The sequence below is a fragment of the Bidens hawaiensis genome, unplaced genomic scaffold (genome assembly GCF_021521415.1).
Source record: "Bidens hawaiensis isolate Kalapana, Puna unplaced genomic scaffold, B.hawaiensis_p1.1 tig00008037_1, whole genome shotgun sequence".
Taxonomy (NCBI): domain Eukaryota; kingdom Viridiplantae; phylum Streptophyta; class Magnoliopsida; order Asterales; family Asteraceae; genus Bidens; species Bidens hawaiensis.
The window spans coordinates 717494-789582 of NW_027491564.1; the positions used below are offsets into that span (position 1 = coordinate 717494).

General features: G+C 37.6%; 1 protein-coding gene, 1 non-coding gene and 2 pseudogenes across 4 annotated transcripts; 1 reads left to right on the plus strand and 3 right to left on the minus strand.

Annotated features, from left to right (window-relative positions):
- Positions 1 to 24272: 24272 nt before the first annotated feature.
- LOC143636665 (coatomer subunit alpha-1-like) lies at positions 24273 to 28960 on the minus strand (annotated as a pseudogene). Its single transcript, XR_013154281.1, has 3 exons — positions 28766 to 28960; positions 28180 to 28674; positions 24273 to 27263 (listed from the first exon to the last, which is right to left on the minus strand). The product of XR_013154281.1 is annotated as a coatomer subunit alpha-1-like (transcript).
- A 1416-nt stretch (positions 28961 to 30376) lies between these two features.
- LOC143636662 (SH3 domain-containing protein 2-like) lies at positions 30377 to 35591 on the minus strand (annotated as a pseudogene). Its single transcript, XR_013154279.1, has 8 exons — positions 35427 to 35591; positions 35119 to 35270; positions 33578 to 33679; positions 33208 to 33408; positions 33054 to 33116; positions 31473 to 31598; positions 31313 to 31387; positions 30377 to 30560 (listed from the first exon to the last, which is right to left on the minus strand). The product of XR_013154279.1 is annotated as an SH3 domain-containing protein 2-like (transcript).
- Positions 35592 to 61270: 25679 nt separating this feature from the next.
- LOC143636669 (uncharacterized) lies at positions 61271 to 62167 on the minus strand. Its single transcript, XM_077104204.1, has one exon. The coding sequence runs from the start codon at positions 62165 to 62167 to the stop codon at positions 61271 to 61273; it is 897 nt and encodes a 298-aa protein (XP_076960319.1).
- Positions 62168 to 63403: 1236 nt separating this feature from the next.
- Positions 63404 to 63508, plus strand: LOC143636681 (small nucleolar RNA R71). The gene has a single exon (XR_013154284.1). It is a non-coding gene; the product is annotated as a small nucleolar RNA R71 (small nucleolar RNA).
- Positions 63509 to 72089: the final 8581 nt, after the last annotated feature.

Here is a 72089-nt window from a genome sequence, read left to right on the forward strand (position 1 = left end):
TCCCTTGATGCCCCTTTAAGTCTGATTATTTTCTTAGAGAATGTAATAGTTATTTCAAACATTTGTAACCTTTTTTTTTATATGCAACTTAGGCTAATACTTATATACATATAGCTGCACAAATGTTAAATAAAAGAGTTTTTGGGTGACCATAACATCAACAGGCTTGTGTATGACTAGATAATTACTTTTCTGCTTATCATTTGGAGAGATGTGTAAGGAAACATACCTTGATCTTCAAATGTTTCACCACATCATTCTCAGCAAAATCATTATGTTTATATCACTTATACAACTACTCACTATGGAAAGCTACCATACAATTAATGACTGAGTTTGGTCTTTCAAGTCTATTTAGTTTGGTCAGACAGTTTTCTATCATTTCCCATAAGGTTGGATACAATCTATATCTTAAAAACTTTTAAACTTCTACAAAGCTTGGAACTGAATATTCTTAATATTCTCTTAATGAGATCACCAAAAACAGTTTGCTATGTTAAAAAATCATTTATTGTTTCAAAATACACATTAAAAATTTATTTAGCATTTGATTTTGAAAACAACTTTGTCTTTCAAGAGCATTTTACTTATAAACAATTTTCATTAACATCAGTCATGACTTATACAATCAACATATTCATACAAGATGAATAATTTTTCATTCAAGCACATATGAATCCTATCAAATAACATCAGAATCTATCATTTCAAAGCAAATGTTTCAAACATAACATCAATGTCATGTGCTCGAAAAACTTAGAAAAATATTCAAGACACATCTTTGTGCTCAAAGAGCATAATCATGTTATCTTTGCTCGAAATACTTAGAAAAATTTTCAGACTGACATATGTTTGAGCTCGATGAGAAACAAAAACAATTTCAAGCATATATTCATGCTCGAAGCACTCAAATCAGACAATGCAAATCAATCATGCAATCAGTCAAACAGTCAAGACATAATCAGTAAGCACACTTCACATTTCACACAATCATTTTAACAAGCAGGATTCAATCAACAAGATAGTCATTTAAGCACATATCACTTAATCATGTATTCAAAAACAATGAATAATAATCAGATAGTCAATAAGCATCTCACTTAAGCACACATCATCAATTAAACCTCATCAGCATTGATCATTCCTAGGCATTTTAATAGAAAATAAAATCTAGTTTTGTCTAAGGGTTTGGTGAACAAGTCAGCCAAATTATCAGTAGTGTCTACCCTTTTCATTTCTATTATCCCTTTCTCACTACAATCTCTAATGAAATGAGGCCTAATTTCTATAGGCTTAGCTTTTTAATGTTGAACAGGATTTTTCACAATAAACATTGCAGTAGTATTATCAATGTAAATAGGAGTGAGTAAGAAATTCAGACCATAATCCAGCAACTGATTTTGGATCCAAAGAACCTGTGCACAGCAAGCAGATGCAACGATGTACTCAGCTTCAGCAGTTGAGATTGACACTGTAGTTTGTTTCTTGCATTGCCAGGACACTAGCCTATTCCTAAAGAATTGGCATCCTCCTGATGTAGATTTCCTGCTCATGTTGCAACCATCATAGTCACTGTCAGTGAAAGCTGTCAAGTCAAATGAGTTGTTCTTTGGATACCAGATGCCCAAATCTAGTTTGCCCTTCAGGTATCTGAATATTCTCTTCACTGCTAACATGTGAGAGACCTTGGGGTTTGCTTGAAATCTTGCACATACACAGACTGCATACATGATATATGGCCTTTAAGCTATCAAATACATCAGTGATCCTATCTTGGCCCTATACTCATGTTGATCAGCAGGCTCCCCCTTTTCATCAGCCACAATTTTCTCATATGTGTCCATTGGAGTGGACACTGTCTTGTAGTCTTGGCATTTGAATTTGGTAAGAATTTCTTGCACATACTTGGATTGATTTATGAATATTCCATCAGTCTTCTGCAGCACTTACAATCCAAGAAAGAAATTCATTTCTCCCATTGAGCTCATCTTGTACTTTGATTTCATCACTTTTTCAAAATCTTTGCACATCTGGTCATTGGTAGAGCCAAAAATGATGTCATCAACATATACTTGTACCAGCAGCAAGTCTTTCCTCATTCTCTTGTAGAATAGAGTCTTGTCTATTGCCCCTCTGCAGAATCTATTATACAGAAGATGATTTGAGAGTTCATCATACCAAGCTCTAGGAGCTTGATGTAATCCGTACAATGCCTTGCTCAAATTATACACCTTGTTTGGATGATTTGGATCTTCAAAGCCCGGAAGCTAAGTTACATAGACTTCTTCATCAATCTTTCCATTTAAGAAAGCAGACTTGACATCTAATTGATAGACTTTGATGTTCATGGATGCTGCATATGCTAAGAAAATTCTAATGGCTTCCAATCTTGCAACATGGGTAAAGACTTCTTCAAAGTCTATCCCTTCTTCCTGTAAGCACCCTAAAGTCACTAGTCTTCCCTTATTCTTTATGACTATCCCTCTTTCATCCTTTTTATTTCTTAATACCCACTTGGTTCCTATTGCATACTTTCCTCTAGGTTTGTCAACCAAATCCCAAACCTGTAGATCCCTAAATTGAGCCAACTCTTCTTGCATTGCTTCTACCCAACTGTCATCTTTCAAAGCTTGATTGATGTTCTTGGGTTCAACTTGGGAGAGAAAGCAAGCATAAAGACAAATGTTTGCCCTTTCAGATGAACTTCTGGTTACTCTTTCATGCAGGTCACCAATGATGTTTTCAGCAGGATGATTTCTTTCAACTGAGGAAGCCTGAGCAATCTGATCTGCAATTACTTCAGTATCTAGATTTGTCATGTTTACATCAAAACCTTCATTTTGAGGTTCTTCTTCATTTTCAGGAGATTCTTGATTGACAGCATTTCCTGATGTGGATGCCTCATTATTTCCAATTTGCAGAGAGTCAAACAATGATTGGAACTTGTCTTCATTTCTATCAGTCTCTTCAGGTTGACTGTGCATAGGTTCACTCTCCACTACACTTGGATCATCATTTGAGATTTCAACTGCTGTGTCATGTTCATTATACTCAATCTCATTTGGTCTTCTAATATTTCTCACAAAGTCAAATTCCTTTTCTCCAGAGGCAACAGTTGACCAGAGCTTGTCCAGATCAATCTTCTTTTGTTTCCCCTTTTCTTCAATGCTTGTTCTGAACATGCTGTCATCCATATCTTCATTATAAATCTTGAATGACTTAATCATTTTCTCCAAATCAAACAGCCACTTTGGTCCTTCTACATTGTTAAAGTGATTTTCATTAAATATAATCTCTGAGGACTCAATGACAACCATGTGCTCTTTAACATAAACTCTGTAAGCCTTTGATTGAGATGAATAGCCCACAAAGAAGCATTCCAAAGATTTGGATTGGAATTTATTGAGATAGTTTTTTGTGTTCAATAGTGAGCGTTTACATCCAAAGGGATTCAAGAACTTCACATAAGGTTTTCTTTTGAAGATTATCTCATATGGAGTCTTGTTATGAGTTTTGTTCAGTAGGACCGTGTTCTGCGCATAGCATGCAGTATTGATAGCTTCTGCCCAAAAGGTCATTGGTAAGTATGTATCTGCTATCATGGTTCTTGTAGCTTCAATTAGTGTTTTGTTTCTCCTTTCTGCAACACCATGTACAGGAGTCCTTGGAGCACTGTATTGTTGAAAGATCCCTTTAGAAGTGCAGAATTCTTCCATAATTCCATTCTTAAACTCTGTCTCATTGTCACTTCTAATCACTTTCACTTTCTTATCAAGTTGATTCTCCATTCTCAGTACACAATTCTTGATCAAATCAGGAGTCTCATCTTTGTTTCCCATGAAGAAGACCCATGTAACCCTTGAAAAATCACAGTTATTACAAGGCGGAATCTCTGCCTTCCAATCCTTGGAACACTTACAGGACCAAACAGATCCATGTGGAGTAGTTCCAGCACCTCATCAATTGAATTAATCAGTTTGCTCTTATGTGAGGACTTGTGTTGTTTTCCTTTGAGACAATAAGAGCATTTTTCTTTTAACTTGAATTCTTTTATAGGAATACCTATAACATGCTCTCATTTCACAAGTTTGTTCATGTTTTTGAGATTTATATGGCACGCCTTTCTATGCCACATCTTTGTTTCATTTTCAGTGGCCTTAGATACAAAGCATGAACCACCTCTAGAGATTGTATTCTTCATTCTTAGTTTATAGAGGTTTCCATTCCTTGGTGCCATCATCATTATCATTTCAGGTAGGATGACAAACTTAGGTTTCAAAATGAAACAATGTGCATCATCGAATCTGACCTTGTGTCCTTTATCACAAACTTGAGAAATGTTGAGCAGATTGTATTGTAGTCCTTCAACATGCAGCACATTCTCAAAGGATACTATGCCATTGTAAGTGTGCCTCTTCCAACAATTTTGCCTCCATTTTCATCACTCCTAAAGGCAACTGGTACTTCAAACTTTTGTTCATAGTTTACAAGTGCTTCTTTGTCACAAGTCATGTGCCTGGAACACCCACTGTCCATATACTATATATCATTTCCATTTGAGGACTGTTCCTGCACATACGAACACAAGAAGATCAGTTACTTTCTGAGTTACAAACTTCATCAGTTTGTAAATCAGAATCAATTGAGACTTCAACAAGAGATGGAACTAAATCTTCATGCAGTATCTCACATGAATCATCTTATTCATATCCATATTCAATAGTAGCTTCAACATTTTCCACTTCAATTTGTTCAATCACAAATTCCTTCTTCTTTAACACTTCCTCTTTTGTTTTCCATTAAAAGCCTCTAGGTTCAAAACCTTGCTTCAGGAGATATTTTTCATCTCCATTTAGAACTCCAAGTATTATTTTATCCTTTGCTTTCATGCTTGGTCTCTTACCCCTAACAGTCTTGTCTGATTCACTTGATCCTTCATTCAATTTAAGGGCTGTCTTCAATCTTTTCTCTAACTTCAATATGTGATCTTCACCATCTGATGGATCCTTTTCTTTATTCAAGTATCTTTCATACATATGCTTGTATGCCTTCATGTCTAGACCACATAATGTATCAGGAATTTCATATTCTTTTCTTCTTCAATCCAACAAGAATCAGTGTGATGTCCATAGGAATCACACTTCTTGCACCATACTTTAGAAAAACTTCCAAGATCTTCTGGTAATTGTTTGTCTTTAATTATGTCACTAGGTTTTGGAAAGTCAAAACCTAAAGAGGTTTTTGCATACAAAGATCCATTAAACTCCATCTTGATTGGTTTATTCACTTCAAGCTTTTGTGGATACTTCTCTTTTACAAACTTGATCTTCTTAAGCTTTGCAGATGTGTTTGATGAACTTACTTCCTTTTCAGCCACAAAACTTCTCCTTGGCACATATTCCACATCACCTATATCAAAGAGCTCATGATTGTAGAATACAGGATATATTGGAGCATAAAAATGATCATTTGAGTAGCTTCCTGATTGGTCACTCTTGTTCCTGGATTGAGATCTCTCACATAGATCAAATACTTTGTGTTCCCTTCTCATTCTTTCATAATGTTTCTTCATTCTTTGATTTTCCTTGGGAACCATTGGGATCTTTTCATCAATTTTCTTCTTTGCAGACTTCTTTTTTTTTCTTGTAATCAGTTGACTTATCACTTCTGCAGCTGCAAGTGCTTCCTTCACTTGAATACTCACTCCATTTGGTTTTTGTTTCAGCAGGTTTCTTTCTTTCTCTGCTGGAGTAGAACTTTCCTTCATCACAAACTCACCATCTTCATTAACTGTCACATTCTTATACATCTCTACAAATTCCTTCTTATCTTCAAAAACACTCTTGAATTGCTTCAAGTATTCCTCCCTTTGCTCTTTGTCAACCTTAAGTGGATACTTGTCACAAAAGGGAGGTGGGACCTTCTTGTATTGCTCTTCAGGATTCATCTTTTCAATATGTCCCACTATGTTCCCTGTGGACACAAGATTTTTCAAGAATTCCATTTGAATCAACAGTTCTGAGTTCTTGAGCTTCTCTTCAATATACATTTTCTTTAGCCCTTCAATTTCAACTCTCATTTTTTATTGTGTCAAGTAAGCCTGCATGTAGTCTTCTTCCAGACTTTTGATTTGTTTAACATAAGTGGACTCACTATTTCCATACACATTCAACATTGCAGCTTTCCTTCCACACTCACTTCTCCAGTTCCCAACCTCTTTGTTGAGATCATCAATAATTAAAAGAAGATCAGAAATTGAGGGTTCAGTGGGTACCTGTGAGTTTGAAGATTCTCCCTTTTCATGCACTTTTGCCATGTATGCAACATTGGCCCTTTTCAATTTTTGATGCATGATTTCTCCAATCAAAATCACCATCTTGAGGCACAATGGTTACAGCCACATTCCCTTGATCCCTGTTCTGATTCACAGCATTAGCAGCTCCCCTATTCTGGTTCCCCTGTATCTGCAGTTGGTTATTTCTTTCCTAAGGTTGAACCTGTTGTTGTTGGGGCCTATTCTGATGTTGATAGGGATTATGGTTCATGGGCTGATTTCTTCGTTGATACCCTTGATGATTTTGAGGTTGGTTCTGGTAAAACTGATTCTGATTCATTTGGTTTCCAAACTGCTTGGGTTTGATTGCATTCCCTTGCAAAGTGTCCCGTTGTTGTCAATTGTAGCAGATAGCTTTTGACTTGTCAAATCCAATTCTTTCATTAAGTCCAGAGAAGGTTTATCTCCCAGTCCTCTTGTATAGCCTCTTACTTCTTACAGCCAACATAGCATCCTGCCATTTGATATCCATGTCTTCCAAATCATATGCATCAATTTGTTCCAAGTCTTCTTGCACAACACTTGTATGAATCAAGTTCTTTGCCACAAAAGAATTATAAGACTCAGTGAACATTGAGAACAGTGCTTGGTACTCATTTCCTCGACTTGGAGCATATGGAGCATGTCCATTGGCAGTTGACATATTGTCATATTCAATCATTTAAATATTGAACCTTTGTTGATTTGTATCAGTTAGTGAGCTTGTATCTGACGGTTATTCAATGATTGGTTGTTGAGCTCTTGTTGTTACCTTGCTCATAGGAGCCAAAAGTGCATTTATCACTGCAAAGCTTGGCTTATCTTCTTTCAGCATGTTATTCTCAAACATTTCATGCTCAGCTGCCTGTAAAAAGGAAATAACATCATCCAACTTGAAGTTGGGAAAGCTAGCTTTCTCTCTGATGAATTTACTGGCAGTATACCATTCACCAGAGAGTGATGTGAGCAGTTTCTTGTTCAATTCAAAGTCAGTAATCTGCAAATCAGTGGTTCTGATTTCATTGACAATGGTCATGAACCTCTGTAAAACATATTTTAGTCTTTCACCCTCTTTGAACTTGAATCTGTCAAGCTGTTGTTTCAGACGATCTTTCTTGATATCTCTCAGCTCAACATTTCCTTCGAACATTTCAACGACAGCATCGTATATGTCCTTTGCACTAGTGTAATGATTCACACTAGTTAGGATTTCCCATGATAGACCCAATTTCAGCATAGACTGGGCTTTGTCATCTCTTCTTTTCATCTGCCTTTCTACAACCGCGTTGTTGTTTGGAGCTGCCATTGGAACATATGGTCCGTCCTTGATAGAGTTCCACAGCTCGGTGTCATTATAGTTGACGGCGGCTTAAAACAATACTTTCCATTTTGTGTAATATTCTTGACCAAGCAGCTTTGGTATTTTGTTTGTAGACACTTCTTGATCATCCATTTCTTCATATATGGACTCAGTAACCAGTTAACCCTTTCAAGCTTCAACCTTTATCTCAAAACCTTCAGTCCTATGGCCTTCAGTGAGCGTCCAAAGCTCTGATACCACTTGTCAGGACCGGACCTGGTGCAAACCTTAGTACGTTGACAAGAACACACCAGATCTAACAAACCCAAAGGCCTCTTGAATATCCCGGCTGAATAAGTTTATTCAAGGGATGGGAGTGAAGGTATGAAATGGCAATAGATAATCAGTAAGAACAATAATCAAAGACAAAGATCCACTATATTAAATATATCATTAATGGAACAGTGAAAGGAATGTATAGGGTTTCATGAAGGCGGCGGCGGTACGAGGATACACAAAAGGAATACTCGTTCAGGTGTTTGTGCTCTCGTATTATGTGCCTTATCCACGCTTACAATAAATGAAAACCTAGGACACTATTTATAGGCCCTGACATTCCTTCTAGAATATCCTAATAATTACACAATGAATGATAAAATAAATACAAGTGTAAACAAGTCTTCGAGTATGATATGTCTTGGTCAAGAAGACTTCATATGCACAATATGCTCGATGCAAGTTTTCGAGCAGACTTTACTTAGAATATTTTCAAATAGAAAATATTCTCCTCCGGTAGACTTCAATCTTCTTGACTAATCCTTGCTTTGCTCGAATAAGTCCCTCGAGCAAGCATGTTCTTCTAGATATCTTCAATCCTGCCTTAATGACTTATTGTGAACAAACTTCAGCATACTCAAATGTAAAGCTTACTCGGGACTGAACCATGCTCGAAGTCTATACTTAGAACCATGCTCGATATCTTTCTTTATTGTATCCATGCTCGACCCACCAGTGTACTCGGAACACTTGATTTAAGCTGGATAGATCAAGTTGTTTTCTCGATTGGCAGTCCATACTTGATGAGGAACACTCCTGCTTGAATGAAGTGTAGCTTGCTGAAATCCTTCAACACTTAGAAGAATTCACTAAAGATAGTCTTATAACCACAAGACATCGTGCTCAAGGTAGCAAAACCATGCTCGATGGTCCAAGCTTGCTCGTAGTCCATACTTAGCCGATTCTTTGAGGAGGTTGAGAAGATTCCAATCTTCCTTTGTAAATATCCAACTCGACATAACTTATTAATATAAGCTTAAATAACAAGATTAAAAACAATTTATGATTAAATGTTTTGTTTTATTTTAGTAACATAATAAATTAATGGAAAATTAGATTTTAATAATCCCAACTTTCTGTTATTGGCCAATAATAATCCCAACTTTGTTTATTCCCACCGATGGTCTCAAATTTAAAATCGTTGGCTCTCAATGGTCCCCCGTTAAAAAAAAACTAACGGCGTTAAGTTTTTTCCGTATTTCAAACTGATTTATTAGGGAATTTGATCGGAAGAAGGATAAGAGTCGATTAGCATAAAACCTAGCTCGAAATGATGCTTCAAATGTGGCTTGATTAGTGCTTCAAATCGGGTGTTTGAATTTAAAATTAACAAAAATTAAGCTTTTAGGAGTATCGTTTCGAGCTAAGTTTTACATCAATCGACTCGCATCTTTCTTCCGATCAAAAGCCCTAAAATAACAGTTTGAAATTCGGAAAAAAAACTTAACGCCATTAGGTTTTTTTTAACAAGGGACCATTGAGAGCCAAGTTTTTTAAATTTGGGACCACTGGTGGGAATAAACAAAGTTGAGATTATTATCGGCCAATAACAGAAAGTTGTGATTATTAAAATCCAATTTTCCTAAATTAATTTACTAATTAATTAGTTTAAAGGTTTTTCATGATTTATGTTAAAGAAACTATACATATTGGTACCAAAATGTTGAGTTTCGGTATCGGTACCGGTACCGGTACCGGTACCGGTATCGGGATTCCCGAACTTTTTTACCTTTAGTACCGGTACCGGTATCGGGATTCCCGAACTTTTTTACCTTTAGTACCGGTACCGTCCTAGTACCGGTACCGAAACGAATATTTCGGTACCGGTACCAAAAATTTGCGAGTTTTGAGACCGGGATTTTCGGTACCGGTACGGTGCCGATTCATCCCTACTCGTGAGCCATTGAAAATTTTATCTTCGAATCGCTAAGTGGTATATGTTAGATAAAGACCCTGTATAACTCATAGTTTGCTTGTATGTCTTAATTTTATATTATGCTCATAATATACGGTACAAAGTATAAATACTTTATTGCTTTGTAACTATATATATATATTTAATATTTGTATTGTATTGCAATACCGAAACAGATTCTGATGTCTATAAGAGCATTTACAATCTTTGCTCTTACAATCTGCTTCCTGTATATTGTGAGAAGGTTATATAAATTATAAGATATGGTTGTAAGTGTATGAGAGAAAAAATATTGACATTCATTTGTAAATTTGGGTTTACACTGTTTATAACATATAATTTTTTAAAACGGTTGTGAGTTGGGGTGTCCAAAATACTCGAACCTGATTAACCCGATCCGACCCCACCCGAACCCAAATAAGCTTGTTAGGGTCAGGTTAAAGGTCAAAAGGTATTAATCGGGTTCCGAATAACCCGAATTGTAAATAGGATCGGGTTTCGGGTTTATTTTTTAAAGAAAAAAAAAAGTCGGGTTTCGGGTTAACCCGAACAACCCGATTAGTGGTGATACTTAACTTCAAATACGATGATGAAAATGTGAAATAATCACTAAAAAGTTAATACTGTAAGTTTTATAGATGAGTTAACTGTTCTGTTTGTTCATGAACCGTTCGTCGGAAAGTTCAATTATGTTGTGTTCAATTAATTAAACGAACAAGCATGAACACTTGTTTCACTCGTCCATCTAAGTTCATGAACGTTCATTTAAGTTTGTTTACGTTGGATCGTGTTCATTTACATATTAATAGAAAATTATTAAATATTATTTGCATTAAGAAATTATATCACCCTAAGATGTTTTATATTTGTTTGTCTCTGTTTATTAAATGTGTTCATTTATATTCGTTTATGTATGCTTGTGTTTGTTAATGTGTGTACATATGTGTTCCTTCATGTTCGTTTATCTTTGTTTATTATGTTCATTTATGTTCGGGAACTATTCGTTTAGATTTTAAATAAAAGAACATAAATGAACATGAACATGCTCACTTTTAACTAACGAATATGAACACAAATATTTGTTTGATTAAGTGTTTGTGTTTGTTTAAAGTTAAACGAACGAACATGGACATGCGATATGTAATTATAAGATAATTACTTGTAAAAGAAATTGAAAAGTGTGTGGACCGAGAAATTTTGCAGCTTACAAGTTACAAACAAAAAAATCGACTTAAAATTATAAATTAACATGGTTAACCCGATTAACCCAAATAACCGGACCCGAGTAACCCAAACCTTAATAGGGTTGGGTTACATGTTGGATATATTTTAAGGAAAACCCGACTAACCTACCCGATTAACCCGAAACCTGATCGGGTGGACCCGATGAACACCCTTAGTTGTGAGTAAAGGAAAGAAAAAAATGCAATGATAAATATATAAAAAACAATATTTTACTGAAAATGATATAGAAAATATAATGATTGTAATGTAATTACATGGAAGCGGATAGAGAATAAATTATGAATACTCTTAAAAGACTAAAGTGTTAAGGAGGTGGACGGAGCGCCATTCCACCTCCACCTCCACCTCAACATGTTAAATGTCTTCCCTTCATAACACCTTGATGGCGCCACCTACATCCCTCCACTCTCTCGCCAATAGTCTAATGCCAAAGAGGGCTCATTTTGTGGGGTCTATCTTCATTTCAACCAATCAGATTCTTTTTTTATCTTGGTTAACTAACTCCTCTCATTACATTTGGTTTTATAGTTGGTTAGTTAAAGCTTACTGCATACGTGATAACAACGTAACACTTTAACTAACTAATCCATAACACATTGTCTAAATATTTTACGCACGCACACACATAAAAGTAATAAACCATGAGAATTAATATTCATTTTTTTTTTTTTGACTTTTTGTGTTAAGAAGATCAAACCTAGCGTTCGACGACCTTTTCGGTTTATCACATGACCATCCATAATTTTTAGTGATCGCTCTCAACTTCAATCATGTAGCAATAGACTTATTTATACACGATGACATTTATTTGTATACAATAAAAAGTTAAATAATTCTAGACTGATATCAAATTCAACCCTTTTTAGGGTACTTAATTAAATCACATTTGATTTAAGTTAATTATTATGTATATATTTGATACGATTTACAAAAAGTAGATGTGTAGAGTAGTTTAATTATTTATAGACTTTTAATCATATATATCAATTACTAAAAGTCACATTGAAGAAACACTAATCGACCCCGGGCAGATTACGGATAATCTGGGGGTTAAGTAGATGTTTCCCACGAGGGGTTAGATCCGGCAAAGATGGTTCTTCTGATAACCTGCAAAACAGACACCGTGAGCTCGTCACTGAGAAGGGGGGGTTCCTCCTTGTGACCACCCTCCGGCGTGAGAATCAGACTAGATTGCTCTTGAATATAAGTGTATATTAAGAGATTGCTAGAGCAGATATCAGGTATAATATGTAAGATACAAGATAGTATATGATAAGATGAGATGATCATACCATTTGGGGTATTTATAGCCGAAGGTAGGCTTCCAAGAAGGTATAGCCGGCTGAATAGTATTCCTGTTCTACCAACTGTGGCCTACGCACGCGCCATGCTGGTAGTTGGTGGGTAGGCAGCGGCTGACAGTGACCAGGCCTGCTGTGTACTATTCCTTTTCCACCAACTGCAGGCTATGCACGTGGTATGACAGGAGTTGGTGAGTAGGTAGCGGCTAATAGTGACATACAGTACAAGAGCATGCTGCTCGCCATACTGTTGCCAGTGAGCTGTCGTATCTTTGGTCAGATCTTTTGCCCATACCTCGTCAGGTACAGTACAAAAGATCTTTCAGTATCGTACGGACTGGCTCATTTGGGCGGGAGTATTCCCCCTCCCGCCTTTGTGCGGGATTGTTCCCGGCTTGCTCATTCCTTCTTCAGGTGACTACTGAATTATTATGTGTTAAGCCTTGTGCGTGTAGCCTTGCTGCGCGGGTAGCCTTCCCTGATGGCTGGTATCCGTAACTGCGGGAACAGGCGGAGTACTTGGAGACCATTGGGAGGCGTTTCCTGCGGGAACAGCTTGCGTACTGCGCGTAAGGACGTCACGTCTCTGAGCATGGTGGGTCCTGCGGATCCAGTTGGTTTCTGCGCAGACGTCTCTCTTTGAGGTGAGTCTTGCGAGTTTGGTCTTTGCGCAGACGTCCCTCTTTGAGGTGAGTCTTGCGGGTCCAACTGCGCAGACGTCTCTCTTTGAGGTGAGTCTTACGGGTCCAACTGGGCTCTGCTGGGACCTACCTCTTCAAGTCCCCCCAGTCCAATGTTCTTCTCATGAATGTTTAATAAAGTGAGGTGAACTTTTGGACTTAAGCAAAGGGTTTTTGAAAAGGTTTTAGTTTTAAGGTTTTCCATGGGGATTTTTCCCGCGGAAGTCCTAATGTCACTTGCAGAAATTCCCGACTTTCCTGCTTGATCTTTGGGTATGATGCGGGTAGGTCTGTAACCTCCTCGCAAGTCAGGAGCGTTGAGTCCTAGTTGTGTGGATTCTCCATGAGGTTTTGGTAGTTTTGAACATAGTGATCAATTATGTTAAAACCACCAATTCCATCTTGAAGCTTCAAACAATCTACTTCTCGACGTTCCTGCTATGCGGGGATGTTATTCCCGTTTCCGCAAGCATGGCCCAGAAGATCCTTCTTGGTTTCATTTCCCTGCGGAGTGCTAGGTATGTGAAGGGTTTTGCCTTAACACTGTACTCGCACCCGTCTTATAGTTACTTTACTTCCAAGGTATTCCTGGCGTCAATTCCCTGCATGTGCTAGGTATGTGAAGGGTTTTGCCTTGACACTGTACCCGCACCCGTCTTATAGTTACTTGGTTGCCGAGGTAAGGGGTATTTTCCCGCTTACTTTTGAATCTTTGGGACTTGCGTTATAAACGTTACATGACTTGCGCATGCATATTTTAGTTTATTTTAGCAATTTTCCCAGTGTTTTGGATAAGTTAGCCGTTCGACGCGCGGTTGTCAATAGGTTCGGTTTCCTCTCATGATTTGTGCGGTTAGGACCGGCACTTTCATTTAGTGGGATGACCAAAGTTTACCTATGACTGACATGCGTGAAGGTTTGCCGTTTTTTGGGTTTATGCGGGTTTTACCGCCTTCCCCACGCAACGGCTTTCTTTCACACCTATGTATGCGGTGAAGACCGGCATATCCGTGTGGAAAGTTAAAAGTTTAAATGTAAAATCATCAGCGTCGATGTTCTAAGGAGAATCATTTCCATTAGAAGTGGCTCTGGGCCTTTACAAATTTGGAATTGATCTACATGTAACATTTGCGTAATTGAGCTCCGTTCCATGTTCTTGGGATGGGAGTGCCATCGAGCCTTTCGAGCCGGTATGCGCCCTTTCCCAGTACTTGTTTGATAACGTACGGACCTTCCCAGACAGGGGTCAGCTTTCCTGGGCGCTCTTGGTTTGAAGCCTCGTTGTTACGCAATATGTAGTCTCCTACATTGAAGTTGCAGAGTTTTACCCGCGTGTTGTAGTACTTTTGCATTTGTCGTTTGTAGTTCTCTTCACGCATTGCGGCTAAGTCTCTGCGTTCCTCGGTTAGCATAAGGTCTAACCGTCTTTCCGCATCATTGTATGGTTGAATCATGACCCTTAGTGAGGGTAGACCAATTTCGACCGGGACCATGGCTTCAGTGCCATAAGTGAGGCTGAATGGGGTTTCTCCCGTACTTGCCTTTTTCATCGTTCTGTGTGCCCAAAGTACGTGTGGAACTTCGTCCACCCAGCCGGATCTGTGTTCCACTAGTCTTCTCTTTATGCCGTCGACGATGCTCCTATTTGCTCTTTCCACCTCACCATTACCCTGCGGGTGCGCCACCGAGGTAAAGGTGTGGGTGATTTGAAGTTCTTTAAGCCACTGTTGTAGCTTCTTGTCAGCAAAGTTGGTGCCGTTATCGCTCACCAAATTCTGTGGAAGCCCGAAACGACAAATGATAAATTCCCAAATGAATTTTTTGATATGTTTCGCGGTCGTTTGGGCTAAGGGTTTTGCCTCTATCCACTTTGTGAAGTAGTCGATGGCAACCACTAGAAACCTTACGTTCCCTGCTGCTGTGGGAAATGGACATGTCACGTCGATGGCCCACTTCTGAAATGGCCATGCAGAGGTGACTGGAACAAGTTCATTCTTCGGGCGATGCGTGTTGGGTGCGTAGAGCTGACAAGACCTGCACTTTCTGATGTACGCCAGCGCATCCGTATGCATCCCCGGCCAAAAGTATCCCGCGTTGTTTAGCTTAGCTACAACTGCGCGTGGACCTGCATGTATCCCACAGATGCCTTCGTGTACTTCCCTTAGGAGGTAGTTGGCATCTTGGTCGTCAACGCATCTGAGGAGGGGGCCAAGAAAGTTACGTCTGTAAAGGATGTCATCGATGAGTTGATATTTCAGTGCTTTACAGCGTAGTTTTCTTGCCTGTGTTTTTGACTCTGGTAGTATACCCGCCGCAAGGTAATTTATTATTGGTGTCATCCACGTTTCTGTGTCGGTTTGGATGACACAGACTTCCTTGTGTGGGACTGATGGTGCTCCAAGGAGTTCAATGCGGATGTCCGCAAGCTTGCTTAACGCATCCGCAGATTTGTTTTCGCTGCGCTTGACGTGTATGACTTTACAATCATTAAAATCGCGCATGAGGGTTTTTGCTTGAGCGAGGTACAGGGCCATTGTGTCGTTCACGGCCGTGTACGTCCCGTTTATCTGATTGGCTACTAACATGGAATCCACATGGGCTTCCAAGTTCTTTACTCCCATTTTACGCGCAATCCTCAACCCGGCCAAGAATGCTTCATATTCAGCTTCGTTATTCGTACTTGGAAAGTCTAGTCGAATAGCGTAAGTGCATTCTTGGCCGGCTGGGTTGGTAAGTTTTAACCCTGCGCCTGAGCCCTCGTTGCTGGCCGCTCCATCAGTGTAAAGTCGCCAGACATCATCAATGTCTTGTGCTGGAGAGGGTTGAGCCTCGTCCTGGCACTCTTTTTCCCGCGATGCGGGGACTTCGGCAATAAAGTCGGCCAAGACCTGGCCTTTTATAGCTGGCCTTGGCTTGTACTCTATCGCGTATTCTCCAAATTCTATTGCTCATTTGGCTAGGCGTCCCGAAAGTTCGGGTTTGCCTAAAACGTTTGCAAGTTTGAAGTTGGTGAGAATAGTGATTGGGTGACCTTGGAAATATCGTCTTAGCCTGCGTGAAGCCTGTACAAGTGCTAAGACTAATTTTTCCAGGGTAGAGTACCGAGTTTCGACGTCTGTTAGGAGACGGCTAACATAGTAGATTGGCATCTGGATGCCTTTTCGCTCGACTAACAGGACGGCCCCGGTTGCTCTATCTGTGGCGGAGAGGTATAAGATTAATTCCTCTCCCGCTTCTGGTGCTGTGAGCGTTGGGAGTTCGATCAAGCGTGACCGAATTTCCTGAAAAGCTGCTTCCGCTTCTGGTGTCCAGCGGAAGTGCGTTTTCTTTAGACAGTTTCTCAGCGTCGACACGAATGGGAACGACCTATCCGCATGATTTGCCAAGAAGCGGTTAAGTGCAACTAGGCGTCCGTTCAGTGTCTGAGCTTGCTTGATGGTAGTAGGTGATTCCATTTTGATAATGGCTTCGACCTTTTCAGGGTTCGCTCTGAAGCCATCTTTTGTAACGATGACTCCTAAGAACTTCCCTTCTTCCATCCCAAAGGAACACTTGCTCGGGTTGAGCTTCATGTTTATCCTTCTGAGTGTGTTGAATGTTTCTTCGATGTCTTTCAACATCGCTTCTGGGTCAAGGCTTTTGATGACCAGGTCATCCATGTATACTTCCAAGTTCCTACACTTCTCAGTGGTGTGACCCTTTGTGCCGTGGAAGTCACAGTATTTGCTTTGATCCTCGTCAGGTCGTTGCCGGACCGTTGGAGCTTTTGGCTATGGGAGTTTCTCAGTGGCAAATATCTCCGTGACGCTTTTGGTGAGGGGCGTCCACCTGGGGTGTCGGCTTGATGGGTGTGTATTACCCCTTCCGCCTACTAGGGAGCGAGAGCTGGATGAGGTGTCAAAGTTTACCCTTGACTGCCACATGCTTAGCTTCCTCCTTTTGTTTTGCCGGGCGGTCTGGACGTTGTTTTCTCTAGTCCTCTACGTGTAGAAGTTTGTAGTCTGGGGCAGATTCCCACCCAGTTGCTTCTCCGTTTCGGCAAAGCGCTTGGCTGCCGTCATGATGGCATCCCATGTGGATGGCATGCCATCTTTACCCGTCAACGTGCGGATAAGCTCTGGGTATTCGGCGCCTTGGATGAAAGCGGCGCGAACAAGGTCCTCGCTTATAACGCCCAGACTCAACTTTTTCGAGTTAAAGCGGGTGATGAAGTCTAGTAAAGGTTCATCCTTATCTCTAACGCAGTTGAGGATCGTCCACTGTTCTTCAATATATTTCCTCTGTTGACTGAAGTGTTGGCTAAACTTGTGTTGAAAGTCCGCCCAATCATAGATGTGGTGGACCGGTAGACGGTCAAACCACGCTCTAGCCGCTCCAACCAGTGTCATCTGGAACATATAACACCACGTGGGTTCCGTCCAGTTGCTGGCGGTTGCCCCCGCTATGAATCTGTTCAGGTGATCATCTGGGTCGGATATACCATCATAAGTGCCGATATTGGGCATCTGCTTGGCACTTTTCGGGGCGATTGCTTCCGCAATGTCCCTTGCAAACTTGGATGTTCCCGCGTTTGCAGCAGTTGGTCTGAAGGTTTTGGAGAAGTCACGTGGGTTTCCCCCCGTGTTCCTTTGTTTGAAGGTTTCTCCGAAATTCCTTCTCGTTTGGAAGTCCGTTTCCTTACGCTTCCCTTTCGCCCTAAGGCGAGGGTTTGCGTCGGTGTCGGATTCCTCCCGATCATCGTCCGAGGACTCGTACTCAGTGCTCATGTTGAGCTGTTGTCGAGTGCTTCCAAATTCGTCAGCCTGTTGGACGGAACGCAAGCGTTCGTCCAACTCAGCTTGGAATTCCTTCTGACGTGCCTCCGCCCACGCTTTAACTTGTTCAAGTGTTTGGCGGGAGAGTCTCGTCTGTTGTTTTTCCGCCTGGGTATTACTGAATCCCAGGGGATGGTTGTTTACTGCACTTGCCCTGGCTTGGGTAACCGGGGTAGTGTTCGTAAAATTTACTGCACTTGCCTCGGCTTGGGTAACCGGGGTAGTGTTCGTAAAATTTGTGTGTTCGCCGGTGTTCCCCCCAGTAGCTGGGGTTGTGGTTACCGGAGTTTCTTTAACCATCTTTCCAGAAGTTTGAAAAAACTGAAGAAATGAAGTTCTAGCTTTTTTGTCCCACGGATGGCGCCAATGAAGAAACACTAATCGACCCCGGGCAGATTACGAATAATCTGGGGGTTAAGTAGATGTTTCCCACGAGGGGTTAGATCCGGCAAAGATGGTTCTTCTGATAACCTGCAAAATAGACACCGTGAGCTCGTCACTGAGAAGGGGGGGGTTCCTCCTTGTGACCACCCTCCGGCGTGAGAATCAGACTAGATTGCTCTTGAATATAAGTGTATATTAAGAGATTGCTAGAGCAGATATCAGGTATAATATGTAAGATACAAGATAGTATATGATAAGATGAGATGATCATACCATTTGGGGTATTTATAGCCGAAGGTAGGTTTCCAAGAAGGTATAGCCGGCTGAATAGTATTCCTATTCTACCAACTGTGGCCTACGCACGCGCCATGTTGGTAGTTGGTGGGTAGGCAGCGGCTGACAGTGACCAGGCCTGCTGTGTACTATTCCTTTTCCACCAACTGCAGGCTATGCACGTGGTATGACAGGAGTTGGTGAGTAGGTAGCGGCTAATAGTGACATACAGTACAAGAGCATGCTGCCTATAATTTTTAGTGACCATCCATAATTTTTAGTGATCGCTCTCAACTTCAATCATGTAGCAATAGACTTATTTATACACGATGACATTTATTTGTATACAATAAAAAGTTAAATAATTCTAGACTGATATCAAATTCAACCCTTTTTAGGGTACTTAATTAAATCACATTTGATTTAAGTTAATTATTATGTATATATTTGATACGATTTACAAAAAGTAGATGTGTAGAGTAGTTTAATTATTTATAGACTTTTAATCATATATATCAATTACTAAAAGTCACATGATGCTCTAAAACACGTGCCAACCACCAACTTTTCACAACTCTACCACTTGAAAGAAACAAAAGCATACAAGGAAGCTTCTATAAAGTATGAACCCTATGCATCATGTAACTAGCATGTAACTAAGTAACAAGTTTTCCTTCAATAAATTTATGATATCATAATAGTTATAATATTATTTTATATCTTGAAAGTGTTATGTTTCGTCATGTTTAGAAAAGCTCATAACTTATTAAGAAAAAAAAGACAAGACACTTAAGTTCCATACTTTTTTAACTATTTCAAGTAGAGAATAATTATTCATCATCATCATTATCATCATTATACTCAGTATATCCCACCAATAGCAAAACTATGGTCGGGTAAAATGTAGACAGCCTTACCTCTACCCCGTAAGAATAATTTTTGTAGTATTGATATCGATGATATTTTAATAAAAAAAGCTCTATAGAATTCATACAACACAAGAGAAGACCACTTGTAATGAGCATTCACCTATACAACCGGATCCAGCTTCGAGACCCAATAAGAATTCAATATTCTTAGTAGATAAAACGGTTTACTGATAATAAAAGCTTTCTTGATAGGGGGAAAAAACAAAGTTATTGAACTTCAGTTAGTGAGATAAGATGTAAAGATGAGCGAGCAATGTTTGTTTATGTTTAGTGGGCTATGTTTATGTAATGGGTTAAATGTGTACGGGCCTTTTTTTGTTTTCTTTTAATTTGCACAACTGGCTAGTGGGCTAATTATTTGTTTGATTTTAAAACAAAATAGTGGGTTTAATTGTAAATTCTTGAAAGATTATTATTATCTTTTTTTCCTTTTTTGTATTGCATACCAATTTGATATTAAAAACATCCAAACGATTACAATGAGGTGACAGGTAAACAGGCAATAAGTTGCGTCGCAACCCCTTTTGGATAGCAAACTCAACCCTACTAAAAACAAAGTTTTGGTTCGTAGAGGCTAATAAATTACTACGCACCCTTTGAATAGTTCAAAAAGTCAACGACCTCCGCCACTAAGAGCCCATGTGTCAAAGACAAAAGAAATGAACGCGTATTGATTATCTAGACAAGCTTTCTCGTGTTTAGCAACTTTCCCAACGCCGCCTTTAACGCAACCTGCCCCGCTACAAACCCATTATCCCGTAGCCTAGCAAGCGGGGACACTTCTGTGAAGTCCAAACATGCGTGTTTCCTTCCTACCCATCCAAAAACAATTATTATTTCAAAATTATTTATCTATAATTCGAAAATTTTCGCTCTCCATTCGTGGCAATAGATAGCATCAATGAGCATCGGAGCTACAGCTTGTTGAAACAAAACACTAGATAGAGACAATTTTTTTTTTTACCTTTTTTTGGCATCGCTTGTTTGTTATTAGTGTGTTAGTGTACACCTTTGGATGTTTTTGTTAGTACAGATCCAATGTAAGTTGTTTGCTTAAATGTCTTAAAGACGATATTAGAGTAATAATATATGTAGTTTTAGTATGGCTTATAGTTTTATTAGGAAATTGAGGAAATCAAAGAGTAAAACTGCACTAAAACATGAATAATGAGTGCTTGTACGATAAATGTGACTCGTAATGCCCCAACCTGACTCATTTTGACTCGACTTGTTTCTTATCCCTCTCCAATAGAAGTTATGTCCTTGGATGTGGTCGCAAACATCAGGAGCAGAAAGCCTATTGTGATACTTTGTCCTTAGCGTTCATGTGCTACTTCATCACCCCCTCGGGATGATCATGGATATCTAATGGACCATGCCTTCAATAACTAACCTAGAATGGCACATCTCTCTTGTAACCATGTACGTGTGTTTGAAGGATGCATTTTTGCATAAATGACAAAAGATGACTTTTAGCGTTTTTAGTCCTTCCTATTATCAAAGCACATATCACCGTTTAGTGGATAAGCCTCCTTGTATACCATAAACTTCCTTAAATGTGTTGTATGCCCACTAAGTTCATCGGGCAGTTCCAGTCTGTAGGCAACCTCATCAACATGAGCCAATATCCTTAATCATCCAATGAACCTCGGAATTAGTTTTTCTCGTTTACCGAATCTAATAGTGAATTCCGTTCCAAGGGGAAGCGTTTAACCTGGTCTTAACTACAATTCGTTGTTAAGGGAAGTAACTTGTCATAACTTTTATTTACGGTGTTACAAACAACATTCTAATTGGGACAAAAATAAATCATTTGGCCAGACGGAATGGGGGATCGCACTTGGCAATAAGGCTGAACATCAGAATTAGTTTCATCAGCCATCAATATAAATTATTATTGACAGTGTGTTTGTATGGATGAAATTCAATTATAAAGAAAAAGGACAACACTCCGCATTACAAAGTTAACTAGGAGAAACTAACCTCCTTTGAGTCACGGGCTGATTTAGAATAGAAAAATTATCAAAGGGACCATTTTCATATTGCTTTGCTATGAAAAGAAAGAAACTATTTTCATAATAAATAACTCTAGGGACCATTATAAATTTGGACTTATCCATGCACAAAAAGTAAATAACTATAAATATTATTATTATTATTATTATTATTATTATTATAACTTAGTATAGGTATACTTTATAAAACGAATTTTTATAAACAGAATGATGTTAGTTTTCAAAATAATTAAGCTATTATTGTTATTATAAAATTCAAGGTATGCATATTATTCCTAGGATTCCAGAAAGCATTGGTCCACTGCTGGCCATCAAATCTAGCCAGCATGCATCAAAGCCCCAAACAAATATTTGTAAAATAATATCCATTTATTGTTACTCTCTTCAAATTATGATATTTTATGTATTTGGTTTTTACCCCTTAGGGCCGTTTGGTTCAAAGAGCTTTTTTTTAATGGAATTAGAATTTGAAATCTGAGAGAACCAGAATTAATTTCAATTAAAACTTATAATGTGTTTGGTTTATAAAGATGCCAAAAAAGAACTGGAATAAAAAAAACTCTCCATTAAGAGACCTGAACTCAACCTTGATTCCATCATGGTTGCTCAATTCGCCTAGAATTGGATTCAAATTTCATCATCGTTGCTTGATTCGCTGTTAACTCAACCTGGGTTTCATCCTCACTGCTAGATTCGCTTTTTCAGGTCTCAATTTGCTGCTCGAGTCACTGTTTATGGTCAGTTCCAGGGTTTATTGAAAAATCAAAGAACAGCGCTTTTGGGTTTTAAGGTCATGGGCATGAATCTAAGATCTCGAAGCTAAATGACTTGAGTTACTATTGGGAAAACACCTGTTTAGACTTGGTTTACTTTCAACATCACAAAAAGATATCACTAATTATTAACTAATATTTAAAAATGTAATTGATCCCCTCCTCCAATCAAATTTAAAACCAACATAAATCCTAAAAAAAAAAAAATCATATTCATTGAATTGCAAAACACGTGACGGAATTGAAAAACATTTTTAAGTCCTGAAATATTATTGCAAAAACGTCTCTACATATAACCACCATTTCAAACGGACACTATTTTGTTAAACTTCAACATTAATAAGAAAACAAAAATGGTTCTAATATCTGAATGACGAAACTAAATCCATAACCAACTATAACTTACAATTTTAATGTCTTTGACCTCCAAACATCAGCTACCATTCTTCCGCTCTAACACACTGCAAAAGTCAGACGCAAAAATCCATATCAAATTATCGTATAATAATGTGTTTGTGTCCGTTTATGTTCGCTCATTAACTAGTATAAACAAATGCTTCATGAATAAGCAAACATAACAAAGCTAAAACCAATTAAAAGTAAATATTAACAACAATGTGTTGGGCCTAAACAGTTAGTAATATAAGACCGGATAATAACATGGGCCTAGAAAATTTAAATGAATCAGAACAAATGTAAACTAGCGTACACAAACGAATTTAAATAAATGAACGTAAATGAAAGAACGACATATGTATCCATACCCGTTCATAATTTCATAAAACTAAATGAACAAAGATTTTGTTCATATGCGTTTGTTTATGAAATAACTGAACACAAACGAACTTCCAGTCGAACGATTCACTGAGTTATGTGCCCTATGTAAGAGAAATTAGCAATTTAGACCCGTTTGCTTATAAACGAGTAGATCCAGATTATGTTGCATCTCTAGCGGGTCAAGGTTAACTAGAGCTTAAAATTTTGACCCATTCGCTTATAATTGGGTGAATCCAGGTTATTTTTATCTCTAACAGGCCAAACAGGTAAAACTTCAAAAGAAAAAGTGAAAAAACATATATATATTGCTATATAGAAACACTGAAACAGGTGAACAGATTGAAAGTCAAACAATGTAGATAAAATGTCGACCTGTTAAAATACTATATTTTTTTTCTCAACATATTTGACATACTACTTACAAAAAGAAACTAAAAAGTTGGAATATGAGTATTACTGGTTAACCAGACCCTATCCGTTTCAACTTTTCACTGGAGGTGTAAACGAGCCAAGCCCAGGCTCAAGCTCTACTCGTTTTGACTTACAAAAGCTACAGGTCGAGCTCAGCTCGCTTTGAGCTCTTTTTCTAAAGCTCGAGCTTAGCTCATGAGTCGTTTTCTCAAGCTCGGGCTAGTTTATTATTTATTTTGGATTAATTTATATACATTTTCAATTATTTTTATATATTTGGATAAGTTTGGCTCAAGCTCGTGTGCTAACCTCAAACAAATCAGAGCTTCGCTCGAGCTCAGTTGTGTAGTGTGAGATTATACATAGAAGTCCAAAATAGTTAGAACTTAAAAATAAACTAGGCTCGATAAGGTTCGATGAGCCTTAATTTATATACATTTTCAATTATTTTTATATATTTGGATAAGCTTGGCTCGAGCTGGTGTGCTAACCTCAAACAAACCAGAGCTTTGCTTGAGCTCGGTTGTGTAGTGTAAAATTATACATAGAAGTCCAAAATAGTTAGAACTTAAAAATAAACTAGGCTTGCTAAGGTTCGATGAGCCTTAACGATCTTCTCATACACAGATCGAGATTGGGCTTATGAGGCTCGGCTCATTTCGAGCAGCTTGGGTCGTTTGCACCCCTACTTTTGACCCGTACCAAAAAAAAACCGTTTTGGCCTCTGCGCATTTTGTCGTTAGAGAAGAAAAAAGATTAAAAGGCAATAACTATACATTAAGCAAAAGAAAAGAGGTAATACCCAAAAAAGGAAACTTCTAGAATCATCTGATCTGTGCAGGAGAACACAGTAAGCCCGAAGCATCTGATCCAACCACCGCAAGCTCACAAACACTACAAATCTGTCCTTCCTGAGAAACAACAAAGTGAGAATTACAGTACGGACACAAAACATCCTTTTGTCCCCTGTATATACGAACATAAGTGGCCCCACAAACAACAAACGGGTTCCTAAAATCATAATTCAACTCTGTAGAATCCTTCATGTTTCTCTCAGCAGCCTGCATAACTGAACGAGCAGTCTTCATTTGGTTTTCAGCAGTCGGATTCGTCTCTAACAACCTCCGTGCAAAATTCGATGCGGTTATTAAATTACCCGCTTTGTAACACACAGTCATCGCGTTCATTAAAGCCAGCCTTAAATGCGGTAGTTGAAGGTTACAGTGGGTGAAATAAGCCGCAAGTTCTTGTTGACGAGTTGGGTCGTTTTTTAACTCTCTTCGTTTAAGTTCTATTTTTAAGCCCAAAACATATTCTTTCACGATTTTTACTAATTCTTTAACTTCTTCCACTTCGGTTCTCGACTCGACAACGATTAACGGAATGGTATGAAAAATAGTTAAAAATAAACGTAATGGTTCGGAGAATTTGCCTGTAGTGGTAGCTTTGTAACCGGATTTCAGTTTTTCATCTAACTGAGAGAAGTTAAACACGAGTGCAGGTGGGGCCCGCACGTTGGGACTTGCTGACTCACTCCAACCGCGCTCGATAGCCAATGATATTATCGGAGAAGACGAGAAGCAACGTAAGTACGAATGACTTCCAGTGTGCAGATCAATAAACAATGACTTTAATGGTTTGAAATTCTTGATGCCAAGCTGACGGGTCAATAACCGCATGGCGGTTTCAAAGTTTCCAGCTGCCGCGTGTTCGGCGACAAGAGACGATTTCTGCACCCAAATCTGGCTCACGGGCATACCAGCAGGTGGCGTCACAAAATTTGAAGACCGATTAGTATCAGCTCTCGGGGTGTCCATGTCAGCAGGAAGGTCAAGATCTTCAAGATCCCAACCGCCTTCTTCGTTTTCTTCTCCGTGTGCCACGTCATCATCAACCACCATGTTGACATCACCATTTTGAATATTATCCATATCCAAAATATCCAACTCTTCACCCCAATCAGCATCGCCAGCATCTTCATACTCTTCATTTTGAATATTATTATTATTATTATTATTATCAAAACCGCCTTCAAATATCCCTTTCATAACCCTCAACAAAGGCCAATCTCCACCACATAATACCGGGGTAGGTGGGATCAAAAGAGAACTATAACCAGACCTCAATGGCAAATTAGGAATTTTACCCTCAAGTTTCTCGGCAAGATCTTCAGCAACATCATTCAACCCATGGGTTTTAGATGTAGCATACGCTAGAGCCAGATGACCCGCGTTGACCAAAATCTTGACCCGTTCTTGAACATCACCCAAATACAAAGCATTATGAAACTGCCCCATCACATCATTCTTCACCTCAGCTATTTTCATCATTTTAGACAATTTATCCAAATTTCCGGTTATTAGATATAAAAACGATAACCTCTCAAAGTTTTTGGTCCTCTGATATGCATATTCGACAATACCCGAATTACCCTGACGAAGCGCTTCGACACCTAATCGATACCAATGATCTTTCTCATCAATTTCTTTAGCGGATGCAACCGCAATCAGAATATTCCCACTTTCAAGTGCTAAATTGAAACGGGTCCGTTCGTCTTGCACAAAATGCAATGCAACTTCCGGAAATCCTTTTTGTTGTAAATATGCAATCATCGCTTGCCCACAAAGCTCCGAGTTTTGTATCATACTCATCACATGATCGTATCTTTTTTTCAGTAAAGATAGCTTAAAAACATATTCAGTCGAATCAATAGCAATCAGTCGGTTTTTCCCATCACGGTCTAAACAAAAGATTGTGTTTCCAAATATTTTCGTGATGTAAACCGGTACGTCAAGGGTTTTGATAATCCCACTGTTACCATTAGGTAAACAGTATTTGATATGCGTTAACGTTGTGTAAATAAACACACCGTTATCGTCCCACGAACCGCTTTTAACTCGGATCGTTTCGTGAAGTGTGCACCGATGTGCAAGTTTGTTATCCGCTATTATTATTGAATGCTTGCTAAGCAAGGCAACAGTTTCCATATCATTTGACCAAACAACGTATCTTACAAACGAAGCTGGTAAGTCGCCAATAACCAATCGTTGTTGAAGGTCAAAGATGTACACTCGGTCTTCTGCCCTGCATAACAAGTTACCCGTACCTGCGTAAAATATAGCATCGGTGGCTACAGCGGAAACGGGCAGAGGACTTTTTTTCACTATCTCATTTTTCAAATTCTTGACCAGCACTTGATTGGTGGTTTTTTCTAGAACCACGAACCGATTACGCGCCACGAAAACCGCCGACCCTCCGACACCACGTTTAGCCTCTTGAATGGTGTCACCTCGAGTAATACTTTCTTTCGGTATGATGTAAAGCTCATAAGATCCGCCATCAACATCCGAACAGATTAAAATCACGTTTTCGGTTGGGCTGTACGAAAGCGTTCTGGGGCCTTGGTTCAAACTGTTGGAACCAGGCCTACGGATCGGTAATATCTGAGTGTCTTTTTGAGACGAGTACTCGTAAAACCGAAGAAAACGGTCTTTAACGAAGTAAAGTGAATCACCGCTAACAGAAAATGCGGGGCGTTCTCGTTCTAGCTTGAAAACAATCATGCCGCTGTCGTGGCCTGCTGCCAGTAGATTCATCTCCCAGGTGACACCCGAGAATCCAGAACCGGTCGTGCTCGCGGCGGAACGTTTGAAGGCCGGTTCGTTTTGTAGCATCCCAAAAGCGTATGCTTTTATCTTCTGAGTTTGATATTATGATGTCTTGCCTTGAATGGAAAAGAACACATGATACGTTGTTCATGTGACCTCTTAATGTGTCTACTTCCCATGCTTTTGTATCTGAAAGAAAAAGTGAGTGAGTTAGATTCAATAACAAAAATGTAGCATATTAAGAGATGTAAATGAACCAGGCGTTTAGCAGAAGTTCGTTTACGTTCGTTCTTTTAATAAACGAACAAGCATGAACAAGGAATCTGTTCTATTTATTAAATGAACAAATATAAACAAAGGTCTCGTTCAGTAATGTGTTCGTTAATGTTCGTTCATTTACGTTCAATCATGTTCATTTGTTTATGCTTCGTCATTAAAGGTTTTTTAATATCTTATATTATTTTACTTTTAGCGTGTTATGTTAGATATTTTCAGATAATTATGTCAAAACATAACTCTCTATTTATTTTTGGTGTTCTCAAATGCTAGAGTTTAAGAATGTTGATTTGTATATATCAAATTAATATATGTACGTTTGTGTTCGTTTATGAAACTCACAAACAAACATGAACATAATCACTTCCCTAATGATCGAACATGAACAAGAAGTTCTGTTTGGTTATGTGTTCATTTTTTAAATTAACGAGCACAGACAAAATCACTTCCTTAATAAGCGAACACAAACAAGAAGGTCCGTTCAGTTATGTGTTCGTTTATAAAATTGACGAACACAAACAGAATCATTTCTTTAATAAACAAACACGAACAAGAAGTTCTGTTTGTTTATGCTCATTTGTGTTCAATTATGAAATTAATGAACAAATATAAACGAAGACGAAAAAAATCATTTCCTTAATGAGCGAACACTAACTATAAGTTTCGTTCAGTTATGTGTTCATGAACTGTTCGTCTGATAAATCCTTAACAAACAAACATGAACAAGATCTCATTCGGTTCAATTTGGTTCATTTCGTTTACAACCCTATACATATTGCATAACCAAAAACAAAAACAAAAAAAATAAACAAGATATTGAGTAACATACCATTCATCCGCCAGATCTTTACTTGACGGTCATCAGCTCCCGAAACAATAAGAGGAAGAGTGGGATGAAACGATGCCCAATTAACCCCTCGGTCATGACCCTCCAAGACATACTTGACAACCGCATCAACACCACCAAAGAAATCAGTATTCATCTGACTCAACCGAAGTATATCATCAGCAGGTGAAACTGTTTTCTTCTTTAACGAACCAATATCCCAAACGCGAACGGTTTGATCTAATGATGCTGATACCACAAGGTCGTCTTTTGGATGAAACAAAGCACACATCACGTAATGATTGTGTCCAGTTAAAACAGATATGCAGGTACGCGATTGCCAATTCCATATTCTAATAGTTTGATCATCACTAGCACTAACAATCCACGGATTCTCATGATGGAATTGAACGGTCCGGATGTAATCAAGATGGCCAAGAAGTGTGAACAAACACCTATGCAGTTTGTAGTTCCATACTTTGATCTTGTAATCATCTCCTGCATGAATGATTACACAATTTAAACAAAAGGCATAACCGTTTTATAATGATCTATCTGCACATAACACACAAGTGAATTATAAGAAAACCTCAGGAAACGAAAAGCGGTTGCGAGTGATGAAAGTGGACGCCGCGTGTTGGTCGAAGCGGTCAATGAGAGTGCCCATACGGTAATCCCATAGCTGGATGACGCCACTGTGAAGACTGGCTAAGATCCAGGGGCGCTTGCTGTGGAAGCTCAGGCCTTTCACTCGGTTACTCTTGGTCTCGAACTTGGTCAACATCCTAATCAAGGGGATCACGTAACTTGTTTGTAATTGTAATAATAAAACCTAGAATTGAATTGAATTGAATTACCTTAGATTAGATCTGTGAATTGAATTCGACTGATGGATGATTGGAGATCAATGAGCAGTTGACGGCATTTGGGAGACTAGTGTGTTTAGATCATCTATCTATCAATGATTCAAACAAGCATGGTCATGTCATGGCTGGGCAGTGGTAAAACCATATAATCATTTTATTTTAACTAAACGGGCCACACTGAGCTTGATGATATTCTCACAATGAGAGTACTTTTTTTATAAGTTCGGACCACGAACAGGAATATTCTCGGTTGGGTGACATTAAGTTAGGATCATTAATATCTAATTTTTCATTAATTAATTAATTAACTAATTAATTATTATTATTACTATTATTATTATTATTATAAAAACGATAGGCTCGTGAGTCGGCTCGAGCTCGATAGGTGAAGCTAGGGCTCGATCAAGCTTTTTCACAAGCCGATCTCTAATAGCTCATGAGCGGCTAGGCTCGTTTGCACCTTTAATTTTAACCATATGTATATTTATTTACTAGATGATAAAAGATATCCTAAACACGATCGGAACACAACATTAAAATAAATGGATACTCGTTTAATAAGTGCCAGTTTTGAATTGGCACGTCTAGGTTGTTTACGTTTTGACCTGCTCCAGTGATAAGAAGATGGGAATCCGTTGTGAAGATTTTAGGGTGCGTTCGTTTCACGAAATTTTTGTTGGAATTCAAAGGAATTGGAATTAAAATTCCATTACATGACATGCACCTTTTATTGGAATTGGAATCCTAATTCCATTTTGGCGTGTTCGATTATCAAATAATTAGAATTGAAATTCAATTCCTTTAAATAAAGGAATGCTAAATCATTCCAAAACGTGGAGGAATTCAAGTAAATTCATAAGAATCTTTGATTGGTCAGCGTTTCGGGTGTGTTCGTGTTCGGTTCGCGTCCGGGTTTTTGATCTTAATAGAAAACCCCTAAAAACTACAAAAAAAATAATAGAAAAATCATAAATTAAGATTCGGATAGTTCGGATATCTGAACTATCAGAAAATTTTCAAAATCACTATCCGACTCTGAATTTCAGATTTTTTAACACCTCTGCTTCTTATATGTAATCACACATCCCCAACAACTTTCTACTTTATGTTTTTGAGATTTGCATCAATTGACAATGTGTGCAAGTTACGAGCACGTTAAACAAAAAAAAAAAAAGATAGGTCCCATTCTTCTTGCATTTCCCCAAAGTCGATGTCTATTCACCACGATTAGCTTGACGTGTGCACAATTTAACAAAATAAAAGAAATAAATACATAAAAAGAAAAAAAGAATATCGTGGACATTTGTGGCCAAGTCTAAAGTTACAAGTAAAGCCATAAAAGCAATGATACATGTTTAGAATCTTGCTAAATGATAAACAATTAGTTAGTTGCTTCTGCTACTACTAAACTTCAGCCGACTGGCTACCAAGAATCCGTTCTCGGCATTCCACATACTCCAACGGGAACCAACCCGCCTTCCCTTCACATTCGCCTTCCGCCCAGCCATTGCTCGACACCTGGCAGAAAATAAAACACATGCTAATTAAGATTTGAGCTCAATGCTTAGTACAACGACTAGAGGTGGCAAGACGGGAAGTCTGGTAGCATGTCAAAACGGGTCAGGTCGGGTTGGGCCAACCCAAAACACGTTATTTAACAATAAGCTGTTGAAACCGACCAAACCAAGTTTTGATGATTTGAGATACAGATGGTTCGGTTTTGGCAGTTTAACGGTCTGGCTGAATAAGATTTTTAATGGAGTTAATTTCGAGTACTTGGGTTGATCGAATAAGGTTATTCGAGTTTTGAAGCTGGATTCGAACTAGATTCGAAAAACTAACTCGAATTCAGACTGAACATGACATTTGATTCAATTTGAATTAATAGAAAATGATATTATTCAACTTAAAAAGCTATTTTTAGTTTTGTAAATTCGAATACTGAATTCTAAATTGGAATTCGAACTCAAACCGAATTGTGGGTTTCTGAGTCCGATTCGGATATTGAACACCGCTACAGCCGACGATTTGGAACTTGTAACCGACATTTAGCGCATTTTCCTTTTTTTTTCATTTCTGGAATACGTGGGCAGTTATGTATATCATATGCATGAACCATCCTTATCAATTTAAAATTTTTAATAAAAATAGCAAACCGTAGTTAGCGGTTCAACCCATCAATCGATTGGTTATCGGTTTCTTTTCCCAAAAAACAAATTTTTATTCATATCAACCTTCAAATTAAAAAGCAACTTAAAACTTTTTCCAACCTTTCGAACGACGACGTAGTCCCCAACTGTTAAACTGAGCTCAGCATCTAACTCTGCTTGATACGGATGTATGACCTATGACTCAAAAAGATATGATAGATAACTTCAGCCATTGTTTTCAGCCTATAGAATCCTGAAATTGGTTGTAACAAAACAATACCTCTGCAAGAAAGTAGTCCATATTATCTGCAGAGTTACCATGAGGTGGTGAAGAACTCATGGGTGAACCTGCCGCTGCTGCTGCTGTGGTGGGTGAAGCTTCGAATCGTTGGCGTTCTTGCAGCATCTAAAAAAGGTAACGTTTATATAATGTAATAATGCCTCAAATGAAGTAATGAAATACTCCTCACAGTACATCAAAATTGCAATTAAATAACGTGTTCAAAGGCTTGTCATATATATGGATAGTATATACAGGGCGTCAATAAAGAACCAATTTTTAAGTATAGAACTGTAATAACTGCATAACCGCCTCTCTTTCTCTCTTCCGCAATATTTGACCAGCAATATGCATTAAAGTTCTCCACTTATACTTAGTTTTGTATTGAGCGGCCTTGTATGTGTGTGTGTTCATGTGGGCATGTTTTTCAGAACAAGTATAATGCTCGCAATCACAAGAGCTACATAATGCACTTGTACATGGTGCACAAAAGATAATTAAAGCTAACGGGAGAGAGATGTTTTGGTGGTTAAATAACTGTCATGTGTGCAATGTGCCACATTCAAAGCAATAGATGCTTGTACATAGGTTGTTTTGTGGTTTCCAACATATTATTGGTTTTGAAATGAACGCCCCAACGTAAAACCGTGAAAATCGTATAAACACTCATACATATTGTAACACCCTAGGCAAATCTCACATCGGCCGTGGACAGGAGAGATCCTTGGTTCATAAGTAAATGCCCCGCTTCTTAAATCACCAACGCGTTTTGGGCTTAATGGTAGTGGACGAGAGAAGAGCTCCACAGTTAAGCGTGCTCATGTGGGAGTAGTAGCAGAATGGGCGACCTCCTAGGAAGTCTCCACATGGGCAACCAAAAACAAATCCATGAGCTCTTCGTGGGCAAAGCGGACAATATTGGTGGTGTGAGGGGCCGGATGCTACACGTAATTGTATTATAAGTGAGTCATGTGACACAACGACTTTTAAAGCGCCTCTCTTTGTCTCTCCCACAACATCTAATTGCCTTCCATGTGCTATGTATAAGTGCCTCTATGTATGTGTGTACAGGGTCGTCTGTTTGTGGGTGGGTTGATACCGTTTAATGATAATAATTTAAGACTTTTGTGGACCCAAATCAATAGGGAGTCAGGGACTATAAAAAGAGAAGTGCTACTATTTTAATTGGCACAAAGAAAATTCATAAAGAACCAGCATAGCAATTTTAACCCTTTTTATTTATAAATGGGTCAAATCGGGTTACAAGGCCAATGGGTCAATTCAGTTACAAGGCAATAAAAGATAGCCAAAAAGGAAACCACAAAGAAGTGTATTTTTAGCACATAGCTATAGCCTCCTTAATCATGCTATTAACAAAATAGATTAATACTGAAATAATACAATTCTTCTTATCAGCTTGAGTTGCTACTTGTTTATTAAAATATCGGACCAAGTATTTTGGGTCAACCCAACCAAACAATTGCCCTTACCACCCAATCTGCTAAGTTCGGGACCTCTAATAACTATCATGTTCTTCCTTTTACATACTAGAAATGAGTGCCAAGTGTAACTAACACATACCTCGCCCTCAAGTCGATCAAGTATATGCACAACTTTCTGATAATGATTTTTCTCTGCTTCAACCTTCAATTCAAGATTAAATAATAGCATTTCAATTTATTACATCAAAAAAAACTTCACAGAAACAAAACATCAACTGGCATATATAGTTTACCATGGTTATAAGGCGTTGAAGTGTTAACCTCTGTTGTTGAGCTTCCACAGCTGACATGATGGCAATAGCTTCTTTACCCAATATACTCATATTTGACTTTAGCTCCTGAAGTCTAGCTTGTGCAGCTTCAAACTTTGACAAATTTTCGGGATTCTCGTCAGATTCCTTCACTTTTGCTTGCCTTCTTGCAACTTCAATAACCTGTTAAGCTCCATAAGAACTATGGTTTAAGAATAGAGGTTACCGATCATAGCTGGTTGAATTCAAAGCGAGGTTATATTCAGTATAACACTTTACGTCTAAAATCACACACACATACACACACACACACACACACATATATATACATACATATATAAGTTATGTTAACCTGAGATTCAGCTTCTTGTCTGACTCTGTCATATCTTTGAGCATGACGTCGAGCATCCTCCAAAGGAGCTCCAACAACCATAGCTCTTAACGGCTCTGCAACCTATAGTTGAAAAGGTTTATTATACAACTTTGTGATTATATAAGATGATGAATGGAGGCATATGGATGATTAGGTAATTTAACATTCAACATTTTCATTTGTCATATATGGTGCAAGAAGCATGAAAATGTGATTGCGGGAGGATAACTAACATTGGATCCAAAATGGGAAAATTAAAACTTGTGGGTCCCACCAAAGGGCCTTTGGCTTAGCAATTCAAGGAGTTGGATAAGGCTTTGCCTTTCCAAGGGGTGAGGGTTCAGTCTGAGGGTTCAGCCATATGGTCGTAAAAAAATGTAAGTTAGGGGCGGAGTAGAGAGTGTGTTTAGTTTCTGTTCCAAAAAAAAAAGAACTTGTGGGTCCCATTTATGTGATAGAAATATGGAGAACTAATATGGCACCCACAAAATGAAACCAGTGGAATACTTCTGATACGGTCCCAAATCTTGGTCAAATCAGTTATTAACGCTCTGTTCCCGAGTTCAATTAAATAAGAGAAAAGAAAAGAAAGGAAAAAATTTTCTTTTATTTTATTTCCCTTTTACCTTTCCTTTCTTTCTTTCCATTTTTTCCAAATTGGAAACAAAACAATTCTTTATTTCTCCTTATTTTCTCTCATCTCCTTTCTTTTCCTTCTTTAAAAAAAAAAACCTCTTGAACACAATAATTTTTTTCTTTCCCCCCCATTTCATTTCTTTTTCCATCAATAAATTAACTCGGGAACATAGTGTAAAAGAGGGGATAGGGAGTTAATGAGTAGCTGAAATTTAGGACCAGTTATTATTCTATTAATAAAGGGTAGCTAAAGTTTAGGGCAAGTTATTATTCTACTAGAGCTTATTTATATCTTTTGTTCTAGTGAAGAGAGGGGGGGGGGGGAATGTTTATTATTATCTAAGTATTAGGTTTTTTTTAACCTTGTATCGGAGACTTCCCATCTCGAATCGGGTTATTATGTTCCAGTAATTGTATCTTTTGTTTGAGTCCAGATTCTAGACTCTATCAACTTCATTCTTTAATTATAGGTTCAACAAAATGGATATGAAGTGCATTTTATGATCTATTTATCATTTTCTGTGTCACATGGCCTATTCGTGTCAATTAGAACCCAAAAGAACATTTTTTTATCTATCAAAATAATACAGAAAGAAATTCTTCATTCCTAACGTTAATCTCCAGAAATTATAAGAAACCACATTCAGTGAATAGGAACAGAGGAAATAGAAAATCAGGCTGATTGATACTCTTTCAACTGCAAATACTAAGAGAAGATTCAAAGGAAAAAAAGCCCAATACAAATTGATCAAGTAGGCCAATTAAAGATTTTAAAATAAATCTCAACAATTAACATGAGTCAATCATTGCTAAATTTATGCAACTTGAAAAAAATTTATGATCTATACTTTGCATTGAAATAAATTTTATTATAAGGCGGTCACCTGTGTGCCAAGGGCTTTCAGTAGAAGTTCTCTTTCCCTTTCGATATCCGTACGAGCACTACTGTAACTCATTGCTGCTTTGGATAAAGCATTACCACTAGTGCAAGTGTTTTCTGCACCATATTTCCTGCTGTCTTCAGAGAGTTTAGTACCTGTGAGCAAAAGGCACACACAAATGATGAGCGGTTGCAAGATGAGCATGCTATGAATAAAACAAACTCAGAGGTATGGGTGAGGTATTAACCCAATTGAGATTAAACAGAAACAATTATTGATACTAGAATAAATTATCATGGTGGTTAGCTTACCGATTTCAACTTGTTTTGTTCCAACTACAATAAAGCCCTAAAATTTGAATTAGTAATTTTCAGATGCAGTGAAAACCTGGTGGTGGATTTAGAAGAATACCTAACCTGCTGTTGTCTAGCGACCTATTCTCTTAGCTTTTGAGCTTGTTTTCGTATTGCGTCCATGGTATGGTGTACGTTACACACCAATTTGATTTGATTTGATTTGATTTGATTTGGGGACTCGGCTTTTTCAAATGTTTCTTTCTTTTCTTCTCACCACCACGTCTTGTATCCTCTTGTTTTAGTAGGGAATATATCCCGTGAATATTTAAAAAGCAAAATTCTCAACAAGTTTCAAGTTTTAACTATAATTTCTAAATAATTCTAAAAATAACTTGATTTTAACAAAACTAGTCGCGACGACTATTTTTGACAAAGAAATTTCAGGGACGAGTTTTTTGATGTCCTAAACTTTCGGGACGACTAGTTTAAAAAAATAGTCTGGGCGAGATTTTATGAATTTTTTTGTACTTTTCTCCATGTTATATTATTATATTTAATTTTACTCATAATTAGTTTTCTTTTATAACTTTTAAAATATAAGTTTTACTAAAATCCAAATAATGAGACGCGTTTTTTTATCTACGTGTCGACATAAGATTTATTGAAAACCGAGCGGGTAAAAAAACCACGATATAAATTTGACCTACTCGGTTTTGAATAAATATTATGTCCGCACGTAGCTAAAGAAAGACACATCTCAATGGTATATTTGGATTTTAGTAAAACTTTATATTTCAAAAGTTATGAAAGAAAAACTAATTATGAGTAAATTTAAATATAATAATATAATATTAAAAAAGTACAAAAAAATTCATAAAACTCGTTCAGGCTATTTTTTACCTAAATTAGTCGTCCCGACAAGTTTAGGGCGTCAAACTACTCGTCCCTGAAGTTTCTTAGCCTAAAATAGTCGTCGCGACTATTTTGTAAACTACTCGTTGACACCAAGAATGTAGTCGTCACGACTAGTTTAAAATACATATTTTTGGAATTCTTTACAAATAATACCTAAAACTTGAAACTTGCTTTTAAAAATACCTATTTTGAGAATTTTCCCATATTTTAAAACGTTATATATATATATGGGATGGTTCAGGCGAGAAGTGATTTTATTGCGAGAAATAAATCCAAGCCGTTGATTAGATGTAATAAATGGTACACAATAAAAATGGCACCATTGTAATTACTTAGAGATTATTATAAAGTGTTTTTCTCTAAAATGGTAGAATTGTCTTATTTGTGTAGCCATAAATGAAGAAAACGTAAAGATGTAAATCAAATACCACTTTTTTCGCCACAACAATCTCTTAGTTTCTTAACTTCCTAATTCGTGTTCTTGTGAAGACAATCTGGTTTTTTTTTTCTAGGTCACTGTTACATAAGCTTCAAACAAAAAGGTTAGTCAATAATTTGTAATATTGTTTAAATGAAACTCTCAAATAATGTATAGCATTATATCCACATTCTTACATCTTTTTTTTTATAGTGTTGAACATAAAGGAATATAATAGGTTTCGACAAAAGTTAGGGTTTTTTTTTCTAGTTCTATCCACTATATTGTTTTATAATGTATTATTAGGCTAATTGTGTTGTTGACAAATTACAATTTAGGCTAATTGTGTGTTAGTATTTTTTTTAATATTGATGATAAATTATTCAAAGCATTGATCTTCTGTAGGGTACTGCTGTTGTGATGGTTTTTGATATGTAGGATGTCATGTTTTAAATTTATACAAATATGTATATCTTTGATAATAATATTGATTGTTAATTATGCAAATTTATGTGTATGATGTAAATTGTATGCTATGTATGTTGTTTATTAATGAAACATAAACTGAACATACAAATTCTACACATAATAAAATAGGAATAAAATTTATTATTGAATATAGTTGTCCATGTAAGGCATAAACATAATACTAACGTACACATACATGGTTGATTAAACCCTACGTTTGGTTAAGTGTAGGTTAATTGTGATTAGTTATGCTTTACTTATTTGCTTAGTGTAGGTTACTATGAAATTTTTATAGTGTAGGATGGTGTGAAATTGTTATAGTGTAGACTATTGTGATGCTATGTATGTTAATGTGAAGATAGGTTACAATGTAGGCTGCTGTGAAATGGTTGTATGTTGTGTATGATCCCATTTAATGATCTATTTATATATATTTATTTGTGTAGGGATAAATCACATGTAGGTGTTTATGTATTATAAGATAGTCTATGTTGGTTGTGTATGATGCTCCGTGTGGCGTGTAGGTGTTGTATATATGTGTAGAGATAAGCAAAATGCATAATTTTAGTTTAATGATATGTTTGTATATATATGTGTAGGGATAAACCACCATGGCAGGTGTTTATGTAGTATGCTGCTAGTATATTGGTTGTGTATGATGCTCCATGTTGTATGTATATGTAGGAATAAGTTGAGTGTGTAGCTTTCATATGATCACCTGTTTGTATATATGTGTGTAGGAATAAGTTTAATGTGTAGCTTTAGTATGATCATTTGTGTCGGTATATATATATATATATATATATATATATGTATGTATGTATGTATATGTATGTATGGATAAACTAATATTAAACTTTTTTTATATGCATTAATGTTTTGTGTAGGTGGTGGACTTTGTGAGGAGTAGAATGAGTTTGTATTTAATAAAAAAAAATGGTCAGACATTAAGTTAGAGTGGACATTAAGCTCCTATCCTTCAATTGGATTCGGGTTCGGTCAAAATGATGTATCTTAAACAGGAAATTGTGGAGGGATAACCACTTGGGTAGTTTCTAAGGTTGCAGTCCACAATAATGATATGTTTGTTTATATTATGATATTAAAATTAATCATCGAAAATGGATGAAAATTAAAAAGATATAATCATCAAAATCGAATCATTCCTTGATCGTATGATATTGATTTTGCAAAGGTCATTTATAACCTAGAACACAAATATCACGATAATGAAGAAAACGATTTTAATAAAATATATAGAAAACAAGAAATAGATGTAGTTTTAAATTTTAATTGGAATAGCGCGAATCAGTTTGTAAACATGAACATAAACCAACGAGAAAGTTTGTAATGTGCTACACCCCAAAACGTAAAAATTAAAAAGGGGTTATGAAAACTCAACCCAATTAGAGAATGTGTTAATTGGATTCGACTGACTAGATCAATCATAACAATGAAGCCCTAAATAAAAGTTTACAAAGGTGTTTTATGCTAAGATAGTGATAACTTGAATCAATTGGAAAAATAAATAGCATGAAACAAGGAAAAAGATTGAAAAGGAAGATGGAATATCAAAATTAGTTTTGGACAACAGACTATTATTGTTTTGTTTTAGTCTTTGAAAATATCATAAAAAGATTTATAAAATACAAGACTTTCCAGTCTACTAATTTAAGATGCTTTAAACAAATTTCATTAAAAAAATGTTTTTCAAATTCGACCCTAAACAGGCCAAAACAACCGTTTAAATAAGAGGGTATGAATATGTGCTCTATTTTTAAAACGTTAATTGTAAAGTCAAACAAATGAATTAAAATGCGTATAAATAATGGTTAGAACTGTATTTCAATGAAGTTTGTGATAAAATATAGCCTTTGCACTTTTTTCAGTTTGTTATGAACAATATATGGCTCATTCTTTGATGTCAAAACTGAAACATTTCCATAAGCAGTGTTTTAACGATTTTGAAAAGGATTTTGATGAAATAAAATTATGGAATTTTTAAGATAAAATTATTTATGAGCATATATCTTCAATAATCCTTGGGTCCTTTGACTAAAATATAATGATTCAAAACAGGATAATAAAGATGTAAGAGCGTTTCAAGTGTGACATTCGTGTAATCGATCATCTTCTTGTGTTCTTTGTGTCATCTACCCTATACACCAATCACCATGATGCATGGATTGGAATCCTAGACATGATTTTGTGACCATTTGATTAGCTAATAAGAACAAGAATAAAAAAGAAGTAGAAATAAGATGAAGAAGACTTGAATAGTTAAAATCCTATCTTGGAAGATGAATTGGAAGGAAGAATTTTCTTGAACTTCCCAAAAGGTGGTGTAAAAATGAATGGAGGAGCAAACTCATATTTATACTAAAAGGAGGAGAATGATTTTATTGATAAAATTGATTACGGGAGCGATTTGGGGGAGGGGGTTGGCCCTTTTAAAAGAGTTTAAAATATTTACACAAAAAAAATGGTAAGAAAAAGATGTTATAGTATTAACTAGGTTATTGACCCGTGTACGATACGGGCGGAAACATAGAAATCGTCAAGTACATACATATACAACTTTAAACAACAAGATATTTTTTAATGTGTTTTTGAGACGACAACATGATTTATAATTGCAATTCTTATTCGTACGTGAATAAAGGACTAAAAGACATAAACTTACAATAAATGAAGTTACATAGTATAATGTTTACAAACAAATTTATAACTTTAAAACAAAATCTTCATAAACTACTTAATATTTCCTTATAAACCATATTTGCTATTTTGTTTATAAATTTACCTTGATTATCTAAAATAAGCATTTTAATCCATCTCTACTCATCACTCTTGATAAAGCTCCATAAGGTTGACCATGTGTAAAAACCGGGCCCTTCAAGTATAAGCCAACTCTTGTTACTGACTGGTCTTGATTTTTGTTGATGATCTTTGTAAAACTGCGGGAAATCGTCTTCTCTTGAACTTAAAATAGATGTTTCTTATCTGAAGACATTAGACTACTACGAGTAATAGTGTGATAACCAATTATAGTACCTAAAACTACTTTTACTTCGATAACGCGTCTACTCAAATTAATTACTTGAAGTCTACACTCCATTGTATAATCCGTTCTTCTAGTCATTATTCCTTAGTAACATTATTGGCACATTAACTTTAAGAACCAATTTGTGGTTTGGCACCCCAGACTGATCTCTACTATCAGAATTTAGGTATACACATCTCGTTGCTCATTCGTAATGAAAGAAAAAGACGTTGAAATTCGTTTGTCATAATCTCCGTATCATAAGATAGCTCCTCAAACTTGAACCGATTGGTTGATGCTGATATATACTCCTCATTAGGGAAAGGCATGATAGGAAAACTATGAAGAGTTAAATTATTTCGAAGAGCAAATTTTGTATTTCAAGTAATGCTAGGTTCGTTAGTTGTGTCTTAGAAAGTAACAAGTTTGTAGCCCATAAGAACATGTTTAAAATACTTTATACAGAAAGTATTAAAGTTAGTTTTATTTATATAAATTTACTTAAAAAAATAAATTAATACCTATGTAAAAATCAAGACAATAGAATAAATTCATACCTTTATCTTTTTGATCTTTTTGTTGTTTGTAAACAATGTCGTCAACTAAATTCTCCCAGGTCTTTTCCCATACATCTCTTGGTCTAGACAAACTATACGTGAACATGGTGGCAAATAAACTTCGTAGGTAATAACCACTTGTTGTATGACTTGCTTCTTGAATAGCCTCTATATGCTCATTGTCATCATCTAAGAGAAGATACCTCTTTTATAACATGCATCTTGAAACGTGACACAAACATCACCATCAACAGTACGAATATTTTCAAAGCATATATTGTATTTCACCTAGTTTAAAAGAAATTTTATACGGTATGCTTCATTGAAAGAATGAGGAACAACATGAACTCTTGCAATAATAATAGAAATCAAATGTCCATTTAAGATATATATGTTGTATATTTGATGAAAATCTAAATTATGTATTGATATTAATGGGTGAAAGGAAGAACTACATGTTAAGAATTTTAATAAATTATAGAAACTTAGAAGAAGAATAATATTAATGATTTAACATTTTTAACTTACCTTTTTAATATAACTAAGGAGTTGTATAAATTTATAATCTATATATCAACTATACTATTAAAGCAATAAAGTTTTTGGACACATGACTTCTTCTTATTAGTCCAACTCTATTGCTTCCATATATAACAAGCACTTCTCTGATTTTCGTTAGTCATATATGCATTTGTGAAAACAAAATTTAATAGCATGTCACCTAAAGATTTTCACACTCCAGTTGGTGATTCTGCAGATGGTTTTCGTTTCGGGTTTTTATTGTTGTGTTTCAGTTGGTTCATGGTTTTATTTCGGTTTCAGTTATATTTGTGAAAAAAAAAATTTAATAGCATGTCACCTAATGATTTTCACACTCCAGTTGGTGATTCTGCAGATGGCTTTCGTTTCGGGTTTTTATTGTTGTGTTTCAGTTGGTTCATGGTTTTGTTTCAGTTTCAGTTTTTCGGGCTTTAGGATTCTGATTGTAAGTTACGTTTCAGTTTATTATTTAACTTTCAGGTTGGTTCCAGTCCTTTGGTTTCATTTCGGTTCAGTTTGTGCATTCATTTGTTTCACACCGGTTGTATTAGTTTTGTTAATTTTGGATGCAGGTGTTGTAGGAAACCGTTCGCGTATAAAAATAAAACACTTTTAATAAAATGATTACAATACAAGGAATCAATCCTATCTAGGAAAGCAAGTAAATTACAATATGAATTGCACCGGAAAAAATCAAAATTACAATACAATTGAAATAAGATAATGCAAGAAAGGTGTAGAAGAAGAATGGTGTCGTAGTCTTTGTGGCCGAGGATCATGTTTTACACGGGGCCCTTAAAACAAATTCCAGGTCTCTCCCCGTTTTGTTTCGCAGGGTACAACGGCCTAAGCAATATGTACTGCCGGGGAGGGCTCTAGCACCCGAATAGTACCTTAAAGAAAATGATGAAGATGATCAAGAATGTTGGAATTCTTTAGGGAGAAAGTTGGAGAAAACACAAGGGAGAATGTGTTATTTTTTTGTGTCATTCAACCAAGGAATACCTTAGTATTTATAGTTGAAAAACCAACTCATTCACCATAACGACATGAGTTGAAACTTCAATCACCATTAACCAAAACTTTAATTTTTTGACCAAATTAAAGGAGATTTTAATGGCTTTGACTAATTGACTAACAACCTTGAATAAAATAATTCAAAGTTTTTTTTTTCACAAAACTTTTCCAACAATCCCCCACATGTGAAAACAAAACTCATTCATTTCCATATATTTTCCAACAATCCCCCACATGTGAAAACAAAACTCATTCATTTTCACATTGAGATCAATCCATACATGCAAGTTTCTTAGATTCAATTCAACGGTTGAGCATTGCAAGATAGATAGGTGTTACCCTTTGAACATTCCTTTGTGAAGCATACTTAGTCTCCTAGCGGTGTGTAGAGATGATGTATTTGAACATACCCCCATTTATGTAGACGACAATACACTTCACACAACACTCTCCCTGGTCTGGCCAACCCTTCACTGTTGTGTCCTATTATGGTCCTAGAACACTAGCCTGGTTCTGCAAGAGCTCTAGATTTTTGCCCCAAAATCCATTCGAACCGACCCTAGTTATCTCTCACATAGGTGATTCTCGCTCGAATCATTAAAAGCAATAGGTTTGTTGATTTCCACAAATCATTAACCTTTATTATGCTTATCCTTACAACATGTGTCACTGATTGGAATGGACTAGGACGCGTGCGCACGCAACACCCTTTAATTTGGTTTGGGGTACTCCCCCACAGCGACCACCCTTGGTTTCATGATTAAGTTGTCCTATTGAACCTAAATCTTGGGATCTCTAGTCAACTAGGTTAGGTTTCCCTCATATCCCCTTTTCCCATGGGCTTTAGTCTCATTCCTTTTGACGACTTGTTAACTAACTCTTTGCTTAAGCCTTTTGTTAACGGGTCTGCAATGTTATCTTTTGACTTCACATAGTCAATCGTGATAACACCCGTTGTGAGTAGTTGTCGTACCGTGTTATGTCTACGTCGAATATGCCTTGATTTGCCATTGTACATCACTCTATGGGCTCTACCAATCGCTGATTGACTGTCACAATGTATGCAAATAGCCGACAAAGGCTTTGGCCATATTAGAATATCTTCCACACATTGACGTAGCCATTCCGCCTCTTCACCACGCGATAAACTCCGATTCCATCGTGGATCTAGCTATAACCGTTTGCTTAGAAGACTTCCAAGCAATAGCTGCACCACCAAGTGTGAATACATATCCACTTGTTGATTTAGAATCTTTTATATCCGAAATCCAATTTGCATCACTGTATCCTTCGATCACAACTGGATCACGGTTATAATGGAGTCCATACTCTCTCGTGTATCTCAAGTATCTTAGCACTCGCATGATACTTTTCCAACGTTCCATGCTCGGATTACTATTATATCTACTTAGCCGACTCACGACATAAGATAGATCGAGTCTAGTACATGTCATAAGATACATTGAACTCCCAATGATTCTTGAGTATTCTAATTGAGCAACACCCTTGCCTCTATTTTTAGATAGATGGTGTGTGGCATCAATTGGAGTTGACGCGCACCGCATGTCATCCTTATTGAATTTCTCAATAATCTTGTCCACATAGCGAGATTGACTTAAGACAAGACCATTTTGGGTTCTAGTGATTTGAACCCCAAGAATCACGTCCGCGAGACCCAAGTCTTTCATGTCAAACCTCGCTTTCAACATATCTTTTGTAGATTTAATCATAGTATCATTACTCCCAATGATAAGCATATCATCTACATAAAGACATAAAATCACATAACCTCCCGGCATGTCCTTCACATAGACACATTTGTCACACTCGTTTATTTTGAAACCATTGTCAAGCATGACATGATCAAACTTTAAGTGCCATTGTTTTGGAACTTGCTTCAAACCATACAATGATTTGACTGGTTTACATACTTTGCCCTCTTTCCCTGGGGCGGAGAAACCCTCGGGTTGCTCCATGTAAATATCTTCATCTAAATCGCCATTTAGAAATGCAGTTTTTACATCCATTTGGTGAATTTCCAAATTTCGTAAAGCCGCGATTGCAAGAACCAACCTTATTGAGGTTATTCGCGTGACCGGCGAGTAAGTATCAAAATAGTCTAGACCTTCTTTTTGCCTATACCCTTTGATCACTAACCTTGCCTTGTATTTATCAATACTTACATCAGCTTTCATCTTCCTTTTGAATATCCAACGATATCCAAGGGGTTTACAACCCGACGGAAGATCTACTAACTCCCAAGTATGATTTTGCAATATAGAATCTATCTCGTTCTTAATTGATTCTTTCCATTGAGATGATTCTGCGGAGGTAACCGCCTCGCGGTAGGTATTGGGCTCACCCTCAACCATGTAGCTCAAGAAATCGGGACCAAAATATTTTTCAATCCTTGGTCTTTTGCTTCGTCTAAACTCACTTTCCTCAATTTCGGGTCGTTCATATCTCTCATCATGAACCGTGTCATCAATCGCTCTTGATGTACTTGCTTCATCAACCGCTCTTGATGAACTCGCATGTGTTTTCCTTAAACAGGGAAACATATTTTCGAAAAAATCGTTGGTCCTCCACTCAAGCAAATAGTGCCTTCATGTACATTGGGATTCTTGGACTCATGTACAAGAAACCTATGCACATTACTATGGTGTGCATATCCAATGAATATACAATCCACAGTTTTAGGTCATATCGTTAGTTGTAACATTCGTTACTTTTCAAATCCGAAAACCCGACACATTTCGAATTTTCGATTATATTTTTATTTTATTATATATATATATGCACCCACATATATTATATTTGCAAGTTCGTTGTACGTATTCGTCATTGGTATTTGTAATTGGATTGTATTCGCATTCGTTAAATCGACCCGTTTCGTTGTTTCAGCGTATTCGTTTGAAGTTCATCGTTCGTTCATTTTCTTATTATTCTCGTTTAGTCAATGAAACCTTGGGATTTTAATACTTTTACATATAAATAATTCGTGAATGTTTCCACACGAAAGACATAAAAGTTTACTTACGCATTTATATACACTTCATAGTCCAAGGTTCAAGTTGTAAATTATATTCTAATTCAAATCTAAAAAGCACTTGATAGTTTAGGGGGTAATTATGTAAATTAAATTAAAATAATATATTTATATTAAACCAGCCCTCATCCCCCCTTACCCACGTTTTTCCGACTGTGTGGGTCGCCGGCGATGGCCAACGTAGTTCTCGCCACAATCAACGTCCTTTGATCCGATTAATTAGCATAATAATCTTAGAATTCATTATATAACCGTAATCAATAAACTAATTGCATCATAACAGTGTCAAATCGTTGATTGACTCCCGTGACCATCGTGTTATTCGCTGGAATTTCGCCAGGATATTAGCCACCCATTAACGCGTATGCACTGCAATAACAAGTGTAAATAGGACCGTAACATCGATCTAAATGCACTGCAAACATCAATATACACTTAATCAAACCCCGTAATCGCCCATCCAAGTTCTAACTCCGGCCACCTTGTTTCGCTGCCAATCTGAGACAGCTAAAGGTAATCTTAATATGTTTTTGATTCGATTTTCATCAATTAATTAAAACCCTAACTCAATTTTTAACAAACCTGGACCAGAATCAAAGCATTGAAATTTAGGGTTTGAGAGTGATGATGAACATGCCTTACTAATTAAATATATTGGTTTTCTGTCATAACCTAAATATGTTAGCTAGTCCAGATGGTTAAACTCTTTGTTAGTCATAAAGACTCGGGTTTGAACCCCGGGTCACACCCTTTTAAACTTGAATTTTTTGTTTGTTTTTTCTAAAATAATTTTTCTTTTATTATATAAACCAAATGAATATTTAAAATGATTTTAAATCAAATAAAATTGTTTTAAACTAAATTAATTATAAATTATATCCTATCATTTTCCATCTAAAAACCAAGTTGTTTGTTTGTCAAGTTTGTAAAACCCGATTTAAAACTTTATTAATCATTTGCTACGCTAACTTTATAATTTCCTCCGATAACTTTAAAATACACTAAAATAGTTGTTTTCGGGAATAAAATTAGAACGTTAAAACCAGCGCTTCCTCGATAAAATAAAATAATAATTCTCATAGTAATGATAAATTTTTAACTGAAATAATATTTAAATATTATAAACGTCAGCATATATTTCATTAATCGTTAATCCGTTATATTAATTAGTTGGTTAGCATTAATTCGTTAACCTTAATTCTTTGGAGTTAAAATCCGTTAGTTTTAATTTGGTAATATAATTAGTCTTCGAGATATAATTCCCATTTAAAACATGCATTATAATATCGTAACCCTCATATTAGTGTTAAAATTATAACTTAAATAATAAACATCGTTGAAATTTCGCTAAACCTAAATTCATTAAATATTAATTCGTTAGATTATAATTCATTTAATCGTTAAAGATAAATAGCTTTTAAATCCTTTAACTTTAATTCGAGTTATGATTGCTATTTAAAAATCCGTAAAGCTTGAAAATAATATAATATAATAATGCCATAAAATGCTAATAAAATGCAATAACCCGTTAACCAAATTTATAACGTTTATAATCCTGTTAGTTAGATTTTTCCTTTGTTTTAATTATAGCTCAAGAAGTTCGATCGTTTTGAGTTCTTTAACGCACTGCGGTTGCCTTGGTTTCATTATCATGTTTTCGGCTTATATTACAAGTTAGCTTCAATTTCAATGTGAGTTTTCTCACACCCTCTTTTTAAACGTTTTCATATTTTGGGGGTAGCATATGTATCCTACAAAACTTCAAGTATTTACGATATTGCTTACAAACTACAATTCATTACATGGACTTGTGTGTTTACTTGATTACTTGCTCAGCGGTTGCCTTAATAAGTATGATCATACGCCCCCTTTGCACTCAGGTTCATTTGTATCGAGTGGAAATAGACCCCATATCCGAGTACGTTGGTAGCCCCAACTGAAAAGGACCTTTGTTTGTTCTTTACACTCAGGTTCATTGCATCGAGTGTAAAGAACCCTTATGTGCTCATTTCATAAGTTTCATGGAATTTTATGATTTTTACGTATTATATAAACTGTGGGAATCTCACCAGCTATGTTCATAGCTGACTTTATTTTATACATTGTTACAGGTGTAAAGATACGAGGATGAAAGTTAGAAGACACATAGCATGCCTATAGGATATTCAAAGAACAACTTATCTTTTGTTTATTTATTTGTTACAACTTGTATTATTTGATAAACTTGTGTTACATGAAGATTTAAATGAAATAATGTTATTATGGTCATCTAATAGTGTCACGTGTGTTTGAGCAATCTGTACATCACACTCAGGCGTTTCCGCTTTAGCCGGGGTGTTACATTAGTGCTTTTGGTGGCGGAACTTGCAAAGTTCCGAATCCTGGGAGCCCCACAGTTGGTATTCATTCAAAATACTTAATGAAATAGTTGAACTTGAAAACCGTTTCTTCCATTAAAACAAACATATCAGAGTATCAATTTAGCGGAAAACATGAAAAATGAAATAAGTTCCCGAAACCCGGAAATTTTGCCCAAAACCAAATTAAGTATAACCTTTATAAGTCTTTTGAAATAAAATGTTCATAAACAATTCTTCATTCCAGTATGCCCTTCACCGTCCAAGTAGCTCCGGGCACGTCCAAGCGATAAGGCATCCTCTTCCTAACCTGAAACTCACACTAACATGCACACAAAGTCAGCTTGAGCTGAGTGAGTTCAAGTTTTAAATAAATATTATCAGTAATGGAAATTATGATAATCATACCAAAAGTTTAAAAAAAATAAAAGAGTACATTCATTAAGTCATAATTACCGAAGACTAGACATTCTCATACATATGTAAACATCCTTTAAATACATCCATATATATATAACAACATATATATATATATATATATAACATTCATGTATAACATTCAGGGTCGAGCAAACGTACAACCCAAACACGTAACATTCAGTGCATGCAAACACAAAGTAGGCATGCACAACATTCAGTAGTCGAAACGACTACAACATTCGCCAAATAGAGGCCAAACAATAATATATATATATATACATACTATAACATCCCATGGTCTACCATATACTAGCAAGCCTATATAAAGCTGTTTAAAACATTTCATCCAGTAAGAAAACACATAGGTGTGCATGCTAGCCCAAAAGTTAAAAGAGTAAAAAGGGTATCATGAACACACCTAAAATCATTCGAACACCTGCAACGAGCTAGGAAATCCCTAACTGCACAATCACAAGCAAGGGCCTGTAAATTATACACAACGTGTTACTAAACTAGACCGTAAGAACACTCTTGCCTAATGGGCCGTTTAAGCCCAACACTTTGGCCCGAGGCCCAACAACTTGGCCCGAGGCCCAACCCAAACCCAATTACTTTACCTCAGCCCCTAAAACCTTTCAATTAACCAAATCCACCCTTCGATCCTGGTCGGGGCTAACCATGATGCACAACTCACCCGCCGGTAATCGAATCGAGTGGAATACGCGCGAAATAAAATTTTAAAATCAATTGTCAAACAAATCAGCCCCAAATGGACCAAATTCCCAACTTAACCATTTCATACTTCATAATTTAGTCACCCGAGTTGATAGGGTTGACGGTTCCTTTTTACAACTCCCAATTTAACTTTTGAACGACAATTCGCGCACCGCCGACTCGCTTGACCAATCACCAACCAAATCAGCCCTGAGTATCAAAAAAACTAATTTTCTCACAGCCCTTAAACCACCCTAGAGCCATGCAAACTGATTCGGTTGGTCATTCGATCGATTAACGCACCAAACTCAACAATAGACAATTCTACACCCGATAAACCCTAGTTTTCAAACTAAAATCAATTGACCGACCTAAACACCTCCAATCGCCATGAAATTATAATATGATGTACATGCCATACCTAGTGGGATTTTGATGCGAAAACCTCACTCAAAAAAGTCCCGGAAAAGCTCAATTGGAAAGCCACCCGGTTAGCCTACAACAAGACGTTTTTCGATCAATACGCGCAATATAAGGATCAATTAACGTGTAAAAGGCATGGGGAATCATAAAACCGACCTCGAATTGGAGTTTTCACGGCTGAAACTTGGCTGGGCAGAAGAAAAACGAGCAGGGGGGTCTTAGCTGCGATCGGCCGCTAGGAATGAAGTTAGGGTTAGGGTAATTGTTTTATGATATAAAATAACAAGTTACATCCAAGTCCCTCCAAATTGAAACATAAGGCATTATGAAAAAAAAGTTAAATGGCTTAACGTACCGAGATGACGTAAAGGCTTCCGAGAAACGCCGAATAAATCCCGAGAATTATACATACTCTGCAAGCTTTAATTCTTGAAACCGGAATTAACGGGCGTTAAAGAACCGTCACCTTGGCAAGGCACCCCCACACTCAAATGTATCTGTATGAAGGTTTTTTTACCCTTCCATAACTCATACGGAGTCACGTCCGTTTTTTTGCGGGGTATCTCATTCAAGATATAATTGACCGAGAGAATAGCCCCCCCTACAAGTCATAGCTCACGCCCGAGCTAATCAACATGGCATTCATCATCTCTTTTAATGTACGGTTCTTTCGTTCAGTAATGTCATTTGATTGTGGAGAATAACGTGGGGTACACTCATGTATTATGCCGCTTTTGCGCATATTTCCGCAAATGGTGAAACATATTCACCACCCCTATCACTTTGCAAAGTTTTTATTCTCCGTTTTTATTGATTTTCAACCTCATCTATATACAAGATAAACTTGTCTATTGCTTCATCCTTACTTTCAAGTAAGTATATGACGTGTGCGAATATATATATATATAAAATTTGAAAAATTTTCACACAAATCGCGTTTTAAAAATGGTTTCCACCACAACCAAACCACACACGAAAGGCAAGTGTACCTATCGTTTGTAGCGAAGTATCGGCAAGAACCGAGTGTCAATCCATGGACACGGCTAACTTTTGATACGAAATATTTGTAATTAATTTAACCAAACACACAATCCAAGTAATTTTTTCAAGTAACTAAACTAGCATAAAACAATGATAAAGTAAATAAAATACAACTGATAATCAATCCAAACAAAGCTACTTAGACTATGCATCCACTTAAACTTAGTGATAAAATGACAATGATGACGGCAAACATCATGAATTAAGCATTAACATCAAATTCCAATCAAGGCAACCTAATACTAACAACAAGCATCATGATGGGTGTTTTTCAAGATAATAACCATAGATTAGTAAGCTTGTCAAAACTACCTAATCTCATAATTAAAGGAAAGCTAGCATGAAAACAACAAACTAACCACCTAAAATCATGTAAAATAGACAAGCTCAAGAACACTAGTTAAACACATGAATCTTTTAAATTAGCAAAATATAAACTAAGGATTATGGCCTTAATCTCTAGCAAACATCAACCAACTCAAAGAATCATGTTATCACCATACAATTTTCCAATATCAAGTGATAGGTTTCATGCTTGTTAAAATTCATAACCAAATTAATTTCCACTAGTCATTCCTAACTTAGTGATATGAACAAAGTATGCCAATACAAGCTAAGTTCATAAACAAACACTTAACTTATAGTTTTCCAACATATTATGGTTAAGCATCTATCAAACTAACAAGACTAGGAATTAAAACAAGCATTCAACCATTAAACTCTATTCCAGAACATATCATAAACTTGAAGAACACCAACTTGCCAAAATCATGCATAAATAAATATCACATAAGTAAAAGCTTCAACATAATCTAAGTAACAAAAGTATTAGCCCATAAGGCTTGATACAACAAACAAAATCAAAGTAGTCTTACAAAGCATTGTTAAGAACAAGAAATTGCAAACGAAGATGAATGATGATTGCTACTTGCAAGGATGATCACGCAAGATGGAAGCCTTGAATCCTCTCTAGCAAACACACAATAAATTTCCAGCAAATTCAGAGAATTCCCCTAAGGCTCCACCCCTGAAATGGGAGTAGTGGAGGTGTATTTAATCTTTCTGGATGTCTAGCACGGACCCATGCACGGGCAAGCACGGTCGTGCATATAAGTGGAAAGTCAACACCCTGCTTTAGTCTGACCAAAAGCTCAATTGGACAGCCACCCGGTTTGCCTACAACAAGATGTTTTTCGATCAATATGCACAATATAAGGATCAATTAACGTGTAAAAGGCATGGGGAATCATAAAACCGACCTGGAATTGGAGTTTTCACGGCTGAAACTTGGCTGGGCAGAAGAAAAACGAGCAGGGGGGTCTTAGCTGCGATCGGCCGCTAGGAATGAAGTTAGGGTTAAGGTAATTGTTTTATGATATAAAATAACAAGTTTCATCCGAGTCCCTCCAAATTGAAACATAAGGCATTATGGAAGAAAAGTTAAATGGCTTAACGTACCGAGATGACGTAAAGGCTTCCAAGAAACGCCGAATAAATCCCGAGAATTATACATACTCTACAAGCTTTAATTCTTGAAACCAGAATTAACGGGCGTTAAAAGTCCACCCCCCTTACAATGGGATTCGTCCCCGAATCCCGATGCGACAGGAACAACCGCGGATAGTGCTTCATCATCTCGTCTTCGGACTCCCAAGTAGCCTCGGAACCCCTACGGTGTCTCCACTGCACCTTCACCTGCCTAACCGCCTTATTCCTCATACGCCTCTCTTGACGGTCAAGAATAGCAATCGGTTGCTCGACATAGTTCAGCTTACTATCGAGCTCAATATCATCAAGAGGCACATGGGCCTCTTCATCCGCTAAGCATTTTCTCAGATGGGACACGTGAAAAGTAGGATGAATTCCCGCGAGCTCATCGGGTAAATCCAGCCTATAAGCTACCTCACCAACTCGGGCCAAAATATGGAACGGACTAATAAACCTCGGACTTAGCTTCCCCATCTTACGAAAACGAATAATGCCTTTCCATGGAGAAACTTTCAACATAACCCGGTCCCCGGCCTCAAACACAATAAGCCTTCGCCTTTTATCCGCATAAGACTTCTGACGATCCTGCGCGGCTTTCATAAAAGCCTTAATCTTATCGAGCTTCTCAGTCATGGCCTCGACCACCTCCAAACTGCCAAATTGCTTCTGACCTATGGAACCCCAACAGACCGGAGTCCTACACCTCCTACCATACATCATCTCAAACGGTGGCATCCCAATCGTGGCGTGATAACTATTATTATACGAGAACTCTACCAACGGTAAGTGACGGTCCCAACTACCACCAAAGTCAATAACACAAGCCCGCAACATATCCTCGAGAGTCTGAATGGTCCTCTCGGACTGACCATCCGTCTGCAGGTGATAAGCAGTACTGATGAGGAGTTTGGTGCCCATCTCCTCGTGAAACCTTTTCCAAAACCTAAAGGTGAAACGCGTATCCCTATCCGAAACAATAGATACCGGAACCCCGTGCCTAGAGACGATCTCACGAATAAACACATCGGCCAGCTTCTCAGATTTAAAAGTCTCTCGAATCAGCAAGAAGTGAGCGCTCTTGGTCAGTCTATCCACGATTACCCAAATGGTGTCATAATTACCCCTAAGAGTACGAGGCAGTTTAGTCACGAAATCCATAGTAAGATGCTCCCATTTCCACTTAGGTATTTCCAATGGCTGAAGTTTCCTAAACGGCTTCTGATGCTCGACCTTAACTTGAAGACATGTCAAACACTTACTTACATACTGAGCCACCTCAAACTTCATCGCAGGCCACCAATAATTCTTTTTCAAGTCTTGGTACATCTTGGTCATGCCCGGATGAATGGAATAGCGCGACTTGTGCGCCTCATCTAAAATTTTACCCTCTGAAACCTCCATACCTCGGTACCCATAAACGCCCATCCTTATACTTCACCCCATCACCGACGTCTTCCAACAACTTTTCCTGACCCCAAATACGCTCTGACATAATCCATTCCACCTGCAACGCTTCATTCTGGACGTTGGCTATTTGTTTCAAAATGTCGGGTTTGAGAATAAGCTGGTAGGATTTCACACGAATAGGTGTTGGTCTCTCCTTCCGGTTTAACGCGTCGGCCACCACGTTAGCCTTACCCAGATGGTACATGATCTCCAGATCGTAGTCCTTAATCAACTCTAACCATCGACGCTGTCGCATATTTAGTTCCTTTTGCTCGAAGAAATACTTTAAGCTCTTATGATCGGTATAAATAACGCAAGGAACACCGTACAAATAATGCCTCCACAACTTAAGTGCAAACACAACCGCCGCCAGCTCTAAATCGTGTGTAGGATAATTTTCCTGATAAGAAGCATCAGAATAAACCACCAGATCGTCAGTGCCATCAGGTAGAGCTAAAATCGGGGCATGCGTCAACCTGTTCTTCAACTCGAGAAAAGCCTCCTCCTGCTCAGTAACCTAAACGAACTTAACACTCTTCTTAGTCAACCTGGTCAGTGAAGAAGCAATTTTTAAAAAATCGGGAATAAAGCGGCGGTAATACCCCGCCAAACCCAGAAAGCTACGGATTTCAGATGGAGACTTAGGAGACTCCCATTCATTCGCGGCTTCCACCTTTGTAGGATCAACCAAAATACCACTCGGGTTAATAACGTGCCCCAAGAACTGAACCTCGCGTAACCAAAAAGAACACTTAGAAAACTTCGCATACAACTTGTTCTGTCACAGAGCTTCCAAAACTTCCATGAGATGACCGGTGTGATCGGATTAATTTTTGGAATATACCAGAATGTCATCGATGAATACAATAACTGAACAGTCGAGCATCGGCCTGCACACCCGGTTCATAAGATCCATGAACGCGGCCGGTGCGTTGGTCAAACCGAAAGACATCACGAGGAACTCGTAATGTCCATAACGCGTGCGGAAAGCGGTCTTAGGAATATCTTCCTCCCGAATTTTCAACTGATGATACCCGGACCTAAGGTCGATCTTCGAGAACCAACTAGCTCCTTGGAGCTGATCAAATAAGTCGTCGATCCTCGGGAGCGGGTACCGATTTTTAACGGTGAGCTTATTCAACTCACGGTAGTCAATGCACATCCGCACGCTACGGTCCTTCTTCTTAACGAACAAGACTGGGGCACCCCAAGGCGAGATGCTCGGTCGAATGAAGCCCTTGTCGAGCAAGTCTTCCAACTGGGCCATAAGTTCTTTCATCTCATTCGGTGCTAGACGATAAGGGGCTCGACCAACGGGTTTTGCGCCCGGCACAAGGTCTATCTGGAACTCGACCTCGCGGTCCGGCGGCACATCTGACAAATCGTCTGGAAATACAACCGGGAAATCCCGAACAATAAGAACATCACCGACGGTAGCCACCTTGGTTTTCATATTTATAGCATACGCCAGATACGCCCCGCAACCCCGCCGCATCAACCTCTCCGCTTTAAGCATAAATATGATGTGTGGCGTCGCACCATTCCGATCACCGAAGACAGTGATTTGGGTCCCATCCGGGGCCCTCAAATGAATAAGCTTCTGACCACAAATGATTTGAGCGTCAACACAGGCGAGCCAATCTATCCCGAGCACCACATTGAAACAACCAAGCGTCATCAAATACAACCGCACCGGAAACCTATACCCAGACAACTCGATGGAACAACCCTGAATAGCCCTAGACACATACACGGATTTTCCTACGACGACCTCAACCTCAAACACATCGACCACACGCTCGGGTGATTTGTTCAACGAGGAACAGAAAGCGGTAGACACAAAACTCCTACTGGCGCCCGAATCAAATAAAACTGACGCCTGTAATTCATCAAGTAGAAAGGTACCTGGGACAATATTATACTACTGCTTAGCTACACGGTCAGCACATACGATTTCAAGGAATAAGAATTTATAACGATGGAATGAAAACTAAATGAGGGAAAGTACTTGAAACGACATCCGCATCCTCTTTCGCTTCCTTCTTGGAGATGTTGAAGGCCCTCGCCCTGGCCTTCGGCATCTCATCCATCTTCACCCTCGAGAAAGTCCCCTGACCGGACCCCCCGCCTTACTTGAAGGAAAGTTTGATGCCAAGTGTCCCGAACTCTTACAGCGGAAACAAGTCAATGTCGGACACTCGAAATGAGGGTGTCCAACCTCATTACAACGAAAACAGGTGCCAGACCCACTCTTACATTCCCCCCTGTGCTGTTTCCCGCACTTCTTGCAATTAACGAACGCCGCATCCCTCTTAAATTCAGAAGTCTCAGTCTTTACCCTTTTCTCAGATGAATTAAAATTGTTTCCCCCGGGCCACTTACTGTACGAATTTGAGTTCCATGTCTTCCTAGTCTCGGTCGGCGGTAACTTCTCCCTCTGGTCATACAACGTACCTGCTAAAGTAACCACCGAGTGAAAAAAGTTCATATCGGTAGTCAACACACCCCTACAAATATCCACCGGAAGCCCCTTCACACACTTCTTAATCCTCTTGGCTTCGGGACATAAACGAGCCATCTTGTTAAACTTGGTGGTATACTCCCGATGCGACATAGAACACCCGCCTCCAAGTTCAAGAATTCCTGTTCCATCTTATCCAATTCATGCGGAGGACAAAACTGATCGAGAACCAATTTGTTCAACTCATCCCACGTCATCCTCCTAACCGAATGATCACCCATAGCCTGCACCAAGTTATCCCACCAACACAGTGCCTCGGAATGAAACGAGGCAGTAGCATAAGTCACCATGTCATCCCCCTTGCACTTACTAACCCTTAGAATGGCCTCCATCTCTCTCACCCACTGATGTGCTGCCAATGCGTCTTTAGTACCATCGAAAGAAGGAGGGTCACACATTTTGAAGTCCCCATACGAACAACCCCGAGTAGATACACTAATAGTTCGAACCTCGTCCTCCTCCCCACTCGGTACATACACCTCTTCCTCTTCCTCGACCTGCGTTTCCTTAACCTTCTTCCCTTTATCCGAACTTTTACCAACCAGTGACTCTTCCATGGCCCTAACGACCTCATCAACGATCTCAGGAATGGCGCTATGGAGCACCTGGTAAACCTCTTCGGTGATAGCCGCGCGTATAGCAGGATCTAAGATGGGGTTATCCCCCTCCTCACGAATCGGGGCTTCCTGCTGGGAAGTAGGAATCTCATTGTCGGCTTCGGCACGTGGCCTACGACCACGACCACTAGAACCACCTCTCTTAGCTGTTCGAGTATTAACCATGACTTATCCCTACAAAGGCAGAATTTTAATATGATTAAGTACAAGTGGTATTTTGAACATGTAAGGTAAGGGTAAACTGCCAATGACGTTGATCAAGTGTAATTAGTCGTTCACTTTACCCGCCCGTCCTAATCACCCCCGGCCCCTAACCATATTAGCACTCTATCTAACATTTAACAATTAATCACATACAGGGAATCATAAATGCAAAGAAATGACTAAATAATTTAAAGTTACCTCTTGGCGTGCAGCTACTCGCGGTGGGCATACTGGTCTCTTTTGTTACAGTTCGAGTCCAAGCATTCGGGGACGCTCGGATCCCTCGAACCATGGCTCTGATACCAACTTGTAAAGCCCTGAATCCCGGGAGCCCCACAGTTGGTATTCATTCAAAATACTTAATGAAATAGTTGAACTTGAAAACCGTTTCTTCCATTAAAACAAACATATCAGAGTATCAATTTAGCGGAAAACATGAAATATGAAATAAGTTCCCGAAACCCGGAAATTTTGCCCAAAACCAAATTAAGTATAACCTTTATAAGTCTTTTGAAATAAAATGTTCATAAACAATTCTTCATTCCAGTATGCCCTTCACCGTCCAAGTAGCTCCGGGAACGTCCAAGCGATAAGGCATCCTCTTCCTAACCTGAAAATCACACTAACATGCACACAAAGTCAGCTTGAGCTGAGTGAGTTCAAGTTTTAAATAAATATTATCAGTAATGGAAATTATGATAATCATACCAAAAGTTTAAAAAAAATAAAAGAGTACATTCATTAAGTCATCATTACCGAAGACTAGACATTCTCATACATATGTAAACATCCTTTAAATACATCCATATATATATATATATATAACATTCATGTATAACATTCAGGGTCGAGCAAACGTACAACCCAAACACGTAACATTCAGTGCATGCAAACACAAAGTAGGCATGCACAACATTCAATAGTCGAAACGACTACAACATTCGCCAAATAAAGGCCAAACGATAATATATATATATATATACATACTATAACATCCCATGGCCTACCATATACTAGCAAGCCTATATAAAGCTGTTTAAAACATTTCATCCAGTAAGAAAACACTTAGGTGTGCATGCTAGCCCAAATGTTAAAAGAGTAAAAAGGGCATCATGAACTCACCTAAAATCAATCGAACACCTGCAACGAGCTAGGAAATCCCTAAGTGCACAATCACAAGCAAGTGCCTGTAAATTATACACAACGTGTTACTAAGCTAGACCGTAAGAACACTCTTGCCTAATGGGCCGTTCAAGCCCAACACTTTGGCCCGAGGCCCAACAACTTGTCCCGAGGCCCAACCCAAACCCAATTACTTTACCTCAGCCCCTAAAACCTTTCAATTAACCAAATCCACCCTTCGATCCTGGTCGGGGCTAACCATGATGCACAACTCACCCGCCGGTAATCGAATCGAGTGGAATACGCGCGAAATAAAATTTTAAAATCAATTGTCAAACAAATCATCCCCAAATGGACCAAATTCCCAACTTAACCATTTCATACTTCATAATTTAGTCACCCGAGTTGATAGGGTTGACGGTTCCATTTTACAACTCCCAATTTAACTTTTGAACGATAATTCGCGCACCGCCGACTCGCTTGACCAATCACCAACCAAATCAGCCCTGAGTATCAAAAAAACTAATTTTCTCACAGCCCTTAAACCACCCTAGAGCCATGCAAACTGATTCGGTTGGTCATTCGATCGATTAACGCACCAAACTCAACAATAGACAATTCTACACCCGATAAACCCTAGTTTTCAAACTAAAATCAGTTGATCGACCTAAACACCTCCAATGGCCATGAAATTATAATATGATGTACATGTCATACCTAGTGGGATTTTGATGTGAAAACCTCACTCAAAAAAGTCCCGGAAAAGCTCAATTGGACAGCCACCCGGTTAGCCTACAACAAGACGTTTTTCGATCAATACGCTAAATATAAGGATCAATTAACGTGTAAAAGGCATGGGGATCATAAAACCAACCTGGAATTGGAGTTTTCATGGCTGAAACTTGGCTGGGCAGAAGAAAAACGAGCAGGGGGGTCTTAGCTGCGATCGGCCGCTAGGAATGAAATTAGGGTTAGGGTAATTGTTTTATGATATAAAATAACAAGTTACATCCAAGTCCCTCCAAATTGAAACATAAGGCATTATGAAAGAAAAGTTAAATGGCTTAACGTACCGAGATGACGTAAAGGCTTCCGAGAAACGCCGAATAAATCCCGAGAATTATACATACTCTACAAGCTTTAATTCTTGAAACCGGAATTAACGGGCGTTAAAGAACCGTCACCTTGGCAAGGCACCCCCACACTCGAATGTATCTGTATGAAGGTTTTTTACCCTTCCATAACTCATACGGAGTCACGTCCGTTTTCTTGCGGGGTATCTTATTCAAGATATAATTGACCGAGAGAATAGCCCCCCCCCCTACAAGTCATTGCTCACGCCCGAGCTAATCAACATGGCATTCATCATCTCTTTTAATGTACGGTTCTTTCGTTCCGTAATGTCATTTGATTGTGGAGAATAACGTGGGGTACACTCATGTATTATGCCGCTTTTGCGCATATTTCCGCAAATGGTGAAACATATTCACCACCCCTATCACTTTGCAAAGTTTTTATTCTCCGTTTTTATTGATTTTCAACCTCATCTATATACAAGATAAACTTGTCTATTGCTTCATCCTTACTTTCAAGTAAGTATATGACGTGTGCTAATATATATATATATAAAATTTGAAAAAGTTTCACACAAATCGCGTTTTAAAAATGGTTTTCACCACAACCAAACCACACACGAAAGGCAAGTGTACCTATCGTTTGTAGCGAAGTATCGGCAAGAACCGAGTGTCAATCCATGAAACTAGGGTTAGAGATGTTGCTTGCCCTCTGGAAAGCATCACAAGACTGCACCATGTCATGAGCATCACGGAAGATGGTTGGCCAGAAGAAACCGGCATCAAAGACCTTCTTCGCCGTGGACGTGGCTCCATGGTGTCCTTCGGTCGGGACCTCGTGGCAGTGTTTCAAGATCTTTTGAGCCTCGTCACCATACACACACCTACGCACGAGCTGATCGGCACCAACACGAAACAAGTAAGGATCCTCCCTAAAATAATGCTTCACATCAGAAAAGAATTTCTTCTTTTTCTGGTGAGTCAGACCCTTAAGCACGATCCCACTAGCAAGAAAATTCGCAATGTCAACGAACCAAGGGTGATCCTCATCCCGTGTCTCGATATGCATGAGGAACTCGTAGGGGAAATTGTCGTTTATATGAACCCCCACTTGTTCCGATGAAGATGAGCACTCAAGATGGGAGAGGTGGTCAGCCGCGACATTTTCAGCACCCTTTTTGTCACGAATCTCAATGTCAAACTCCTGCAGCAACAAAATACATTGAATAAGTCTCGGATTCGCATCTTGTTTGCTGAACAGATAGCGAAGGGCTGCATGATCCGTGAACACAATGGTCTTAGAAAGGACAAGATAAGACCGGATTTAACGAATGCGAAGACAACAGCAATGAGCTCCTTTTCAGTGGTCGTGTAATGCTCCTGTGCATCGTTCAGTGTCTTACTCGCATAATAAATCGGGTGAAAGTGCTTATCCCGCCTTTGACCTAAGACCGCCCCGACTAAAAAGTCACTAGCATCACACATCAACTCAAAAGGTAAGGACCAGTCGGGGGTAACCATGATAGGGGCATTCACCAATTTCTCCTTCAACAGCTCGAACGCTCGAAGACATTCGGAGGAGAAAACGAACGGGGCATCTTTCTCGAGGAGTTTCGTCATCGGGCGGGCAATTTGGGAAAAGTCCTTTATGAATCGCCGATTAAATCCCGCGTGACCGAGAAAACTCCTAATAGACTTCACCGAATTCGGTGGCGGAAGCATTGAAATGGTATCAATTTTGGCTCGATCAACCTCAAGCCCCGCCTGTGAAATCTTATGCCCTAGCACAATGCCTCCTTCACCATGAAGTGGCATTTCTCCCAATTAAGAACAAGGTTGGCCTCCTCAAAACGGGCCACCATTCTCTCCAAGTTTTTCAAACAATGATCAAAAGAACTCCCGAACACAGAAAAATCGTCCATGAAAACCTCCATGGAGTCCTCGATCATGTCATGAAAAATCGCCACCATGCATCTCTGAAACGTGGCTGGGGCATTACACAGTCCAAAGGGCATCTGCCGGTAGGCGAATATGCCATAGGGACATGTGAATGTCGTCTTCTCCTGATCCTCTAGAGAGATGAGTATCTGAAAGTATCCCGAGAAACCGTCAAGAAAGCAATAGTACATCTTTCCCGACAGTCGCTCCAACATCTGGTCAATGAAGGGGAGTGGAAAATGGTCTTTCCTCGTGGTATTGTTGAGTCTGCGGTAGTCAATGCAAACTCTCCATCCCGTGACGGTACGCGTAGGAATCAACTCATTCTTCTCATTCACAACAACCGTCATACCGCCCTTTTTCGGGATGACCTGCACCGGGCTCACCCATGGGGAATCAGAGATCAGATAAATCAATCCAGCATCGAGAAGCTTGATGACCTCTTTCTTCACAACGTCTTGCATATTAGGGTTAAGACACCGTTGGTGCTACACCACGGGTTTGTACTCCTCCTCCATCAAGATCTTATGGGTACAAAAAGATGGACTGATCCCTTTTATTTCCATGATCTTCCAGGCGATCGCGTGCTTATGCCTCTTCAGAACCGCGAGCAACTTCATCTTCTCCTCGCTCGACAAACTAGCAGAAATGATAACAGGAAGGTGGGACCCATACTCTAAGAAGGCATACTCCAAATGGGACGAGAGCTCCTTAATCTCAATAGATGGTGGGTCCACAACAGAAGGTTTTGCCTTAGGCTCGGCAACGCGATCAACATCCTCAATCCTCTCTAAACACTCAGGAGGCTCGTGATCCACACCACAGAACAACTGCTCAACTAGAGGTCCACTGAGCAAGTCAGAAATCCCTCCAACACACAACTGAGTATCCAAAGAGTACTCCTCACACATGTCCTGTATATGCTCACAAACGCAAGAATCGACAGTATCAATGTAGAGCACGTCATCATGATCATGTGGGTGGCGCATGGATCTCCCAACATCAAAGGTCACATCCCCGTCTCCAACTCTAAGAGTGAGTCTGCCGGTGCAGACATCAATGAGAGCTCTAGCAGTGGCTAAGAAAGGTCGACCTAGGATGAGTGGTACATTTTTATCCTCATCCATGTCCAAGATCACAAAGTCAACGTGAAAAACAAATTTGTCGATTTTCACAAGCGTATTCTCAACTATACGCCTCGGGTATTTCACCGAGCAGTCGGCAAGCTGAATGCTCACGCGAGTAGGCTTAGGCTCACCTAGGTCTAGCTTTGCAAAAATAGAATAAGGCATCAAGTTTATACTAGCACCTAGGTCGGCTAAAGCGTTACTAACCGACAAACTACCGATCAAACATGGAATGGTAAAACTGCCCGGATCGGTCATTTTTTAGGGCAGTTTATTCTGAAGGACCGCTGAACACTCCTCGTTCAAAGTCACACAAGAAAGCTCCTCTAATTTCTTCTTATTCGAGAGGACCTCTTTCAGAAACTTAGCATACTTAGGCATTTCTTTTAACGCATCGAGAAACGGAAGATTAATGTGAAGCTGCTTAAAAAGTTTTTAGAATTTCCCGTACTGCTCTTCCATCTTCTGCTTCTTCAAACGGCCTGGGTATAGAATGGGAGGAACATAAGTCCTGACTGGCTCACTGGTTTGTGCGGTACTTTCTGGGATTAACCTCGGTTGCACCTCACCAGGAGTCTCAGTCTCGATCTCATCGGTAATCGGTTTTGGTGTGGAAACCGATGCATCAACAGGAATGGTGGATCTACCACTCCTCAGGGTAATCGCCTTAGCCTCGGCATTTGGATTAATCTCAGTGTTACTCGGAAGGCTACTCTGGGGTCTCGCAGAAAGGAGCTGAGCAATCTGTCCAACCTGATTCTCAATGGTCTGAATGGACGCTTTATGATTCCTCAACTCGAGATCGTGTCTCTGGAGAGTCTCATCAATCTTTAGGTTCCTCTGTTCAGCCAGTTTGTTTGAGGTCTCGGTTTTAGCCAAAAGCTGAGTCAAAAGATTTTCAACACTAGACCCACCACTAGACTGACCACTACTGCTGGAACCCTGAAACTTAGGCTTTTGCAGGTAAGATTGGTTATGGGTTGATTCTGGTAATTTGGATTTCGGTCAAACCCCGGTGGCTTTTGATTTTGACTCTGATTTTTAGAGCCACCATTATCTTTCCAGCTGAAATTTGGGTGGTTTCTCCATCCCGGGTTATAGGGGTTGCTGTAGGCATTGTTTTGGCGGCCCATAAAGTCAACATCCTCCACCACCATGGCCTGCTGGCACTGACTGGTCTGGTGTTTCCCGTCACACACCCCACAATGAGAGCTAGACTTAGCCAGATCGGATTGCATTTGGTCAAATCTTTTCGTCAAGGCTTCTAACTGAGCGGAAACAAGGGTATTAGAATCGACATGAAGAACGCCCTTAGTGGAAGGAATACTACGAGGCGGATTATATGCAAAACTCTTCTTAGCAGCGCACTCCAAGACATCCAACGCCTCGTTGGGAGTACACCTACCGAAATCTCCTCCCGCAACCTGATCAACGGCCTGCTTCTGTGCTCCGGATAAAGAATCAAAGAACGTACGACACTGAAGACCGCAACTCAAACCGTGATGAGGGCATTTTCTCAAAAAGCCCTTGAACCTCTCCCATGCAGCATGAGTGACTCATCATCATCAACACGAAAACCAGTGATTTTCGCCCGATATCTTGCAGTTTTATCGGGTGGGAAGTACTGACGAAGAAACTGCTCAACCAATTGGTTCCAAGTGGTGATGGAACCGGAAGGGAGTGCCTCTAACCACTCCAAGAAAGCCCCGCGAAGAGAGAACGGAAAAAGTTGGAGTCTCACGGCATCGTCCGTACACCCCTGGATCTTGAATGTCGCACATAATCAAAGGAAATGCGCAACATGATAGTGAGGGTCCTTGTTCGAGAGGCCATGGAAAGAAACGGAATTTTCGACCATATGAATAATACTCGACTTGATCTCAAAACTCACGGTAATCTTGGGCTCCGTGACACCGCTGCCATAGCCATCGAGGGACGGCGTGGCGAAGTCATCCATGCGACCTTGATTGTTCGGATCCGCCATTTCTTCAACCTCGGGATCCACGTCCTCCTCCACAACTTCATTTTCAATTACCTCGGAAATTTCTTGTGCTCTCCTCCTCAAACCTTCTCGAAGATGTCGCTCGGGTTCAGAAAAGGGGGAAACAAGATCAGGACCGGGTGTGGTGGACATGCATCACCCGAAAGAAGCGCGGAATGGAAAAAAACAAGCACGGAAACTACCTAAAAATATAACTAATAAAATACAATAAAAACAAGATGAATAAAAATGAAATAGACTAAAATAACATAGAGCAAAAATATCAACAAGGCAAATCAATTACTCGTATCGTTTTCAAAAGTAAAACATCGTGTCCCCGGGACGGCACCAAAAACTTGACGTGTGCGAATATATATATAAAATTTGAATAAAAGTTTCACACAAATCAGGTTTTAAAAATGGTTTTCACCACAACCAAACCACACACGAAAGGCAAGTGTACCTATCGTTTGTAACGAAGTATCGGCAAGAACCGAGTGTCAATCCATGGGCACGGCTAACTTTTGATACGAAATATTTGTAATTAATTTAACCAAACAAACAATCCAAGTAACTTTTTCAAGTAACTAAACTAGCATACAACAATGATAAAGCAAATAAAATACAATTAATAATCAATCCAAACAAAGCTACTTAGACTATGCATCCACTTAAACTTAGTGATAAAATGACAATGATTATGGCAAACATCATGAATTAAGCATTAACATCAAATTCCAATCAAGGCAACCTAATACTAACAACAAGCATCATGATGGGTGTTTTTCAAGATAATAACCATAGATTAGTAAGTTTGTCAAAACTACCTAATCTCATAATTAAAGGAAAGCTAGCATGAAAACAACAAACTAACCACCTAAAATCATGTAAAATAGACAAGCTCAAGAACACTAGTTAAACACATGAATCTTTTAAAGTAGCAAAATATAAACTAAGGATTATGGCCTTAATCTCTAGCAAACATCAACCAACTCAAAGAATCATGTTATCACCATACAATTTTCCAATATCAAGTGATAGGTTTCATGCTTGTTAAAATTCATAACCAAATTAATTTCCACTAGTCATTCCTAACTTAGTGATATGAACAAAGTTTGCATATACCAGCTAAGTTCATAAACAAATACTTAACACATAGTTTTCCAACATATTATGGTCAAGCATCTATCAAACTAACAAGACTAGGAATTAAAACAAGCATTCAACCATTAAACTCTATTTCAGAACATATCATAAACTTGAAGAACACCAACTTGCCAAAATCATGCATAAATAAATATCACATAAGTAAAAGCTTCAACATAATCTAAGTAACAAAAGTATTAGCCCATAAGGCTTGATACAACAAACAAAATCAAAGTAGTCTTACAAAGCATTGTTAAGAACAAGAAATTGCAAACGAAGATGAATGATGATTGCTACTTGCAAGGATGATCAATCAAGATGGAAGCCTTGAATCCTCTCTAGCAAACACACAACAAATTTCCAGCAAATTCAGAGAATTCCCCTAAGGCTCCACCCCTGAAATGGGAGTAGTGGAGGTGTATTTAAGCTTTCTGGACATCTAGCACGGACCCATGCACGGGCAAGCACGGTCGTGCATATAAGTGGAAAGTCAACACCCTGCTTTATTCTGACCAAAAGGTCAGACTTCTCTGTTCTGGCACGGTCATCGGCACAGGCATCCACACGACCAAGCACGGTCGTGCACTTTTGAGTTCTTGCGGCACTGGCTTGCATTGGTAAGATCTCCGGGAAGCACGGTCATGCAAGGTCTTGCACGGTCGTGCGGGGTCAGCAGATTGCTGATTTTGTCCTCCGAACGCCCTCTTTTCTTGTTTTCTTTGTCAGGCGGGCGCCCGGACCTGCAAATTCACAAATAACTCAAATAAGTACCAAAAACAATGAATTTGCATGGAGTTCGGCTAAAATATGAGGAAAATTTTGTGTAATAAGATGTACACTTTGTGTTACATCAGTATACATAGCAATACCGAGTACTGTCATCAATGAACGTGATGAAATGCTTATTTCCACCTCTTGTGGGATTCGCTTTTAAATCACACACATCGGTGCGGATTAAATCAAGGGGTTCGGTTATTTGTTGAACCGTTAGTTTGGATTCAACACATGTATTTTGAACGAGTCGTCCACTAACGCGTCATACGAGATAATTAATCAGAACCTAAAACTTTGTGATATGAAACTATAATTAAAAAAGAACTTAATGCTGCTGGAATTAATCCAAACGGATGAGTAGAACTCTAGTTATGTTGAATTAAACGTTTAAGCGAGCTGGTACTTACCAGAATCCGAACAGCGAGTCAGAAGTTGGGTTTTGGTCAGTAGGCTTAAAATTTCGTTACGAAATAAAAGTCTTCTGGACCGAACATTGAATCCGACCAGAAGTATGAGAAAACGTAAAGTCAAACTTGTTGACTGTTTTGCCCTTTAACCGATTTTAAGCGAATTGACCAGTCAACACCCTTCAATCACCGAAATTTATTGAAGGTTATTGACTAGGAATGTATATGAACGATTCCTATGTATTACAACTTACCCGGAAAGTGAAAAAGGATCGATGAGAAACGGAAGTCAAAGGTCCTAAAGCAAGCAAAATCAACGAACAAGTCTTGTATCTTCAACGAACATGCAAAAACCGACGGATTTGAGGATGATCAGAGGGTAGGACGGCTAAGAAGGCTCCTCTAGGGTTTGGGGTGAAGGTTTGTGGCAGAGATTATGAGTTGTTTATATAGAAATAGGAAGAACGAATTATATTTGGACATATAACTCGTTTAAGCAAGTAAATACGATTTAAAGGAAAGAATCATCGAATTATTCCTAAAGATCCTCTCTTGGTCAGTAAGAAACGAATTGGGAATGATATTTTAGTTGTATGATGTTTTCTTGGTCCTTACTTCTCTCAAACAAACCTAATATAATCGATTTTATACCATAAACGAGCTAATAACGAAATCGAACCAAGGATTCTGCCCAGACTTCCCAGAGCGTCGCGTGGCCAGCCCCTAGGGGTGCCACCGCGCAGCGCTCCGGAGTTCCATGGGTTAGAGTTTGAAGTTTAACACATATGGCCCTTGTAGTTTCTAAATTGGTCAAATATTGAACATTTTTTGATTAAAACAAGAAATGAACTACATATGAAACCTAAAGGGTATAAAATGAATATTAAAAACTAAATTACTTTTAAATATTTGATTTTGATTAATATTAAAGATCTAAAAATATTTCGTTCGTAAACGAATACGGGTTTGGAAAATCCGAAATGTTACATAAACATCAAGTCTTTTAAGGGTTCGATCAGAAGCAACGGTTGCAGGGACATATTTTGTTCGGCAAAGATATATTCGGTGTGTTCCTTTTCATGTAACTTGTAGTAGCTTATACTACAGGGCCTGTTAGAAGAATATGCTGATGTCATCTTCTCACTCAAACTCCTCGTATAATTGATCACCCGTGTAACACAGTTCAAGCACACTTGTTGGCTAACTTCAGGTACACAAAGTGCAGTAGCATGAACTGTGTTTTTTCGACCGTTTTCGAACAATGTCTAAAAGAAGCCATGACCGTTATCTATGCCTCGAAGTGCAATGGAACTCTGAGCAGATTATCTTTGTAAATGCTATTGGACGTGAAATTCGGTTCATAACACTTGGTATAAAACGGGTCTAGGTAATTATATTTTGCCTTCATGACTGACTGTAATGGCTTAATGTTGGCTTGAGTTTGAAGAATTAAATCTTTAGTTATAGGATTAAGATTGAGAAGCTTTGATTATACATTTCACTTGCATAAGTAGTGAGTGTTTTCTATTATATTAGTAACTAAGAATGAAAAATTTTAACTATATTAGATGGATTTTACAAGTGAAAGCGATTAAATATGGGGGTTTCATTTGAGAATAGAAATTCAATTGAATTGTTGCAAAGGATTTAAAGGGGCTTTAATTCGGGGTTACTGCAATTGAAAGTGGGGTTTAATTGGAGATTTGGGGGGTTACAGGCAGATGAAAGACGATGGAGACATATGGAAGGAAACCGACGATAAAGGGAATTAAATTTTAATGGCGTCTCACCGTATTTATTCAACGACATCTAATAATTTTCAAATTACCATTTCGTCCATCTTAAATCTTTTATATGTAATATAGATAATGAGATTTGATGAGATGAGATTTGATTTAATTTTATTTTGTATAAATAATATAATTAATTAGAAAAGGGGTACTTATTCAATAAGAAACCTTTTAAAAAGTTTTTTCATAAATAACATTAGTGTATTTAATAGGAAAAACATTATCTTCTATATTAACATTAAAAAAAGTATTAGAAACGACTATTGTTGTCATTTATGCAATATAGTATATAATAGGGAAAATTCCCAAAATAAACATTTACGAAAATAAATGTCAAGTTTTAGATAACATTTGCTAATTAAAGTTAAACAAGTAACTTTCATGTAAATGAGATACTGTTTACTTGTGGTGATGTCTAACTTTAGATCCATTAAAGAATATAAATCCAAAACTTCTATTAATTGCGTTCATCAATGGTAACTAATTACCATTAGCTTTTCAATCACAATTTAATCAATAAAAAATAAAATATAAACTAATATTACAACTCTACTTTAAAATGTATATAAAGTAACAAAAACCAAGTAATTACACTACAATATAACTATAATTACGCTACAAAATACAAGTTTATCAATTCTCTTCTGATATATTGCATAGTGGTTATGTTATTTTTGTTAATCATATAATAATTTACAGAAGTTTATTTGTTTTCATTTTTCTTAAAATTTTCAATTTTGTAAAATAGTGTGGTTTTCTTGCGTCATAAGCGTTGCACATTGCCATCGTCTTAAAATTGATCATCCTCATTTTTTTCTTATATGTTTGAAAACCAAATATTTTGTCTTATTTTCATTTTCTTCTATACTTCATTTATAATAATCTTTTGTATAAGTTTTATTATCTAATAATTATATTCGGGTCTCGGGTTAATCGGATACGAGTTAACCAGGTCAGATTAACCTAACAAGAAACAGAATTGCAAAACCGTTTGATAATTTCCCATTCTCATGTTATTGGAAACAAAATTAGCATACTCTTAAAATGCAAATCCCTAAAAATAAATCGACTACCTAAAAGTGAAAGCAATTGAATGTGGGGATTTCATTTGAGGATAGAAATTCAATGGAATAGTTGCAAAGAATTTAAAGGCGCTTTAATTAGTGGTTACTGCAATTGAAGGTGAGGTTTAATTGGAGATTTGGGGGTTACAAGCAGATGAAAGACGGTGGAGATACATTGAAGGACGCTGACGATGAAGGGAATTAAATTTTAACGGCGTCTCACCGTATTTATTCAACGGCATCTAATAATTCCCAAACTACCATTTTGTCCATCTTAAATTTTTTATATATAATATTGATATAGATAATGAGATTTGATGAGATGAGATTTGATTTAATTGTATTTTTTATAAATAATATAATTAATTAGAAAAAGGGTATTCGTTCAATAAGAAACCTTTTAAAAAGTTTTTTCATAAATAACATTTGTGTATTTAATAGAAAAAAACTATCTTCTATATTACCATTAAAAAAATATTAGAACGACTATTCTTGTCATTTATGCAATATAGTATATAATAGGGAAAATTACCAAAATAAACATTTATGAAAACAAATATCAAGTTTTAGATAACATTTGTTAATTAAATTTTAGCAGGTAACTTTAACGTAAATGAGATAGTGTTTTCTTGTTGTGATGTCTATCTTTATATCATGAAAGAGTATACATCCAAAACTTCTATTAATTGCGTTCATCAATGGTAACTAATTACCATTAACTTTTCAATCGCAATTTAATAACTGAAAAATAAAATATAAACAAATATTACAACTCTACTTTAAAATGTATATAAAGTAACCAAAACCAAGTAATTACACTACAATATAACTATAATTACGCTACAAAATACAAGTTTATCAATTCTCTTCTGATATATTGCATAGTGGTTATGTTATTTTTGTTAATCATATAATAATTTACAGAAGTTTATTTGTTTTCGTTTTTCTTAAAATTTTCAATTTTGTAAAATAGTGTGGTTTTCTTGCGTCATAAGCTTCGCACATTGCCATCGTGTTAAAATTGATCATCCTCATTTTTTTCTTATATGTTTGAAAACCAAATATTTTGTCTTATTATCATTTTTTTCTATACTTCATTTATAATAATCTTTTGTATAAGTTTTATTATCTAATATTTATTTTCGGGTATCGGGTTAATCGGGTACGAGTTAACCAGGTCGGATTAACCTAACAAGAAACAGAATTGCAGAACCTTTTGATAATTTTCCATTCTCATATTATGGGAAACAAAATTAGCATACTCTTTATATGCAAATCCCTAAAAATTAATCGACTACCTAAAAGTGAAAGCGATTGAATGTGGAGGTTTCATTTGAGGATAGAAATTCAATAGAATAGTTGCAAAGGATTTAAAGACGCTTTAATTAGGGGTTCCTGCAATTGAATGTGGGGTTTAATTATAGATTTGGGGGTTACAGGCAGATGAAAGATGGTGGAGATACATGGAAGGACGCCGACGATGAAGGGAATTAAATTTTAACGGCATCTCAGCGTATTTATTCAACGGCATATAATAATTCCCAAATTACCATTTTGTCCATCTTAAATCTTTTATATGTAATGTAGATATAGATAATGAGATTTGATGAGATGAGATTTGATTTAATTTTATTTTGTATAAATAATATAATTAATTAGAAAAAGGGTATTTGTTCAATAAGAAACCTTTTAAAAAGTTTTTCATAAATAACAATAGTGTATATAATAGAAAAAATTATCTTCTATTTTAACATTAAAAAAATATTAGAACGACTATTGTTGTCATTTATGCAATATAGTATATAATAGGGAAAATTCCCAAAATAAACATTTATGAAAACAAATATCAAGTTTTAGATAACATTTGCTAACTAAAGTTAAATAGGTAACTTTAACGTAAATGAGATAGTGTTTACTTGTTGTGATGTCTAACTTTAGATCATGAAAGCGTTTACATCCAAAACTTATATTAATTGCGTTCATCAATTGTAACTAATTACCATTAACTTTTCAATCACTATTCAATCACTAAAAAATAAAATATAAACAAATATTACTACTCTACTTGTAAAATGTATATAGAGTAATAAAAATCAAGTAATTACAATACAATATAACTATAATTATGTTATAAAAAACAAGTTTATCAATCCTCTACTGATATATTGTATAGTGGTTCTGTTATTTTTGTTAATAATATAGTAATTTACAGAAGTTTATTTGGTTTTATTTTTCTTTAAATTTTCGATGTTGTAAGATAGTGTGGTTTTTTTGCGTCATAAGCTCTGCACATTGCCATCGTCTTAAAATTGATCATCCTCATTTTTTTCTTTTATTTTTGAAAACCAACTATTTTGTCTATCATTCTCTTCTATACTTGATTTATAATAATCTTTTGTATAAGTTTTATTATCTAATAATTATTTTCAGGTATCGGGTTAATCGGATACTAGTTAACCAAGTCGGATTAACCTAATAAGAAACAGAATTGCAGAACTGTTTGATAATTTTCCATTCTCATATTATGGGAAACAAAATTAACATACTCTTTAAAGGCAAATCCCTAAAAATTAATCGACAACCTAAATGTGAAAGCGATTGAATGTGGGGGTTTAATTTGAGGATAGAAATTCAATAGAAGAGTAGCAAAGGATTTAAAGGCGCTTTAATTAGGGGTTACTGCAATTGAAGGTGGGTTTTAATTGTAGATTTGGGGGTTACAGGCAGATGATAGACGGTGGAGATACATGGAAGCACGCTAACGATGAAGGGAACTAAATTTTAACGGCGTCTCAACGTATTTATTCAACGTCAGCTAATAATTCCCAAATTATCATTTTGTCCATCTTAAATCTTTTATATGTAATATAGATAATGAGATTTGATGAGATGAGATTTGATTAATTTTATTTTGTTTAAATAAAATAATTAATTTGAAAAATGGTATTTATTCAATAAGAAACATTTTAAAAAGTTTTTTCATAAATAACATTAGTGTATTTAATAGAAAAAATTATC

Bases quoted from the DNA above. Each gene is read 5' to 3' on its own strand.
- LOC143636669 (XM_077104204.1), bottom strand. From the start codon at position 62,167: ATGACCGATCCGGGCAGTTTTACCATTCCATGTTTGATCGGTAGTTTG.